This window comes from Halichoeres trimaculatus, unplaced genomic scaffold (genome assembly GCF_033239565.1).
Source record: "Halichoeres trimaculatus isolate MK-OKI-2021-1 unplaced genomic scaffold, fHalTri1.1 fHalTri1_scaffold_6, whole genome shotgun sequence".
Lineage (NCBI taxonomy): Eukaryota > Metazoa > Chordata > Actinopteri > Labriformes > Labridae > Halichoeres > Halichoeres trimaculatus.
Window position 1 is genome coordinate 37,039,913 of NW_027437184.1, and position 71,525 is coordinate 37,111,437.

At 40.3% G+C, this 71,525-nt stretch overlaps 4 protein-coding genes across 7 annotated transcripts in view; 2 read left to right on the top strand and 2 right to left on the bottom strand.

Moving 5' to 3' along the window:
- Positions 1-18,820: 18,820 nt before the first annotated feature.
- On the top strand, positions 18,821-22,053 carry LOC141792055 (uncharacterized). The gene is made up of 6 exons (XM_074672818.1): positions 18,821-19,048; positions 19,372-20,143; positions 20,271-20,445; positions 20,577-20,727; positions 21,265-21,447; positions 21,624-22,053. The coding sequence occupies exons 1-6, from the start codon at positions 18,844-18,846 to the stop codon at positions 21,629-21,631; spliced, it is 1,494 nt and encodes a 497-aa protein (XP_074528919.1). The 5' UTR covers positions 18,821-18,843; the 3' UTR covers positions 21,632-22,053.
- Positions 22,054-25,401: 3,348 nt separating this feature from the next.
- LOC141791569 (RAC-beta serine/threonine-protein kinase-like) lies at positions 25,402-42,025 on the bottom strand. Of its 2 annotated transcripts, none has more exons than XM_074672131.1 (14): positions 41,911-42,025; positions 40,617-40,741; positions 40,390-40,518; positions 40,107-40,218; positions 39,836-39,986; positions 38,159-38,290; positions 33,511-33,576; positions 31,840-31,908; positions 31,053-31,175; positions 30,608-30,736; positions 29,334-29,548; positions 29,162-29,249; positions 28,914-29,016; positions 25,402-28,015 (listed from the first exon to the last, which is right to left on the bottom strand). In XM_074672131.1, the coding sequence occupies exons 2-14, from the start codon at positions 40,660-40,662 to the stop codon at positions 27,936-27,938; spliced, it is 1,443 nt and encodes a 480-aa protein (XP_074528232.1). In that variant the 5' UTR covers positions 40,663-40,741; positions 41,911-42,025; the 3' UTR covers positions 25,402-27,935. The 2 variants fall into 2 exon arrangements, with proteins under 2 accessions (XP_074528232.1, XP_074528233.1); XM_074672132.1 differs by having other exon boundaries at positions 40,617-40,744; positions 41,911-42,023.
- An 11,307-nt stretch (positions 42,026-53,332) lies between these two features.
- Positions 53,333-71,525, top strand: part of crtam (cytotoxic and regulatory T cell molecule) — a 26,193-nt gene continuing 8,000 nt past the window's right edge. Inside the window, exons 1-3 of one of the 2 annotated variants that reach the window (XM_074672983.1) lie at positions 53,333-53,413; positions 53,540-53,746; positions 54,199-54,346. In XM_074672983.1, the coding sequence (XP_074529084.1) occupies positions 54,328-54,346 (19 nt within the window). In that variant the 5' untranslated portion in view covers positions 53,333-53,413; positions 53,540-53,746; positions 54,199-54,327. Of the gene's footprint in view, positions 53,414-53,539; positions 53,747-54,198; positions 54,347-71,024; positions 71,148-71,525 lie in introns of those variants that run through there. The other variant, XM_074672982.1, reaches the window with a different exon arrangement.
- LOC141792156 (uncharacterized) lies at positions 54,136-64,249 on the bottom strand. 2 transcript variants are annotated; one of them, XM_074672984.1, is made up of 13 exons: positions 64,006-64,246; positions 62,123-62,294; positions 61,789-61,969; positions 61,652-61,700; positions 60,999-61,305; positions 60,695-60,798; positions 60,563-60,611; positions 60,414-60,450; positions 56,922-56,964; positions 56,555-56,629; positions 56,116-56,176; positions 54,615-54,672; positions 54,136-54,514 (listed from the first exon to the last, which is right to left on the bottom strand). In XM_074672984.1, the coding sequence occupies exons 1-13, from the start codon at positions 64,008-64,010 to the stop codon at positions 54,477-54,479; spliced, it is 1,179 nt and encodes a 392-aa protein (XP_074529085.1). In that variant the 5' UTR covers positions 64,011-64,246; the 3' UTR covers positions 54,136-54,476. The 2 variants fall into 2 exon arrangements, with proteins under 2 accessions (XP_074529085.1, XP_074529086.1); XM_074672985.1 differs by lacking the exon at positions 56,555-56,629 and having other exon boundaries at positions 64,006-64,249.

The window sequence follows — 71,525 nt, forward strand, 5'->3', positions numbered from 1 at the left end:
TTATTCAACTAAATCAGAAATTATATATATAGAGATATATGATTCGTATATTTTTTGGTCCAGATTTTTTAAGGCCTTCTCTGAAGGCCTAGGTCCCTGAAGATTCCCCACTGATATATATATATATATATATATATATATATATATATATATATATATATATATATATATATATATATATGTATTAGAGCTGTCAGGCGATTAAAAAAATTAATCTAATTAATTACAGGATTTGTAATTAATTAATCTAATTAATCCCATTTTAATCTCATATCTGCTTAAGGTCCCAAAATAAAGACTTTGAATTCCAGGACATTAAAATTACATTAAAAGACATTTAAAAATGAGGTGGGAATATATACAACACATTTTTAGGTACCCTGAGGCATAGGGAACGTATTACGAAAAGTTGTATGGTTCTATCTTTACAAAATCTACACAGTCCTGCACCTAAGGTAAGCTGATTTGATTTTTAGGACGTTTTTTGCTTCTGTTCACATTTTTACTTGATGTTGACTCAATTTACACTGCAATATGAACTCTTATACTTCTATGAGGTCAGGAGAACCAGGGCTAAAGGCTAAAAACTGTTAGGAACTATGTACAAAACACTAAATTCAAGTCTTGGATCAAAGAAAAGTGAAGTATTCTCAGTTTAACATGCTCTGAACACACAAACTGTTGCTCATTGGTGCAGAGCAGCCCCAAGCTAACAAATGACACAAGGAAGAAGGAAGGATATTTTCAAAGAATTATTAATAATAGATTTAAAATACAAGACATTTATCGATCATTCAGGGCTTGTTTGATGCAGTAAAGAGTGTAAAATGACCTGTTTTTACAGAATTGAGCTAGAGCAAACGGTTGATTTTCTGTAGATTTTCAAATAGGACGTGTGAATAAACGAGATATGGACGGCAGTCCCCTTAACAGTGCACTCTCTACCCCCCGGTTCAAAGCATGTTGCTAGGTGTGATACATTCAGGGACCGTCGGAAATTTGAAAATCTGACGAGAACACCACTTTTTCCATGTAGGACAAACGGTTTGTAAATGCTAGGCATTTGAAAATAAGTGCGTCTTTGAATGCCTCGCGTGTTTGGGATCCAGATTATTCTGCGATCATTTTTATAACGCGTTAATTTGCGGTGTCATTAATTAATCTAATTAACGCGTTAAAATGACAGCCCTGATATATATATATATATATATATATATATATATATATATATATATATATATATATATATATATATATATATCAGTGGCGATTGCTCTAAGACTGCAAGGGAAGCTCAGCTTCCCCTAAAATGGCCCCCAAAAAGTGGTGCTATGTACTGCTGTGTGTACATTTCATTGACAAAATGAATTCCTTCATCTTTTGTTCAGAATCAGCTACCTATCACAGGTAACTGGCTTGACCTCCTCCTCGTTCATCCCCGCAGCATCTCAGTGCTTAAACACAGTCAGACGCTGGGCGTCTTCTGACTTCACGGAGAAGCTGGTTGTTCCACTGTGGAAACTGGACGGTTATTGGATAAACGCTGGGCTTTGTCTGGTCCTCGGACGCTAAGCGTCTCTGGGGTCTATGAGACAGTGGCCTGGCCTGGAAGCTGGGCTTCTGCATGATGATTGGATGATCTGTCAGAGGCCGAATCCCTTTTTGATTGACAGTGAAATGAGCCAGTCAGCGATCTTGAAGTATAACCCTCCACCGGAGCATCTTCTCAGTTGTACATTCAGTTGTTCTGGACTGATTCGATGGCTTTAACGATCCCAAGCGAGTTTACCTTTCTTAAAAACGACGAGCGTTGTGTTTAAAGATTCTCTCTCTTTTCACCAATACAGCTACAGCTACAGCTGCCGAGCTTCTCCCCCGTCACTCGCACTTACAGCCTGCAGGTGTAGAGAGGAGCTTCTGTTTAAAGCGGCTCAAGTCGAACACCCACAACACAATGGGCCAAGACCCTTTTAGCAGTCTAGCTCCGCTGGCCATTGAGAGAACACTGGTAAAATCCCTGGAAAAAACACCTGGTTGATACGACAGGGTCACAGATCATTTTCTTGAGAAGAATGGAGGGTAGAATTTACGTTATAAAATTAAATATATAATCGAATTTATGATGAAGGCTGGAGAAAATGAGCTTCCCCTCCTTGACTTGACCAGCAATCAATTTTACTGTAGAATAACGGAGATTTTCAGAGTAAAAATTTTAGATCCTAAAATAAAGGAGTAATAGCTGTGATGTTTTGGTGGCTTTAAATTTTTATGTTAGCTATAAGTTCTGACAATTCTTGGTCTGTATGTTTTCACTACTACTCTGACTTCTCACAAACAAGAAACCAAGCGATTAATGTGGAATAACAGAGATTTTTAATGTCTAGGATCCTCAAATAAAAAAGATATATCTGTGATATTTTGGTGGCTTTCATTTTTTTTTGTTATCCATTAGTTTGACTATTCTTGTTCTGTATGTTTTCGGCCACCACCACTCTGACTTCTCACACACAAGATATCAAGCAGTTAGTGTGGAAAAACAAAAATTTCAAATGTTAAAGTCTAGGATCCTCAAATAAAATAGTAATGTCTCTGATGTTGTGGTGGCTTTCAATTTTTTTTGTTATCCGTAAGTTCCCACAAATTTTGTTCCATATGTTTTTGGTACCAGTCTGACTACTTACAAAAAACATTCAAGAAATTTTATTTTAGAAAACAGAGATTTTCAAAGTTTAAAGTCTTACACTATAGAATGAAGGAGTAATATCTCTGATGATTTAGTGGCTTTCTTTTTTTTTTTTTTTTCTTTTTTTTCTTTTTCTTTTTTCCCCTTGTCCTGTTCAGCGTCACGACAACAGAATTATGGTCTGGCTGCCGTATTGTGCAGAACACATTTGCTTTTCCAAAGGGAGCCGTTAGTGTATAAGGCTCCCCTTGAGTGTTAAAATTGTACTCTTTATTAGTGTTTTTTGATATATATTTTATACATAAATACACATACATATATATACATACACACACACACACACACACACACACACACAGACGTATATATGCACATATATATATATACATACACATACATGTATCCATACAGTTTCCCTCCCGTATATTGCCAAGTTTGAAGATTACTGCTTTAACCAGAACAAGGTGATATCAGGAAAGAAACAGTGATAAAGGGAAAGAGTGTAGAGAAAGAGACTAGACAGAGGGGGAGAGAGAGACAACAAAACAACAGTAGAGAGCAACCACAACAACTGAACAACTGACTACAGACAGGAGAAATAAACAACCAGCTCTGAGCCTGAAAAGAGGCAGTATCCTCAGGTCTTTGAAATCATAATCACAAGAAGCACCTGTGGAGAAATGAACTGGAGAAATCATGAGTAGCAGTGAGCACAACAACGACAATTGTAAAAAAAAGGTACATATACGTATATAGAAATATACACAGAAGCATATACTCACCTACACATATAGGGGTACAGGTGATAGCACAGAATATTGGGTTTGATTTAGGTCAGGTGATCATGCCAAGGTGTGATCATGCAGATGTGGCCCCGCTGTTCCCGGAGACCACAGAAGTCCTCTCCCCAAAAACCCAGTGTCCCTCTTACACAACCCCCTGTCCCAACCCACCCCTATCCCCCTCTCATCTGTACCCCAGCTCACCAGCCCTCCACCGTGGACCCTGACACCCGCACATAAACATTCTGTCCATCCATACCCATACGTTGACACAACAGCACACCGACACCACAGCACAACGACACCACAGGACCACAAGACGACCACACAACAACATCACAACACGGCAGCACCATATCACAACACACTCGGAGCCTCCAGCCACTCAGGTGGTGAAATACCCCTCCTTTTTCTCCTCACTCACCGAAAAAATTCTTGGTCTGTACGTTTTCAGTACCACTCTGACTTCTCATAGACTCAATCAATTTTACTGAAGAATAACAGAGATTTTTTTTAAAGTTTAAAGTCTTGCATTTTAAAATGGAGTAATATCTCTGGTGTTTTGGTTGGCTTTTAATTTTTATTATTATTATTATTATGTTGTTGTTATCCATAAGTTCCTACAATTCTTGGTCTGTATGTTTTCAGTGCCACTCTGACTTCTCACCATAGAATAGAACTTATTGTCATTGTAACAAGTACAACGAAATTGAAGTCGCAGCAGCAATCAAGAAAACAAAAGTAAGAAAGTGCAAAAAGGTCCATAAGAAAAAAAGATGATGACAGCTTGTCTATCATTCTCCAGTTCAGCCAGCCTCCACCTCCTCAGGGTCCGGACTGAGCTTCTTTCAGTCATGCTCCATCTCTGTCTTCTGTATCCTGTCTACTCAGGTGAAGCTCTTCCAACATGGCGTTGGTGTCTGATGTTAGCTTCGTTAGCCATGTCTGTGAATAGCATGATGCTACTCTGCCCTCTGGAATTCCCTCTATTGCTGGGTTAGCATGGATAGCTTGTCCATCTTATTGGAGATAGATCTTACGTATCCAATAACGATGGATCCAACAGGTCTAGGTCTCTAACAGGTCCATGTCGTCACTTCTTAGTTCACACCTGAGAACCATCACGTCGTCCTCACCTCCTACTCCTCACCTTGTAGGAAGACATCAGGCCTTACACCAGTTAGCGTTGACATGCTACAGGCTGCAAACAGCTGAGTTCACATGTAAACAATGCAGCCATGGTTACATGTAGGATCTCCAGACAAGCACAGGAGCAAAAGTAGTAAAAATATCACTAAGCCACAAAAAGTTTGGTGTCCATGACCAACAAATGAGCCACACAAAGTAATGATCCACTCCAAATACAAAGATTACAAAATAAGAGACAAAAAAATTACTGGAAACGGACAGAAAAGAGAGAGCTGCCGCAAAGGCAGCCATAACCAACAGAGCGGAGCCTAGCAATATGTTGTACTTTGTTATCTATATTTATCTTATTTGTGTTAACTGAAACATATTCCTACCTGTACAACAATATATTTCTTCATTGCTGCTCTGGGTGCTCCATAAAACCCTATTCAGTGCCACTACAAGCTTAATCTTTATGATTAGACTTTTAAGACTTTAATCTGACACGTGAACTGCAGGTGTCTTGCCGCCCTGCTCTTGCACTCCATGAACACTGCTCAAACAGGGTGTATATCAGCGTATCATGGCTGACAACCTCAACACCTTCTACTGCAGATTCGAAAGGGACCACTTCACACCTGCCCCTCTCCTCTCTGCAGTCACTCTGCCCCCCCTGCCACCACCCACTGACACTGAGCCCCTCATCTCAACTCCATCTCAACCCCGGGGCTCCAGCACACCCACCCCCCAGAGCCTCCAAGTGAGCGAGGAGGAAGTGACCCGGCTGCTGCAGGGACAAAAAAACAGGAAAGCTCCAGGCCCTGACGGGGTTTCCCCCTCCTGTCTGCGAGCCTGTGCAGACCAGCTGGCTCCTGTCTTCACCCAGCTCTTCAACCGGTCCCTGGAGCTGGGTGTGGTCCCCTCCTGCTTCAAGCGCTCCACCATCATCCCCGTCCCCAAGAAACCCACCATCTCAGGACTAAATGACTACAGGCCTGTCGCGCTGACATCTGTGGTCATGAAGACCTTTGAGCGTCTGGTGTGGTCTTCAGGTGGGCACCTGAGGACCCTCACAAAGGACCTGCTGGACCCCTGCAGTTTGCCTACCGGGCAAACAGATCAGTGGACGACGCTGTCAACTTGGGGCTGCATTACATCCTGCAGTACCTGGATCGTCCTGGGACCTGTGCACGTGTCCTTTTTGTGGACTTCAGCTCGGCCTTCAACACTGTGGTCCCCCCCCCTCCCCCCCCCCCCCCCCCGGCTCCAAACTGGCCCAGCTCACTGTGCCTCCTGCACTCTGTCAGTGGATCTACAGCTTTCTGACTGACAGAAGTCAGCAGATGAGGCTGAGGCAGGCCATTCCGGACATTCGGACCACCAGCACAGGGACTCCCCAAGGATGTGTCCTTTCTCCACTACTCTTCTCCCTCTACACCATTGACTGCACCTCCACAGACGCCTCTGTGAAGCTGCTGAAGTTCGCAGACGACACCACCATCATCGGTCTCATCCAGGACGGTGATGAGACTGCTTACAGACAGCAAGTGGATCAGCTGGTGCTCTGGTGTAGTCAGAACAGTACTCAATTTGTTAATTGATCAAGGGCGCCATCTAGCGACCACATTTAACTCATACACTTATCTAACAGCAAACACAGGAAAAGATACAAATCAGTGTCATCTTATAATGCTTTTAATATTTTGTCATACACAAGTTCGTTTCGCTCTAAAAATTATTTTGGTTCAATCAAACAATGTGATTCAGGTTAATTTGCAAAATCTTAAATTTGTTTTAATGTCATCACTATTAGGAGGATCACTGTGCAGAAATTCAGATCACCTAATCATTGTTCTCCTTCGCTTTTTCCTGCAGTAGCTGTCACACTTGACAACCAACAGATGAAAAAACAAAAGCAACTGCGTGAGAGCTAACGGTGTGATTTTCAATTGTGATTTTAAATTATAGGTACTTTCTAGGTGTTTGTCGCTCTGCAAAGCATTTTGGTACATTACCACGACTCTGCGATGCAGGTACAAGATAACTGTGGAATCATTATGCGTCTTAAAAAAGATAACCTTTTCGGTGCTGTTTTGGCATCCAGCAATGTTATTGTAATGCTTTCTATGGTCATTGCAAATTGCTGCATTCTCTGTCCTCTTTAGTTTTTTCCTGCAAAAGCTGTGATATCTGACCCCAAGACGTGAGAAACTTTCAATTTTTAGGGGAAGACAATCGCGAATGAGTGTACCTGCACTTTAAAGTTTGATTTAAATTATATGTCATTAATAGGTTTTTCTAGCTAAGGCAAAGCGTTTTGGTGCTAAACCGGGATTCTAGGATGCAGGTGCATGAGAACTGTGCAAATCAATCGTGCTTTTGTGACACAATCACTAAAATGAATAAATCCGATTACACTTCGAGTGTCCTGAGCCTTTTTGGCTTTATTTTTTAATGCAGCATGTTATTGTGTTTTTCGCGATGTTTCTCGCTCTACAGGGCGTTTGGGTCATTATAATGACTCTTTGATGCAGGTACAAGAACAACTGTGGAATCATTATGTTTTCGTGACACTTGTACTGAAATGAGCAAATCAGAGTACAAATGCATGTACTTTGGTGTCCTGATCCTTCTTTTGGTATCCAGCATGTTATTGAAGTTCTTTCTATGGTCATTGCAAATTTCTGCATTCTCTGTCCTCTTTAGTTTTTTTCTGCAAAAGCTGTGATATCTGACCCCAAGACGTGAGAAACTTTCAAATTTAAGGGGAAGACAATCGCGAATGAGTGTACCTGCACTTTAAAGTTTGATTTAAATTATATGTCATTAATAGGTTTTTCTAGCTAAGGCAAGGCATTTTGGTGCTAAACCGAGATTCTAGGATGCAGGTGCATGAGAACTGTGCAAATCAATCGTGCTTTTGTGACACAATCACTAAAATGAATAAATCCGATTACACTTCGAGTGTCCTGAGCCTTTTTGGCTTTATTTTTTAATGCAGCATGTTATTGTGTTTTTCGAGGTGTTTCTGGCTCTACAGGGCGTTTGGGGTCATTATAATGACTCTTTGATGCAGGTACAAGAACAACTGTGGAATGATTATGTTTTCGTGACACTTGTACTGAAATGAGCAAATCAGAGTACAAATGCATGTACTTTGGTGTCCTGATCCTTCTTTTGGTATCCAGCATGTTATTGAAGTGCTCTTTATGGTCATTGCAAAATCCTGCATTCTCTGTCCTCTTTAGTTTTTTTCTGCAAAAGCTGTGATAGCTGACCCCAAGACGTGAGAAACTTTCAAATTTAAGGGGAAGACAATCGCGAATGAGTGTACCTGCACTTTAAAGTTTGATTTAAATTATATGTCATTAATAGGTTTTTCTAGCTAAGGCAAGGCATTTTGGTGCTAAACCGTGATTCTAGGATGCAGGTGCATGAGAACTGTGCAAATCAATCGTGCTTTTGTGACACAATCACTAAAATGAATAAATCCGATTACACTTCGAGTGTCCTGAGCCTTTTTGGCTTTATTTTTTAATGCAGCATGTTATTGTGTTTTTCGCGGTGTTTCTCGCTCTACATGGCGTTTGGGGTCATTATAATGACTCTTTGATGCAGGTACAAGAACAACTGTGGAATGATTATGTTTTCGTGACACTTGTACTGAAATGAGCAAATCAGAGTACAAATGCATGTACTTTGGTGTCCTGATCCTTCTTTTGGTATCCAGCATGTTATTGAAGTGCTCTTTATGGTCATTGCAAAATCCTGCATTCTCTGTCCTCTATAGCTTTTTCTTGCAAATGCTTTGTTAGTTGCCCCCTGAAAAGTGAGAGACTTTCAGATTCAAGGCAAGACGATTGCGAATAAGAGTTTAAATTTTGATTAAGATAATATGTCGTTTTTATGTATTTCTCGCTAAAGCAAAGCGCTTTTGGTGCTTAACCACGATTCTATGATGCAGGTAAATGGGAACTGTAACACAATTGTGCTTTTGTCACACACTTACTGAAATGTGTAAATCAGAGTACTTTCCCGTTTCCTGAGCCTTTTCGATGTTGATTTGTCTCATTCAGCATGTCGTCTAGTTTTTTGGTGTTTCTCGCCCCGCAAAGCGTTTTGCTTCATTACAGCGAGTCTATGATACAGATTCAAGAAAGACCGTGGAATTATTATGCTTTTATGAAACTTATACTGAAATGAGCAAAACGTGTAAAACGTGTACGTGAAATTCCGCGTCCTCAGCCTTATCTGTGCTGTTTTGGCATCCAGCATGTTATCGTAGTTCTTTCTATGGTCATTGCAAATTTCTGCATTCTCTGTCCTCTATAGCTTTTTCCTGCAAATGCTGTGTTATTTGACCCCAAAACGTGAGAAACTTTAAGATTCAAGGGAAGACAAGTGCGAATAGGAGTTTAAAAGTTTGATGAAAATAATATGTCATTTTTATGTTTTTCTCGCTAAAGCAAAGCGCTTTTGGTTCATTATAGCGACTCTCTGATGGAGATTCAGAAAAGACCGAGGAATAATTATGCTTTTGTGACACTAATACTGAAATGAGCTAAACAGAGTACAAATGCATGTAATTCTGTGTCCTGAGCCTTATCTGTGCTGTTTTGGCATATCTAGCATGTTATTGAAGTTATTTCTATGGTCATTGCAAATTTCTGCATTCTCTGTCCTCTATAGCTTTTTTTCCTGCAAATGCTGTGTTATTTGACCCCCAAAACGTGAGAGACTTCGAGATTCAAGGGGAGACAATTGCGAATAAGAGTTTAAAGTTTGATTAAAATAATGTCATTTTTATTGTTTTTCTCGCTAAAGCAAAGCGCTTTTGGTGCTTAACCACGACTCTATGATGCATGTACATGGGAACTGTAACACAATTGTGCTTTTGTCACACACTTACTGAAATGTGTAAATCAGAGTACTTTCCCGTTTCCTGAGCCTTTTCGATGTTGATTTGTCTCATTCAGCATGTCGTCTAGTTTTTTGGTGTTTCTCGCCCCGCAAAGCGTTTTGGTTCATTACAGCGACTCTATGATACAGATTCAAGAAAGACCGTGGAATTATTATGCTTTTATGAAACTTATACTGAAATGAGCAAAACGTGTAAAACGTGTACGTGAAATTCCGCGTCCTCAGCCTTATCTGTGCTGTTTTGGCATCCAGCATGTTATCGTAGTTCTTTCTATGGTCATTGCAAATTTCTGCATTCTCTGTCCTCTATAGCTTTTTCCTGCAAATGCTGTGTTATTTGACCCCAGAACGTGAGAAACTTTAAGATTCAAGGGAAGACAAGTGCGAATAGGAGTTTAAAAGTTTGAGGAAAATAATGTCATTTTTATGTTTTTCTCGCTAAAGCAAAGCGCTTTTGGTTCATTACAGCGACTCTCTGATGCAGATTCAGAAAAGACCGAGGACTAATTATGTTTTTGTGACACTAATACTGAAATGAGCAAAACAGAGTACAAATCCATGTTATTCCGTGTCCTGAGCCTTATCTGTGCTGTTTTGGCATATCTAGCATGTTATTGAAGTTCTTTCTCTGGTCATTGCAAATTTCTGCATTCTCTGTCCTCTATAACTTTTTCCTGCAAATGCTGTGTTATGTGACCCCCAAAACGTGAGAGACTTTAAGATTCAAGTGAAGACAATTGCGAATTAGAGTTTAAAGTTTGATTAAAATAATATGTCATTTTTATGTTTTTTCTCGCTAAAGCAAAGCGCTTTTGGTGCTTAACCACGACTCTATGATGCAGGTACATGGGAACCGTAACAAAATTGTGCTTTTGTCACACACTTACTGAAATGAGTAAACTTTTCCCGTTTCCTGGGCCTTTTCGGTGTTGATTTGGCTCATTCAGCATGTTGTCTAGTCTTTTGGCGGTGTTTCTCGCCCCACAAAGCGTTTTGGTTCATTACAGCGACTCTCTGATTTAGATTCAGAAAAGACCGAGGACTTATTATGCTTTATTTTATACTGAAATGAGCAAAACAGAGTACAAATACGTGTCATTCCGCGTCCTGAGCCTTTTCGGTGCTGTTTTGGCATCCAGCATGTTATTGTAGTGCTCTTTATGGTCATTGCAAATTTCTGCATTCTCTGTCCTCTATAGCTTTTTCTTGCAAATGCTTTGTTAGTTGCCCCCTGAAAAGTGAGAGACTTTCAGATTCAAGGCAAGACAATTGCGAATAAGAGTTTAAAGTTTGATTAAAATAATGTCATTTTTATTGTTTTTCTCGCTAAAGCAAAGCGCTTTTGGTGCTTAACCACGATTCTATGATGCAGGTAAATGGGAACTGTAACACAATTGTGCTTTTGTCACACACTTACTGAAATGAGTAAATCAGAGTACTTTTCCCGTTTCCTGGGCCTTTTCGGTGTTGATTTGGCTCATTCAGCATGTTGTCTAGTCTTTTGGTGTTTCTCGCCCCGCAAAGCGTTTTGGTTCATAACAGCGACTCTATGATACAGATTCAAGAAAGACCGTGGAATTATTATGCTTTTATGAAACTTATACTTAAATGAGCAAAACGTGCAAAACGTGTACGTGAAATTCCGCGTCCTCAGCCTTATCTGTGCTGTTTTGGCATCCAGCATGTTATCGTAGTTCTTTCTATGGTCATTGCAAATTTCTGCATTCTCTGTCCTCTATAGCTTTTTCCTGCAAATGCTGTGTTATTTGACCCCCAAAACGTGAGGAACTTTAAGATTCAAGGGAAGACAAGTGCGAATAGGAGTTTAAAAGTTTGATGAAAATAATGTCATTTTTATGTTTTTCTCGCTAAAGCAAAGCGCTTTTGGTTCATTACAGCGACTCTCTGATGCAGATTCAGAAAAGACCGAGGACTAATTATGCTTTTGTGACACTAATACTGAAATGAGCAAAACAGAGTACAAATCCATGTAATTCTGTGTCCTGAGCCTTATCTGTGCTGTTTTGGCATATCTAGCATGTTATTGAAGTTATTTCTATGGTCATTGCAAAATTCTGCATTCTCTGTCCTCTATAGCTTTTTTCCTGCAAATGCTGTGTTATTTGACCCCCAAAACGTGAGAGACTTCGAGATTCAAGGGAAGACAATTGCGAATAAGAGTTTAAAGTTTGATTAAAATAATGTCATTTTTATGTTTTTCTCGCTAAAGCAAAGCGCTTTTGGTGCTTAACCACGCTTCTATGATGCAGGTAAATGGGAACTGTAACACAATTGTGCTTTTGTCACACACTTTACTGAAATGAGTAAATCAGAGTACTTTCCCGTTTCCTGAGCCTTTTCGGTGTTGATTTGTCTCATTCAGCATGTTGTCTAGTTTTTTGGTGTTTCTCGCCCCGCAAAGCGTTTTAGTTCATTACAGCGACTCTCTGATGCAGATTCAAGAAAGACCGAGGAATTATTTTGCTTTTGTGACACTTATACTGAAATGAGCAAAACAGAGTACAAATACGTGTATTACCGTGTCCTGAGCCTTATCTGTGCTGATTTGGCATATCCAGCATGTTATTGAAGTACTTTCTATGGTCATTGCACATTTCTGCATTCTCTGTCCTCTAAAGCTTTTTCCTGCAAAAGCTGTGATATCTGACCCCCAAAACGTGAGGAACTTTAAGATTCAAGGGAAGACAAGTGCGAATAGGAGTTTAAAAGTTTGATGAAAATAATGTCATTTTTATGTTTTTCTCGCTAAAGCAAAGCGCTTTTGGTTCATTACAGCGACTCTCTGATGCAGATTCAGAAAAGACCGAGGACTAATTATGCTTTTGTGACACTAATACTGAAATGAGCTAAACAGAGTACAAATCCATGTAATTCTGTGTCCTGAGCCTTATCTGTGCTGTTTTGGCATATCTAGCATGTTATTGAAGTTATTTCTATGGTCATTGCAAAATTCTGCATTCTCTGTCCTCTATAGCTTTTTTCCTGCAAATGCTGTGTTATTTGACCCCCAAAACGTGAGAGACTTCGAGATTCAAGGGAAGACAATTGCGAATAAGAGTTTAAAGTTTGATTAAAATAATGTCATTTTTATTGTTTTTCTCGCTAAAGCAAAGCGCTTTTGGTGCTTAACCACGATTCTATGATGCAGGTAAATGGGAACTGTAACACAATTGTGCTTTTGTCACACACTTTACTGAAATGAGTAAATCAGAGTACTTTCCCGTTTCCTGAGCCTTTTCGGTGTTGATTTGTCTCATTCAGCATGTTGTCTAGTTTTTTGGTGTTTCTCGCCCCGCAAAGCTTTTTAGTTCATTACAGCGACTCTCTGATGCAGATTCAAGAAAGACCGAGGAATTATTTTGCTTTTGTGACACTTATACTGAAATGAGCAAAACAGAGTACAAATACGTGTATTACCGTGTCCTGAGCCTTATCTGTGCTGATTTGGCATATCCAGCATGTTATTGTAGTACTTTCTATGGTCATTGCACATTTCTGCATTCTCTGTCCTCTAAAGCTTTTTCCTGCAAAAGCTGTGATATCTGACCCCAAGACGTGAGAAACTTTCAAATTTAAGGGGGAGACAATCGCGAATGAGTGTACCTGCACTTTAAAGTTTGATTTAAATTATATGTCATTAATAGTTTTTTCTGGCTAAGGCAAAGCGTTTTGGTGCTTAACCGGGATTCTATGATGCAGGTGGATGAGAACTGTGCAAATCAATCGTGCTTTTGTGACACAATCACTAAAATGAATAAATCCGAGTACACTTCGAGTGTCCTGAGCCTTTTCGGCTTTGTTTTTTGATGCAGCATGTTATTGTGTTTTTCGCGGTGTTTCTCGCTCTTCAGGGCGTTTGGGGTCATTATAATATTTGATGCAGGTACAAGAACTACTGTGGAATCTTTCATTTAAATGAAATTCATTTAAATAATATGTCATTTTTATGTTTTTTTTTGCTAAAACAAAGCGCTTTTGGTTCATTACAGCGACTCTCTGATGCAGATTCAGGAAAGACCAAGGAATTATTATGCCATTGTGACACTAATACTGAAATGAGCAATCCAGATAACAAGTCCATGTAATTCTGTGTCCTGAGCCTTTTCTGTGCTGTTTTGGCATCCAGCATGTTATTGTGTTTTTTTGTGTGTGTTTCTCGCCCTGCAAAGCGTTTTGGGTCATAACACTGACTGTCTGATCCAGGTACAAGAAGACTGTGGAATCATTATGCTTTTGAGACACTATTACTGAAATGAGCAACTCAGATTACAAATCCATGTAATTCCGTGTCCTGAGCCTTATTTCGACATCCAGCATGTCATTGTTGTTCTTTCTGTGATCAATTGCACTACTGTGTTGTCTATGTCCTCTTTTCGCTTTTTCCTGCAAAGGCGCTGGTATTTGACCCCCAAACCTGAGAAACTTCTAGTGGAAGATAATCCGCAAATGAGTGGACCTAGGATTTGAAGTTTGATTTAATTAATACGTCATAAATAGGTTTTTCTCGCTAAAGCAAAGCGTTTTTGGTGCTTAACCACGACTCTGTGATGCAGGTACATGGGAACTGTAACATAATAATGCTTTTGTGACACTATGACTGAAATGAGTAAATCAAAGTAGGTACTTTTCCCGTGTCCTGAGCCTTTTCGGTGTTGTTTCGTCATACACCATGTTGTCGTGGCTTTTTGGTGTTTCTCGCCCCGCAAAGCGTTTTGGTTCATTACAACGACTCTCTGATGTAGGTTCAAGAAAAACTGTGGAATCATTATACTTTTGAAACACTTTTACTGAAATGAGCAATTCAATGTACAAATACATGTAATCCCGTGTCCTGAGCTTTTGCGATGTTGTTTGCCAATGCAGCATGTTGTTGTGTCTTTTTGGTGTTTCTCGCCAGCAAAGCGTTTATTTTCATTACTACGACTCTGCGATGCAGGTAGAAGAAACTGTTGAATCATTATGCTTTTGTGACACTGTTTCTGAAATGAGCGAATCACAGTACAAATCCACGTAGTTCCGTGTCATAAGCCCTTTATGTGCTTTTATGGTATCCAGCATGATATTCTAGTGCTTTCTATGGTCATTGCACCTTTCTGCATTCCCTGTTCTCTTTAGCTTTTTCCTGCAAAAGCTGTTATATTTAACTCTCAAAACGCCAGAATCTTTCAGATTCAAGGGAAAACAATCGCGAATAAGTGTTCTTTAAGCTTAAAGTATGATTTTGAATAATATGTCATTTATAGGTTTTTCTCGCTAAGGCAAAGCGTTTTGGTGCTTAACCAGGATTCTATGATGCAGGTGCATGAGAACTGTGCAAATCAATAATGCTTTTGAGACACACTCACCGAAATGAGAAAATCAGAGTACACCTCCCGTGTCCCGAGCCTTTTCGGTGTTGTTTTGTCTTACAGTATATTGTTGTGTTTGTTTGTTTTTTTTTTTTTTTTTTTTTTTTTTGGTGTTTCTCGCTCTGCAAAGCGTTTTGGCTCCTTACCACGACTCTGCGATGCAGGTAAAAGAGAACTGTGGAATCATTATGCTTTTGTGACACACTCACTGAAACGTGTAGTTTAGAGTACATTATCCGTGTCCTGAGCCTTTTCGCGGTTGTTTTGTCATACAGTCCTGTCTTTTTGGCGTTTCTTGCTCCGCAACGCATGATTATGCTTTTATGACATAAGAACTGAAATGAGCAAATCAGAGTACAAATCCACGTAATTCCGTGTCATGAGCCTTTTATGTGCTTTTATGGCTAAAGCAAAGCGTTTTTGGTCTTTTACAATGACTCTATGATGCAGATTAATGGGAACTGTAACAAAATTAAGCTTTTGACACTACTACTGAAATGAGTGAACCAGAGTTCAACTTCCAGTGTCCTGAGCCTCTTCGTTGCTGCTTTGTCATACAGCATGGTGTTGTTGCGCTTTTGTCATTACACATCAATACCTCTGCTTTCTCTCTCCTTTTTAGCTTTTCATATTTGACATAGAACACACACGAGTTACATCAAAATGACTTCGGAAACAGTCCAACATGTTTTCATGAGAACTTAAAGAACGACTTAAAATATTTTTTCATTTTCCTTTATCGCTCTGCAAACCTTTTTTCTTTCACTAAACAGGTCCATTGGTATTGCCGTCCTCACTACTTTGTCACTTAATCACTTCTGTGTGATCTATGTTGTACAAAAATCCATCTTATTCACTGTTGTGCGTTTTCAGTGTTGTTTTGGCATCCGGCATAGTACTGTTGTGATTACTGTCATCATTTCATATTTCTGCTATCTCTGCCCTCCGTAGACTTTTCCTGTGTTGCATTCATATCCAGGAGAAAACAATCGGAAAAGGTGTGTTCAAGAGTGATTTTGAATGATGAACAAAAAGCTTTCAAAATCAAACATCAAACGCTTGAGTTACCTACAAAAAGCTGACAGACGCAATAAAGATGTCTTCAGCATCTCAAATCATAAATTGAATCATGACATGGTGTTTTTTGCTCTGCAAAGCCTTATATGCATAAAACTGTGATGTGCTCTTTATTTCGATCAGTATTTAATTAACACATAATTGCTTTTAAGCTCATGTCACATAGCTTTAGGTAATACTTTTTGAATGAGTTGTAACGACGTGCTATTTCACTCTGCAAAGGTAGAAACTCAGCTATGGCTTCTAAAAACATGAGCGGTTGTTGCTTTTTAGTGAAAAAATTACAATATTATCACTCACAATATTTTTATGTGCTTCAGAATGCGATATCAGCAAGTTTTACTGCCTTTATGGTACTTGGAACTAAAACGTGCAAAGCTGTACATTGTGACCACAAGATGGCAGCATGTGACTACAAGTGAAATCACCGCAAAACAATTTCATCTTCAGTATTCAGGCTGAACAATATTGAACCGGAAAGGTGCCTTGCAGAAAATGCGTTGAAAGGCTGACACCAAATACTGCAATGCAAAACTGTGAAATTAATTGCACAAAAGCAGTGCATGATAAATGAAAATGCAAAACATGTAAAATAAAAGCTACATCAAGTTGTGGTACAAGGCAATGAATGACCAAATGTGAAATAATATTGCACAGAGCTGCAAAAACATTTGCCTGTGGAAAGACAGGGAAGATCATTGTCTTTACACCCCGGGAATAAACTACTTTCTGGGAAGAAGAACCAACCACTTCCACAGTAAGTGATACTTCATCATGTAAAGCCTAAATGAATACACACAGAAGCATGCATGATGCATGCACACACACACACACACACACACACACACACACACACACACACACACACACACACACACACACACACACACACAAACGAAAGTTGAGTTTATGTGTATATTCACGTGTAGTCTATTATTGTCTCATTTTAGTCTGTTGGAGCTATTCAGTGACCTGATCCCCATCCATTCACAAGAGAGCGCCACAAGAAAAAGATCTAAACCACCCCAAGCTACAACCTCACAAGTGAGGAACACCTTAGCTACATTGCTACAAAAAATAAAACAAAACCAAAGCAATCAAAAAAAAAAAAAAAAAAAAAAAGGGCAAAAAGGTCAACAGGAAAACACAGCAAGACATCCAGCCATGTCATTTCTGTAAGGCTCGCCATGATGGTAACCCTGATGATCCAAAGGCAACAGAGGAATGGATCATCAAGTCTCTAACTGCTCGGTCAGGTGCCATGAGAGCTATGGCGAAAAAAACGGCATCTGTGGCGATGATGGCTTCACCTATTAGGAATGTGTCTAAATTCGTGTTTTAAGTAACAGTTTTTGCATAAATCCCATTTTAAGGCCTGGTAGGTTGCAGTTTTTACTGTTTTTATCAAAGTGTTTTATGCCAGAGTTCACATTGCCATTTGCGATGAGCATATCAGTTGGTGTCTATTTATTCATTCATTTATTCATCATTTACTATGTAATTAATTGTCCTGATAATATGAAATTGTTCTAATAAATTATGTTGCCACATCGATAGTTGTTTTACAATAAAAATTAATGACTATCCCTTTGCAGCTGGACTGGCCCAACTTACCTGATAAGCGTCCCATTTTACCTGATCAGCTGACCCATTTTACCTGAACTCTGCTTGTGTAAAAGAGTTGGAACAGCTGACCTATCAAGACCTATCAAGGGCCTAAAAAAAATTTACTGCATAATTCCAACACAAAATGTAAAGAAAACAACCATTATTATTAGTCATAAAACCACATTTTAATAGAATGCATTGTTTTTGTAAATGCCTGAAGCTATTTACCAAGAAGTGGCCCAATTCAGCTGATGTCACCCTACATTGTGACCACAAGATGGCAGCATGTGACTACAAGCGAAATCACTGCAAAAACATGTCTTCATCTTCAGTATTCAGGCTGAACAATTTTGAATTAAAGATACACCACCCACCCACCAAACCCAGTTATGAAATTAATGGTACAGGCGTAATTTTAGTATGTTCTGTCTTGATGTGCGCGCTGCACAGGATCTCATGTGTTCACCTCTGCTTTATTGTTCAAACGGTGGCACAACAGCAGCCTTTGGTTTTCTCTTCAAGACCCTCAAACCTTTTCTGAAGATTTTCTGAGTTTCCTATCTCTCATTTACCTGCAGGAAGCCTTGTCTCCATTGTAACTCCACATCACTCATCCTTCCTTGCTGGACATGACTAACCTGTTTTCTTGAGCTCCATGTCATTTAAATCCTCTTCACCTTTGGCTGCTATAGAAATACAACGACAGTTACAGACAACATACTTTAAACAATTGTAAGAATAGAATAAAATAGAATAGAATAAAATAGAATAGAATAGAATAGAATAATTTTATTGTAATAGAATAGAATTTCCCCAAAAGGAAACTTAGTTAATACACACAATGAAAATAACGTGGATTTGAGTCTTAATGGTCAGCGTGTGTGAGTCCCTCCCCTATCCAAAACAACTGCGGTTTACGTCCCCGACCAGATTTCTTCCCCGATTGTCGGGAGTACCGAATCTGGGTTAAATCGGGCGAGAATCCTGTAGTGTGAGCCAGGCTTTGTAGAGACGGGGCCCAGTAGGAGCGCAGGCTGCCCTCACATGCGTTGAAATGTGTGTGACGCGTTGCTATGGTAACGCGCACAGAGGAGTGATACAACGGTGATTTAACTTGCCAAACTAACTTTTCAACTGGCGTGCATTAGACCAATCTAAGGCACGCCAGTTGACATTGGAATTCTCACTGACCATAGATACAGTCGGCCTACAGAGGAACGCCCACAAAACGTCATATCCGGTTTGCACCGCGGGGGAAAACAAACCGTCTTCCACCATGCCGAAAAGTTGCTGTTTACCCTTTTGCACATCAAATAAGATAAAAAATCCAAGTCTCAAGTTTTACTTAATACCGAACAGAAGCACTGAGCCGAGGAGAAGAACGCGGTGGCTTCAAGCGATCCGGCGGGAGGATAAGTTTGGTCGCCTGTGGGATCCAAAATCCAAACATGTGTACGTCTGTAGTCAGCACTTCATTACAGGTATGACAACGTTGCTTTCACAGAATTACAGTGATATGTTTTTCGTTGTTAACTTGAACATTAACGTGAATATTTAATGAACAGTTTTAAGAGAAATTTTTGCTTATATATTGCTTATATATTGCTATATCACGCATGCTACCATACTACGTCACAAAGCTAAGCGAGAATGCAGCAAAATACAGCTGTGCTATTAACATTGGTGATAGCTTACCAGGTTTACACAGTAAAAAGGTTTATTTCGTGAGCTTTACTCCTATATCTTGTAATTTTGCGGTTTGATTTTCCCCTTCTTATTTCGTTTGTGAACTGTTTTACTGTAGGCTTAAAAACCGAGGACACCGCCCACCCGGACTACATTCCCTCACTGTTCCCAAATAGAAAGGCAAATTCTCCAGATAAAGCATTGAAGAGGTTTGAGAGAAGGAGGAAGCGTGAGGATGCTAAGTCTGAGGCTCATCCAGCCTGTATCCAACCAGAAGCCCCATCACCAGAAGCCCCATCACCAGAAGCCCAATCACCAGAAGCCCAATCACCAGAAGCCCAATCACTAGAAGCCCCATCACCTCTTCAGAATTTAGAAAGAGAACAACTTTATGACGAAATAACTAATTTAAGGAGAGAAAGAGACCAGGCCTTGAAAGAGCGAGATGATGTCATCAGACAACTTGAGGCGTCTAAATTTTCAGCAGACACTGTGAGAGGCAATGATTCCAAATGTAAACTAATGACAGGACTGTCATGGACAGTATTTGACACTCTTCACCAGTATCTAGTACAGTTTGTTAAGTCCCAGGAAAATTCAAAGTTATCATCACAAGACCAGCTCTTTATTACATTATTGAAACTGCGACAGAACCCTTCAACTGATTTGATATGTGGAATATTTGACCTGCCCCATAGCACCTTCCTGGATATTTTCTCCCGGTGGTTGGATTTGATGTATGCCAAAATCTCCTTCTTAATTAAGTGGCCTGATAGAGAGTGCATCAGAAGCACAGTACCAGCAGAAGTTCTCTTCAAGTACCCCAGACTGACTGCAATCATTGACTGCTTTGAGATCAGAATTGAACACTCAAAGAAGCTGAAAACTAGGTGAGGCATTTTTCTATCTCATACCATGGGATAAGTGTCAGATGTTTTTTGTAATTCTTACCTTGCTGTCTGTGTATATGCACAAAGTTTATTAAGCAGTTTCACTGAAAACTTTCTCAACCCACAGAGCTATCACCTACTCAAAGTACAAAAACTGGACAACAGTGAAGTACTTCATTGCATGCCATCCTTCTGGCTCAGTCACATATCTCTCCAAAGGCTGGGGAGGGAGGGCTTCGGATGTACATATCGTAAGGAACTCTGACTTCCTGTCTCCAAAGTTCCACCAGGCAGGAGATCAGGTAACAGATTCATTTTATGAAATGTTTGATTTTGCTAATTTAAGTCTTACTTTTGTATTTATTTATCCATAGTTAACATTTTTGAGTTGCTGTTGGAGTAAAGTAGTAACAAATATTCATGTGCATTTCAGATTTTAGCTGACAGGGGCTTCACTTTGAGGGATGACTTTGCTGTTTTGGGCGCACAGCTTATTACACCATCTTTCACACAAGGCCGAAAACAACTGTCAGTTGAAGATGTTGCAGATTCTCGTGTGACTTCAAACATCAGAATTCACATTGGTAAGTATACAGAGTCAGCTGTCAGATTATTACAGTAAATATATTTATTTATTATTTTCATGGATAAAAGTTAGTTAAAGGGACTATGAGGAGTTTCTAAGTAATTACAAAACAATCTCACTTTTAGATACATTTATGTCTGATCAAAATACACACTAAGATGAGTTTTACAGCATCAAAATATGTTATCTACAAATGCTATTCCTTAGCTAAGTGGTCGGGTTGGACAGAGCTGGACTGGTCTGGATACTCAACTTCGGGAACAAGACAAGTAAAACTGGAACAAATTTATATTTTTTCTCTTAGAGCACGGGGCTGCAAGTAGAGCTATATAGCCGGCTACAAAACTACGATACTAAGCTTTCCAAAAGTTGCTTGTTGATGTCTCATATCTTTTTGTCGCCGGTAATAGATTCTCCTCATAGCACCTTTAATCAAGTTGCTAAATAACATTGTACGTTAGAAACACACTTTTCTATTAGGCTAACTAAAGAACTGAGGAACAACAAATAAACAGATGTTATATGTGGCCTGCAGAGAGGGTTATTGGTGCCCTGAAGAGCCGGTACCACATTCTTGACGGCCCACTTCCTCTGCGCCTGGTGAAGAGACTGAAGGATGAAAGACAGAAGAGAGAAGAAGCCATGATTGACAGAATTGTACACGTCTCAGCAGCGCTAATGAACATGTCTAGCAGTATTATGTACAACAGTTCTCAGAGTAAGAACTTAACCTGTGTGCTGTGATTTAACATTGAGCATTAGAAAAAAAAATTCTGCAAACTTATTTATACAACAAATTAGTCATTATTGTACCAGGTGTGCCTTTTAACAGGCTTCAAAGAAGATATAATGAACATCTCTAATCAAAGGCACCTGCTGTTTGTCTTTCTACAGATCCCTGAAAATATCTCAGTGCTGCTCTGCTGCTGTACATCCTGACCCTCTGCCTCTGATGCCTGACGCTCTGCCTCTGATGCCTGACGCTCTGCCTCTGATGCCTGACGCTCTGCCTCTGATGCCTGACGCTCTGTCTCCGATGCCTGACGCTCTGCCTCTGATGCCTGACGCTCTGCTGACCGTTGTGTTGCCTGGTGCGTTACTGAACTTAATTGAGAAGGAATACATCTGTGTTAATTCTCATTCATCCAGGTCATGGTTATTATGGTTATTAGATACTCTATATTAGCAAAAGTATTCGCTCACCTGCCTTGACTCTCATATGAACTTAAGTGCCATCCCATTCCTAATCCATAGGGTTCAATCTGATTGCACAATATGTCCAAAAGTATTCGCTCACCTGTCTTGACTCACATATGGACTTCAGTGCCATCCCATTCCTAATCCACAGGGTTCAATCTGACGTGGGTCCACCCTTTGCAGCTATAACAGCTTCAACTCTTCTGTGAAGGCTGTCCACAAGGTTTAGGAGTGTTTATGAGAATTGTTGACCATTCTTCCAGAAGAGCATTTGTGAGCTCACACACTGATGTTGGACCAGAAGGCCTGGCTCTCAGTTTCTGCTCTAATTCATCCCAAGGTGTTCTCTGGGGTTGAGGTCAGGACTCAATGCAGGCCAGTCTACAGCAGACTCTGTCCTCCATGTCTTTACGGAGCTGCTTTGTGCTCTGGTGCTCAGTCATGTTGGAAGAGGAAGGGGCCAGCTCCAAACTGTTCCCACAAAGTTGGAGCATGGAATTGTCCAAAATGTCTTGATGTGTTCTTCTGGAAGAATGGTCAAAAATTCGCATAAACACTCCTAAACCTTGTGGACAGCCTTCCCAAAAGAGTTGAAGCTGTTACAGCTGCAAAGAGTGGACCGATGTCAGATTGAACCCTGTGGATTAGGAATGGGATGGCACTGAAGTCCATATGTGAGTCAAGACAGGTGAGCGAATACTTTTGGACATATTGTGCAATCTGGAAAGAAGGTCTTTAGGGTTCACTGCACCTTCTGCATAGAATTATCTCCAGACTGAATTTCAGATACAAAATTTCATGTCTCTGCATGTCTTTATATCTTTAATGAAAATTCTGGAATAGAGATTTCCTGAATGTAACTGTTTTTGTCGATGACTTGTATTGTTTTCCTTACTCGTTTTTTTACTGTATTAAGTCTGACTAACCTGGTTACATAAAAAATAAATAAATAACTACCTGTGCTCCATATATCTGACCTGTGTGCTGCCTGCTAAGAACAAACATGTTCAATACTTAGCATGATAGATACTTTTGTTTCTTAGGTGACTTATGTTATGACATTTTAACACATTGATAGGGAATTCAATGACCTACCTGCGCATCTCTCAGCTCAAGAAGTCCGTGGGAGATGTGTTGTGACCAGAATTTTTGCAAAACATTTGTTAAAGAACTAATAAAATCCTCATCTCTTTGGACTCGGAATATCAGGCAGGTCTGGGGAGTCCAAGTGATGAAGTCCGCATACAATCGCTTGGTCACAAACATCTGCATTTGGACCTATCAAATAAAGCAAATATACATGTTTATATATATATATATGTACATCTCTATGTATCTATGTATCTTTGTATCTATCTATCTATCTATCTATCTATCTATCTATCTATCTATCTATATATATATATATATATATATATATATATATATATATATAGAGAGAGAGAGAGAGAGAGAGAGAGAGAGATTGATAGAGAGAGCGAGAGCACAGTTCTTTCAGGAGGTACTTGTTTATTCAACTTCTGCTACTTTTTCTATAATTTTTATAATATAGCAGTTTTAATAATGTAATGTAATAAAATAAAGTCCTACTAAATGCTATAATTAGTAGAAGTGTACAGGTATATGCAGCTGAAATATTATAATACCTGAGTGAAGTATGCATGATCTTTCTTCAAGCTCATCAGGCTTTCCAGGTGTCCTTTTTTGTCCTCAAGCCACCTTTGGTACCCACTCAAAGGGTCTTGCCCCCATCTGTAAGGACACTTTGCCTCCACAACACCCTCACCACAGCACTCACATGACACATAGCTGTCACAAGAAACCCCCAGGTATGGCATGGATTGGCAAATACGGAAGCCAGCCTGCTGTATTACCAGGTTTCTGTGTGGGGAATCTACTGGGGCACAGATATATATTTTTGAAGACAGGTTGGCTGTTGCACTCCCAACTCCAAGAGCATATTTATATGTATCAATGGCATCTTGCTCATGGTGTCTCCCCCACTGGATCCAGGGCCTCATTATTGGCTTGTGAGTTTGCTGACAGATTGTGTTGAGCAGTGACTCGCTTGGACTTTCCGCAGCTGCTAGGACACGGTGGGCTATGGAGCCTGTGATGCGACCAACCCGCTCTTGGTGCCATTGCACACAGGATGCCTGCTGGATGGTTGCCCTCTCCACATTTTGAACCTCCTCCTCAGTCACCTGGTGCAAGCTAAAACACCATGGCTTTCTAGGTGGTCTGGCAAAATCTTTGAAACTGTTTAAAACCACAGCATCAGGTGATCTGTCAGCTAGCATTGTGAGGAACTGCTGCTGCTGTGAAAAAGAAGCCTTTGGTATGGGGGGCCGAATTTTCCTTTTGCGAGATTTTGTATCTTCTGTGTAAAAAGTTGTCTCCTTAACAAGGGCTGGCTCAATCTTTTTAACACATGTCTTATTCCACTCACAGGCTTTGCTTGTGCATGCCACTTTGTTGATGCCCATGCGAACACAAGCCTCTATTTTAAAGAGGACAGCTGCTGCATGGGAACAGCTTTCTCCAAGACTGAAAACAAGGGGGGAAAATAGCCTTTAACTCGAGCTTACTATTGATATTGGGTCCAAGATTTTATATACAGGGCATCAGGTGGTGACAGTTCGTTAGGGCACATGTTGATGGCACTCACTCAAACAAACTGAAGAATATAAGAAACGTACCCGGCCATGCAGTTGCAGTGGACAGTGTGGACAGAGCCGTCACCCTTGACTGCAACCCATGTCTGATGTGGCTTCTCTGTTACTCTCCAGGATGGCTTCACATCAGACCGAAACAGGTAAGTATCAGAGGCAGGTATTCTGAAGTGCAGCACAACTCCAACAAAGCCACTCGTAAAAAATTTATGTGCCTCCAGGGACCAAAAATTTTTCAGGCTGTGATGACTGTAAATCCCTGCATGAGATACAGGGTTATCAATAATACTTTTGCAGCTCATATCTATTGTGCATCAACAACCATAGTGTGGTGAACATATTCACAAAAACCTGCTAAATTTCTCGTTAGAAATGAAAATGATATCAGGTTTAATTCATCAGTAAATGTAATTTTGCCTCTTACCGGGTGATTCAACCAGGTAACAAAAGATGTCAGGGAATGACACATCAGGCCATTGAGTTGGATCATTGATCCATTCGTTTATAACGTAAGGACAACAATCCGATCCCACAAGGGTAATTTTGTTTAGGTATCTTTCCCTGTCAAGGAGCTGTAATGAATCAAAGTACGACATTTTAGCTGTAAGTATCAATGTAAAGATTTTAAATCCGCGGGCTGTCAGTGCTGCAGCCGAGGGGGAAAGGATTGTTTTCCCCCTCAAAATGCCCCGCCCCCAGCCGTGACGTAACTATGACACGACGCCGACTGTATCTATGGTATAATATTTATTAGATTTCAGTTCTCAGTATTAATCCTCTATTATATTGGTTTGATGATAGTTTTGTTCAATAATTTACGCTTTAAACTTACAATACTTTATTACCAGATTTATGATCAGTTTCTGAATGATCTTCAGTACCTGTCCTCAGCTTGTCTTTTCTCTCTCACAAACCTCTGCTGTGTTTGTAAAGTTTCAGGTAGAGAAGTCTGAGCCGCTGCAGCGTCCAATCAGAGAGTAATATTCCATATGGGGGTGTGTCTGTCAGTGAAAAGACTTCCGTTAAGCCAGTTCCCGTGTTTCCTCGATCACAGCTACTCCGATCAGTCTCCTCCATCCTCTCTCCTCTGATCACAATTGTCGCTTTGGGACAGTCTTCAAAATGGCGACTAAGAAAGTACGTCCGATGCCGCGGACGGTCGAGGCACAAAGTTAACGCATTGAGACCGATTGAGACGCTCCCCATGACTCTAAGATGCTTGAAACACTCCAAGTGCTGAAAAGCAGAGCTTAAGCACCATCTGTTGGCAGGATAAATAACCAACACACATACGAGGCTGTATAAAGTCAGTTCAAATCAAATAGGTATTTTTCATTGAGTCTCAGATTTACATTCACAGACAAACAGAAAAACATTGTATTAAAAGGAATTTGAATCTAAAAACATGAGGAAATTGCTTCATTCGTGATTGTGAAGGAGGTACAGAGTACAGGACATGTGATGGAAAACATTACAATCTGAAGAGCTGAAAAATAACGAGAGAAACACCAAAAAGACAAGGATCTTTTAACAAACACTAAATGTGGTAGAAGACTGTCATCAGCTGTAACTGAGTAGGTCGGCGCAATTATTACCAGTGTAGTATGGATGCAATGTAGGCTGTTTGCCTGTAGGTGGAGCACATGGTTTAGTGTTTCAGTACTACAAGGCCCAAACCCTCGGTTACAATTTCATAATATTGGATATGAATTCACAGGTAAGACACTGAATTAAATAAGTCACGTTATTAGCCCTGCACTAAGACATCCTCTACATGGACCATTTCATCATGTTTTCACCTCTCAAGTCTTACAGCACTTGACTCTTGGTACTGGACTGAGCAGCAGCAGTTTGAAGGTTACTGACTTTTTAAAGACAGTGAAAAGTGACAGTTATACAAAGACCAGGGAGAAATTACAGCTAATATCACTGCACTGTAAAATATTTAATGCAACATGGTAATCTGCTAGAAAAGCAGACTGTTTTATTCCACAGCTATCAATAAGACGGTTATTAATATCGTTATGGGGAGACAGACAACTTTCTTAGTGTCATGAAGAGTAAAAAACAGTGACATTTGTCTGAAATATGAAAAAACTTAAAGAGCAAATAAGTGGTGAAGCTCTAAATATGCCCGCTGGTTTGGTGCTGGTTTGTCAACAGCAGCTAATACAACATCAGAGTTTTAGCATCATTTTAAGATTCTCTTTTGAGGATTTTTTCAATATCATCATCAAACAAAACATCTAACGCAAGCAGCCCGCTAAAACTAATTAAAAATAAATATTCTAAAGTAAAGTATGTTAGTGTTAGTTACACAGACGTTACCAGAATTATGACTTGGGCTGGAGATCTAGTGACAACTTTTCTTATTGTGGGGGGATTTTTCCTCAGTGTAGCAATGTACAGTTTACTGAGAGGTTTCTAGGTCTATCCTGGAGGCTCCATGTCTTTAAACACAAACCAGACCTGGAAAAAGTGAGCCGAGTCCTGGAACTTCACCAAGCTGTGGGGTATTTCCAGACCTGTGCACAAAGGTTTTCTGAGTCACGTGTAAAAGATATCTGAACAAAGTTCACATTCTTGAATGAAAGTAAACTCATTTGAAAGTGTTTGTTGCTTTCATTAAATAAAGTATAAAGTCAACAGCCTCCCTCTCTTTCACACCATTTCAGTTTGTCAAACCCTTTAACCAGAAATACCTCCCTCCTCATGTGTTAACAGATTATACATTGTAATTACAGCCTTTTCAAACACGTTTTACCAAGACATACCAATCATTCTGCTGATGACCCCCTGACGGAAGAACTGACACTCAATTTGAACCTGATGCCGCTGTTTCTCAGAAAGCGAGAAACTCGGAACACATCACGCAGAAATCAAAGCCAGGGTTCTCTTTGTCCTCCCTAATGTATGAGCCCTGTATCTGTAGCTATGGGTAACCGCTACTTCCTGAGTCAGCAGAAGAGCATCTGAAAGACTGGTGAAAGACCTGCCTGGGTCCTCTTAAGGCACACACAGGTCACAGCCTGAAGAAACGGCATTGAGTGTATATGGTCCAGAGACCTTATCTTACGCTGGAGTCACTCCACTGTGACTGTAGAGCTTCTCATGATTGATACACTTAAGTCCACTACAGGCTTTGTTCAAAGTGTGGACGAGGAGGGCTTCTCCAGACCACTATAGCCCTCAATTTAGGCACAAAAGAGATCCTGGTGGGACCAGAATCCAGTTAAGGTTGTTTTATAGCTGTAAAGGATGTGACCAAAGTGTTTGTCTGGTGATTGTGTGTGTGTGTGTGTGTGTGTGTGTCTGTGTCTGTAGGGCAGATTTGTGTTCATTCTCTTATGCTAGCAGAATAAGAGAACTGGGGGAAATGCGCTTGCTGGCCAGGGTCCTCACAGTCCACACTTTGATCTGCAAGAAGAAGACAAGAGAAATCAGAGGAGCTCAAACACAGCACTGCACACACACAAGAACTAAGAACTAAGGGGTCATTTACACAACAACAGTGGGAGGATGAAACGCTGAAGTACTGCCTCTCATTTACACAGTAATAGCATTTGAGACAACCTAAAATGGAAACTTTTTAAAATGGCCTACAGAGAGGAATTTTTCTTACTCCCACCGAAGTAAAGTTGGGACGATTATGTGATGTATTGGGGAATACTAAGTGTAAAAGTGGAGCAACAGATGCACATTTTGTTGAAAGATAGTCAGCAGATTTAGCAAAATGAGCAGCACAAGCACAACACGGTTTTTCATGACGGTCGTAACAAGGGTACTGTTGCCCTGTTGTATGCGCTCGTTCGAAGTGAAGTGTGATGTCAGCGTTTCCACTGAAAACGCTGGCTTACTGTTTACGCGGCAACAGTGTTGGCTCTGGAAGCCGTTTTCAAAAGTTTGCGTTTTAGGTCAGCTGAAATGCCGTTTCTGTGTAAACATAAGGCTGAAACGCAACAAAACTTTTGCATTTCACCCCAAAACAGTTGTCGTGTAAACAGCCCCTTAAGTTGCTATGAGATAACAGGACATTGACCGTAACAATGGCGGACAACTTTGTTATGCTTGTGCTGCTCAGTCTGCTGACTGCCTTTCAACAAAATGTGCATCTGTTGCTCCTTCTCTTCTGTTTAGTTCAAGCTAGACTTCTTCTGGTCTGTTAGGGGGGTATATCTCGACTTTTTTCTCCGACCCCTCATGAAACGTGTAAATAGCGCCTGAGGAGAGGCTGGTGTTAACCTGTCCAGCAGCCAGTCACCAGCTTCCATCATTTCATACAGTCTACAGTTTGGTATACTTACTGGGTACTTACATTTGTCTGGAGGAGTGAGAGTAATGGTCTGGGCTGTGAACTCCTCGTCGAAGTAACGGGTGTCTGTCTCTGATGTCACTTGTGGTTTAAAGAGTGGGGTGAGCTAACATGGAGAGGAAAGTTTGTAAGTTTTTGGATTTCTTAGCTACGAAAGGTGGTTGTGATGAGAGCAGTTGATGATGTTTGTTTACAGCCGGTGAAGAACAGACCAGGGCTCTGGTTTATAAAACCACACCATGTAAGCTCACCTTCTTCTGCACCACGTGGAGCCAGTTGATGGTGACAAAGAATTTGTGATTCATTACTTCTTTGGCATCACAGGGACCTCCACCTAACCTGCAAGTCCAGGCACGATGCTGTAAGAAGTCCTGTTCATGAAGCAGTTTACAAACACAGGTATCACACACTCAGGTCACACACCTCTGCTTGGGGTCCTTTTTGAGCAGACCAGCGAGCAGCGACTTGGCCTCAGGCGACAGATTCCTTGGGAAGCGAATCTCCTCCATAAGAATAAGCTCAAAGAGTCGTTCATGGTCCTGGTTGTAAAAAGGCAGACGGCCGCACATCATCTCATACATGACAACACCCAGACCCCACCAGTCCACAGACCGGCCGTAGTCATTATCCTCCAGGACCTGACAAACAGATGGATTACAGTTTTTTAACCACGGCAGATACTTGATTTGGGATACACTGCCCTCCCCATCAAATTGTTTAAAGCTCCTCAGACCCACACCTAGACCTCTCAGTTTGAAGTTATCACTTCCTGTGCATTGACAGGAATGTATTCAGTGTAAATAGGCAGATCACATGTCTCTTTTTGGGCCGGTACACAACAATGATTCCTTGGGTGAGCTGCATACTGATCCCACAGAGATGTCCTGGAGACATGGTGTTGTACCAGCCATCTAGAAATGAATGTTACCAGGACAAAAGAGGTTTTCCATGAACAAGATCTTCATAAAGATCCAGTTTTACTTCATGGACAACCTGCGTGACAGTGGAAGCCTCTAAAGCTTTGTTCACACTGCAGTTCAGAGTGACTCAAATCCATGACCCATCTCTGCTTTGTTTCTGACGATGTGAACAGCACAGGTTGCACTGAATCAGACATCTTCAGGCTCAGGCCACTTTCAGATGTGCAACTGAATCAGTAACACATCATGTTTTTTTTCGAAGGCCACCACTGTCTGAACAGCCAGGTCTGCTGCACACAAATAGATGCAGTAGTCAGGCTTAAAGACATCTTTAACATAATCCGCCGCTTGTCGTCTCTCACTGCTTTAACAGAAGACCTTAAATGAGACCACCAGCTGTCACCACGTTCATTCCCTTTAACACTGTTCTGTGTGTGACGTCAGCAGCGTTCAACTGAGCATGTGGGTCACTTCAGGAACTGAGCTGTTCACATCACAGTCCACAGAAAGACAACATCTAAAGATGTAATGTGAACAACAAAACAAAAAGTGGGATCTGAGGCGTAGCCTAAACGTCTCGGCACATCTCTGGACAGCTCGGCCTCTCTGAAAATACTTAGTATAGTTTGAAGAAATGCTCTCGATGAATTTGTCTGATTTCTAAAAACTGATCTTCAAAAGTCCTTGCATAGAGCCCAACCCACTTTTCGAGTTTCTGAGAGATTATGTATGGCAATTATGAGGTCTCAGTTACAGCAGGTGAACATTATATCTTACCTCAGGGGCCAGGTATTCAGGAGTTCCACAGAAAGTTTTCATGGTAGCATCAGGGGTAATTCCCTCTTTACAAAGACCAAAATCAGTGATTTTGATATGTCCATCTTTGTCCAGCATCAGGTTCTCCAGCTGAAAGAGGCCCACATCCACAGATAGATCATATGAACAGACAGACTCAGGAGTTCATCTTGCTCAAAATGCATCATTCTTATTCATCAGATGAACAAGATAAGTCTTCTGAATGGGTCAAGAGACAAAAAACGGTTCGCTACATTGAAGAGGGAAAGCCCCTCTCAGACATTCTGAGGCCTTTCATTTGGGGGAAAACAGATTTAATGCTTTTTTAGACTTTTTAGGACTGTGTGAACCCTGGTCACACAAAGTGTTTGTTTTAGATCTGATAAGTCATTAACATCAAACCACAGTAGAGAAACTCTTTTATTACCTTCAGATCTCGGTAAACAACCTCCCGGGAGTGGAGATACTCCAGTGCTGATACTATCTCTGCACCATAGAAGCGTGCCCGGTCTTCTGTGAACACGCGCTCACGTGAAAGGTGGAAGAAGAGCTGGTAGGGTGATAGGGGAGAATCGAGTAGAATAAAACATAACAGAACAGAATAAAAAATTCTCTCATTGATCCCCATGGGGGAATTTTTTGCCACATCAGCTCACAGAAAAGTGCAATAATTCAATAGCAATAAAAATAGAATAATGATAATAAGAATATTGAATTGGAAATTTATAGAAATATAGAAAATTAGAAATATATTACTATATGTATATTTACATAGGAACAAGATAAGTACAAAGATCAGCGAGGACATGATGGAACCATACAACCAATAAGAAGACCTGGTTCAGTGAGCATTGCAAGCTGAAGACACTAGACCAGGGGTAACCAACTTTTTTGAGACCGAGGGCTACCTCACGTGAAATGAGTGGCACAAGAGGCTACTTGTCTGATAATGACTTTCTGAACAAAACCGCGCAGACCACTTGTTAATGACATTAATCATAGAAGAAGTAGTAATACTATGTGAAGAGACTGCTCACAGGTCAATGTTAATTATTTCACAACTATTGTGCCATCCATTGTGGCCAGTGCTGTTTTTTGGAACATGCCTTGCGGGCCCCCTAAGTGGGTCTTGCGGGCACCCAGGTGCCCACACGCACCACGTTGGTGACCCCTGCACTAGACTGTACTGGACTCAGGTGTAATCACCATCTCACCTCGCCTCCGTTGGCGTATTCCATCACAAAACAGAGTCGATCATGAGTTTGGAAAGCATACTTGAGTGTCTGCAGGAAAAAAAGGAACAAGTAGGAAACAGAAAATAAACAGACGTGAATGGGTGTTTAACCTCTACAAACACTTGACAAGAGCATTGTATCTGTATTTACCATAAAGACCAAAAAAGAAAAATCCCAGGGAATTTAAGTGCTCCAGTTCAGCTTGGCTTTTTACCTTTGCAATGTTAAATTAGTCAGACACATCTTTTGTCTCACAGCGATGCAAAGAAACTAGTCCATGCCTTGCTTTCCTCCAGGATGGACTACTGCAACTCTCTGACCCAACAGGTCTACAGGGACTCCTCAGCTGCTACATCCTATGGACCATGTGAGGTGTGGAATACTCCAAATTTTTCAGGGGGGAATGTGTCAGGGTAACAGGACAGAGTAGAAAACCCAGGGACACCACTAAAGCATGAATTTGAACGAAATTGTGTTTTTTTTCTTAAAGAAAATAAACAATCATAGGAGAAAAACAAATATGTAAAAAAATACAACACTTCTGAAGGATTTCAATTATATTTGGTAAAGTTTGATTTCAGAAAGCAGGGGCAGGCAACAAATGATATTTTACCAGTGTCAATTTAGTTAAAGTTAATATTTTGAATCATATTCATTAAGTACAGATCAATGTGCAGGGCACTTGGCTGGATACAAAAATGTATTTTTACATATAATTTTACCATGCACTAACAAGTTATTACCTGGGGATGCAAATGGCACCGATTTGGTGGAATGCCCCTTAAGCATTTCAATAATTGATCAACTTTTCAAATGTAGAGACTGATACTACTGAAAAATCAGATATGGACAGATTGTTCCTAAGACATTTCTAAAAGTAGTTTAATGACTGTAGTATCAAATATAGCATTTATAAATACTCTGGCTTTTTCCTTAACTTTGTTTTTGTGTTACAGAAGAAATGTATTTTTACGAAATGAGAATCTGTTCTTCCAAAAGAATCCAGAAAAAGATGATAGCTTTCATTTTTCTCTTGAATTTCCATGCCAAAATTCTGAAGTGACACAACAAAATATGTGTTATCGTCATTATAAAGGTAATGCATTAGCACAGACCTTAGGTAGATCACTTACTTAAACAAAAAACTTAATAGATCCAAATAAGGACCTTGGGGTAACTAGTACAGTAGAGTTTAGCTCTTTTGAAGTTTCTCTTTTCAAAGATAAATACTCTTCTACTGAAGTGTATTGCTGCCACGCTAGAAAATAATAAAAAAAAAAAAAAAAAAAAATATATATATATATATATATATATATATATATATATATATATATATATGTATAAACTGTTTATCTTTATCTGAACCAACATTATTAGTTTAACAATAAAGTAATGTTGTTGTATATATATATATATATATATATATATATATATATATATATATATATATATATATATATATATATATATATATATATATATATATATATATAATGTTATAACAACATTACTTTATTGTTAAACTAATAATGTTGGTTTAGATAAAGATAAACAGTTTTTTATTACTTCACTGCATGAGGACTGAAACAGCACTGCAGTCATCATCTGTTGTCATCTCTTACCAATTGGTTGGACTGTTAGCATTCTTACCGTGAGGAAAGGATGTCGAGTGTTTTGTAACACTCTGCTCTCTGTAACCGTGTGGGCCACTTCATCCTGCAAAGAAACACTCTTTGGTCAAACACATTAAAGAAATCTGGTATGTGGGTTTTGAGATGATAACCTTCTAGTTTGATATCTTCTTTGTGAAAGTCTGCATCTGTTTCTTACTTTCTTAACAGACAAAATGTATGTAAAGCATCAGTGTGCACACACCTACCAAGGTACTCATCCTGGTTGAGAAGCGCTGTCCTACATGTATCAGCTGACTGCAGAAACAACACAGCATCACCATAACTATGCTACTACAAAGCAACTAATGCTACGTAGATAGCCTCTGGGCAACCACTCAAAATACACGAGGAGGTTATTTTATCTGCTATTGATCACTCTGACTGGTTACGGTGACTCAGCTAACAATGAGTTCATCAGCTGTTTGGATCAGTGGGCTTCAAGGATGCAAACATACAACCAAACTAAGAGTGCTTCTGCCAGTGCTGAAGACATGGCTTTACTGCGGACAGGTGTGGACACCTTCAAGAGCCAAAGCTCTCAGAGACAAAGGTAACCCAAGAGAATAGAATGGAAAATACTTTATTTATCCCCGAAGGGTAATTCAGGAGGAGTCACAGCTGCAATCAAGAAAACAAAAGTAAGAAAGTAGGAGAGGGTGATATAGCCCCAAAATTATATCACAATATTTTAAGGAATTTGCGCTAACAATATTTATAATGATATTGGGGGAGGGGGACTTATTATTAGTGGTTGCTGCTTCTGAGTAACAGCATATTTATTGCACACACAGTATGGAAGCCACTTTTCCAATCATTTTCTACTACTAAACAAGCTTGAAACCTCAAAATAGTAAGTAGGTTAGATCCAGAAAAAATCTGATGGTTTGGAGGAGGAAAAGTTAATCTTGCACTTGAAAAACTTCATAATTCTATACGTATAGACTGTAAAAAAAAAATGGACATCTGCTTGCTCGGCTCAAAGTGAGGTCTCCACAAAAACTGCTCCCTCTGGTGGCTGGCTGCAATAAAGCTTAGAAAATCTGGCTGTCCAGCCATTCCAGGTGGGCTGTGGTCAACCTTTAAAAAAGTCATACTCCTCGTAGAAATGTTTCTCACGTCCGATTGTTGTGGTGATTTGAAGATATCATTTGGCTGTCTTGTATTTAAGTCCTCTTTTTTCTGAAAAGTTTTGTTTTCATAAGTTACACAAGGTTAAGAACAAGGCTTTACGTAAGGTTTAACAAAGATTGAAAGCTGCTGTTCTCGTGTATTTTTTCCGGGGATTGTAAAACATGTCAGGAGGTAGAGTCTAGAAGTGATAAGACTCTCGAAAAAAAAAAAAAAAAAAAAAAAAAAATCATTATTTTTGTTACCAAGCTCCACTCAGATTCTCCCAGAATCCCTCATCGTCTCTACCGCGCAGACTCTGGGTGCTTCCCAATGTGCCAAAATGCAGTCTCCTATCTCCTCTCTCCTCAGCGACACCAGAAGTACTTTGTGAGCAGCCATATTGGAGGACATTCCAAAGCGCCAAATGTGCTCGGAGGAGAGAGGAGAGAGGAGACTGAGCTGGAGGAGGCATAATCGAGGAAACACAAGTGCAGGCTTCGCGGAAGTCTTTTCACTGACAGACACGCCCCCTTGTGACGTATCAGAGCCGGCTATAAAGCGTCAGCTGTCCACAAGTGTGAAACGTGAGCTCCATGGAGCAAGATAAGCTGTCTAAGTGTAAAGTCTGGCTCACACTACAGGATTCTCACCCCGATTTAACCCAGATTCGGTCCTCCCCACTATCAGGGAAGAAATCTGGTCGGGGACTAAAATCAGCCCCGACGTTCGACAAAGATTATTTTCTAGTGTGAGCGGTTGACAGATGAATCTTTAGCCACATGATCGTCCCACAGACTCGTCGGAGCCGCCCCGATAATTTTCAAACATGTTTGATATTTATCTGGATGATTACAACATTCATTCTCACTGAGGATGACAACAGACAATTAGAAAGAGCCCCAGAGACCGGACAACAGACAACAAATTTTGGCTTAAAGTGAAACTGAAAGGCTCCGGGTCAGCTGACTGCACGCTCCACTGGCTCACTCCAGCCAGTTCAATAATGTCTTTAAAAATAACAGATAATCACGCCATTTTCATACAGTAGCAAACTGTTGTTTTATCAGTGATCGGTGTGAGATCAGCCACTATTGGCTGACACTGCAACAGTTTCACCTCTGTCCCTCTGCGTGCACGTAATGGATGAAAGGCACCGCTGCAGACAGCTCCGCTTTTTTCTCTCCTCCTGTCCCACCAGTGCGCTAAGCAGTGCTTATAGCAGAATAAACACATTATTTATGAACACAAAGTGGCCCCAATATAAGAATTAAAAACTATCAATCTGGGCCTGGGAAAACATGACATTTTTCTTTTTCATTCATGAACATATTCATGTTAAACTGATCTAAAAGTAAATATGAATTTTCCGCGGTCGAGCGCCCTGTTGTTTACATTATTTTCCTTAATTTAGTTTCTCCCGTGCGTTCAGACCGGTTTATCCAGCTGTGACGCCGTCATCACTAAAATACGTCGCTTCATGTGACGCTCCGGAGGAGAGGACATCTCAATGCTCTTAATCTTAAAATGAACCTCCTCGTCTCCTCTCTCCTCTCTTCATTTCCTCGCGTCTCTGGCATGCATCTCTGGTGGCCGGGACTAAGACGCAAGTGGAGGGGGCGAGTGGAGGAGGCGAGGATGGAACTTTGGAGCTTTGAGAAGCACCCTCTGGCTGCAATTGCTACTAATGGCTGCGCCTGAGACAGCGGTATTTTGGCTTCCAAATCGTACAATGATACATGGTGGAGCCACACTGTCCACTCTATATACAGTCTATGTCTATACGACACGACACATTCTTTCTATAAGGACACCAACAGAAAGGAGAAGGCATGGACTGAAGGTGCTGAAGTTTTGGAGGGCCAGGTGAGTTTAACATGCTAATAATTATGGTCCAAGGCCTGAGCCTGAGCCAGTTTATAGTTTTGTTCATTCACACAATTTAAAGTAGGTTTACAGTATTACTAAAGAGAACAGTTTATGCAGAACTTTGCTGAGCCAGTATTTGTACACAAGGAGGTTTAAAGATTTCCTTACAGCACCTCAGGTCTGTGACCAACATCTGTTGAATGTGCTTTCAGGTTCTCGCCTTTGATTGGTCAGCTCTGTGTCTGCATCAGGTAACAACAAAGTGCAGTTGTTTTTGGACCAGTGCAGTGTGAGCTTTAATGAATTCCATCAGACAAATGGCTTCACTTTTAAAAAGTTACAGGAGTTTTGACTCTAGTGTGTGACTCAGATCCTGAAAAACTGTCAACCATGGACAGCGAAGAATACTCTAGTGAACTTTCATTTCTCTAAACTCACGTTATCAGACGCTAAACACCAGGAGCTGGCAGGGTGTCCAAGCCAGAAATGCAGGGCCCCCGCAAGCGTGCAGTCAGGGCCGTGGAGATATTTCCTCAAAAATATTCCTCATGTATGAATTAGCGATCGGTTTCCATAAAAGCATCCAATAACACAGCACCTCAGGCAGTGATATAGATACAGACACAGATGAGTATTTAAATCTTGGTGCCTGTACTACGGAGTGGGATTAACACATCCAGGATCTCTCTTATCTAGAGCTTCACCTGCTCTGGAGCAGGTCTAGCAGGTTAACCAGCATTGTAGGAGGGTAAATCCAGGATGAAGTTACCTCAATAAGAGGAAAACCCAGCTTCGCAGTACAGGCTTCTGGTGTTTGATTCCACTGTAAGACTACAATAAAAAAACAATACTACATGCTGAATATTAAAATTCTGCGTTGATGAATTTTTATAGTTGACATAATTGATTATGTCAACTAATTGTTCCAGCCCAAAACAACATTACTTTTGGAATTAAGGTACAACAATCTTCGGGGGGTCAATCAGGAAAAGCGTTGACACATGATCATAACACATGATAGGTTTACCTTATCAACAACAGTCACTTTGTTAGACTGAGCTGAGACAACAATCTCTACACACCTTTGTACCTGCTCGTTACTCTGAGACATTTGGTGCTTTACACAACACAAAACTGAGAGGCAATTATGTCATCATTCACAAAATACCCACTGACATGAACATCATTAATCCAGTGCACTGATCAGTGCACTGTGCAAGCCTCTGAGCTCAATCAGTAACTTCGGCAGAATAAGCCCCTCTCTGCAGTGAACTGCCTATGTGTACTTTCTTTAGCTCTTTCTCACTGGGATCTGTTGAGGCTAAAACAAGAACTACTGACATGTAACTAACACAGCTCCTCTTTATAAAGTGAAGTATCCTTTTAAATTACATAACAAAACATTTGATAGAACATCATGGGAAAACTGGGACTTGATAGCAGGCTCAAATGATAATGATTTTTGGGGCGAAGTCCTCAATAGAGCCAGGTTTGAGCCCTATCTCTTTATGCCACTGTGTATGTCAAAAACCAAGAGGTGTGAAACAGAGGCGTGGCTCACAGTTTCTCCCAGCGTCTTGTCCTGTCTCAAAGATGAGCAGGGTAGACCACTACACCCTAAATGACTCAGTCCTGAAGTCAAAACTCACCTTTGCGATTATAACTTCTTTGCGCAGGATCTTCATGGCATAATGCACCCCGGTGGACTTTTCCTTGACCAGGATCACCTTCCCAAATGTCCCCTTTCCAAGCAGCTTCAGGTACTCAAAGTCACTCATTGTCTGTAAGAGACAGGAGACAGGAGGTGTGATGAGGATTTCAGCTGATTTCAAAGTTTGTGTTTCCAAAATAAGACAAGATAGCATCAAGCTGCTCCACAAACTAACTGAACTGCTTCTTAATCATCAGTGCATTGTTTTAAGGCAACTATTCTCACAGTGCTCATGCACCAGTGTTTCAAACTACAGCCAAATGTACATTAACCGAGGTCTCCCAATGGAAATACAGATTTTTGTTTTTGGTTGAGGTACAAAAAAAGTAATTCCTGTATTTTTGTTTATTCATTAGATGGTTTCTGGTCCAAACACTGATTGCATAAGAGAGTGGATGCTGTTTTAAACGGAAATGGAAACATAATTTGATCATTTAAAAATCATTCAGTCAAAAATAAGTACAAAATGGATGACAAAACAATGACAAAGATGTGAAATGCTAAAGGAATACAAACCTGAAAAGACTTTTTTCACCTCATGTTGTCTGTTTGTACCATGTCAGTAAAAAAAGGACCAGGTATAAAAAGAGCATCAGAGAGGCTAACCACTCTTCAGAGTATATAAATGACTTGATAGTGTGAGTGATCAACTTTTATTCAGGACTATCTGGTTGGTATGAATGTATTATGTACTGACTTAGAGCGGCACTGCACTTGTGTCCATGACAAATTTTCCCACAGGAAAATAAAGTTCATCTAATCTTATTTCATCTTATCTTGTCTTATCTTATGACTGTATGCAGATGTGTGATTTAGGGGCTCTTGACTAAATGAGACAATGACCACTGAGAGCCAGTAAAAGCCCAATGTGGACACCTAACCTGCCAAAGCAAAAGCAAAGGCAGAGCTGAGGAGGGCTCCTCTATGCTGCATCAAAACTATATACAAGCGTGGCCATACCTCCCAGGCCATTATTTATATATATATATATATATATATATATATATATATATATAAATATATATATATATATATATATATATATATATATATATGGGATTAGTCAATGGAAACACAACATGTGTGCTGTACTGAGACAAACTAAACTGAACCGCTTGGTGGAAACAGGATTTTAGAAAAAGCAGAAAAAGTAAAGCACATTATTTTTTGTTTCCAAATTACAGTTATTTACTTTATTCCTTAGCAGTTTCTGTAGTAGTTTACTTTTATTCCTGAACAGAAAAATGTCTTTGAGAGATTGTTTGTCACTCCAGATTTATTTCTGACTTCTCAGAGAATTCTAGTGAGCTGGTTTATATTTTGGAAAAAAATACATGAATTCAGATTGACGTTTCTCACTGTTGTGTAGGAAACTCACTGAGAGAAAGAGGCTGAATTAAAGCACTTCATGATGCTGGACAGTTTTCTTGTTTTATGACAGGTGGTCTAGTCAATTTAAGCACCATATATAAAAATATAATGTTAAATAATATATCACATAGACAGACCACACCAAAGACAATATATAACCCTGCCAAAATATCACTGTATAAATTCACATGTGCTTAAACTTGAGCTAACTGTTGTCTTTGCCATCATGATCAGACCTCCTCACCACTTTGTTGCAGCTCTTAGACATCGCCACCTCCATCTCTTCTAGGCTGCATTCACTTGGTGAGCCAAACACATCCATTGGTTCCTCCTCTTCCTGCTCCCTCATCTTCAGACTATTGGCAACAGACTGGATTGCTCTCATCCATTCCTCTCTGAGTGGGAAAAGTCTCATATTTAGACAAACTTACCACACACAGTGGATATATTTTCATTCAAGGAATCTTAGCAGTAAATGGCAGCCAGCTGGAAACAGTAGTTAACACAGTTTTTACCTTTCCTCATTGCTGTCCACATGAAAGGTGCGTTCAATGACGGTTGTCCACTGTAGGCAACGGATGACAAATGTGTTTTGGCGGGGCCTTTCAGTCTTCATTAACTGACACTCTGAAAAAAACATCAGAATAGACGTTTACATGGAGCTGGAGAAGACTTCAGATTTATAAATTAAAATCTGCCAAAGTAAAAACATCAGGCAGAAGAGTTAAGATTTAGAAGAGACAAAAAAAAGACTTTCATTGATATGAAAGTTGTGTTTTTAAAACCTAAAGGACTGACCTGCAACAGAAAAGTTGTTGAGCGGTGGGGAAGTCTGGTCACCAAGGTCAGGCTTCTCCTTATAACCAATGAAGGAACCGTCATTTTTTAGTATGAAATACCTGGGCCTCCATGTTTTGATATATTCACCTAGGTCAAAAAAAGAATGGTTAATATGTTAGTGGTAAGATTCAACTGCACTGTAAGTACCACAACATCAATATCTAACAGAAACTCTTGGTCCTTACCTCGTTTCTGAAGCCAGCCTTCTCTGACAATATTTACTTCATTCATTATAAGAGATGAGGAGATCAGAGGATTTCACTTTTGACCCAATCAAGTCTCAGTCGAAGCCAACAAATCTGAAGAACACCTGCTGAAAGTAGCAAGCAGTAATAGAAAAACAAGAACTTCTTGATAAAAGATCTACAAAGAACAGCATGCACAGAAGATGCTGTAAAGATGTTTAATGACTTCAGACACAGATGTGCAGTTGGTTATATAATTGGGAGCCATGAGGTGAAAGAAAGCAGTATGCACTCAGGACTTTAGGACATTTAAAATTAAACAGTTTATGGTTTTACTTGAGAAGATGACCATATCATGTTTTATCAGTGCAACTTTCCTTTGATTGTAGCAGGTTATTTAAGTGTTGTGTCCTCTTCTGCTGAAAGTAATGCCATTTAACCTGTAATAACAACTGACGGTAATACAGCTCAGCACACCGGGGACACTCATCAGTTCGAATCTTGTGTTATTTAACATTCACTTCGACATGTTTTGATAAAGTTACACACAGAATAAAATTTCGTTGATGAATTTCATTATTCGGACTGAAAATTCTCATCTGCCTTTGGCTGTCATGTGCCGTAAACGGACGTTTAGGTTTCTACATGTAAAGTTTGGATCAGTCCGCTGTACGCTGACACTGATCTGTCTGTGAGGGGCCTCAGTTTGAATTCACGTCGTGAGAATTCAGAGTTTGATCAGAAAAGGTACCTGGACTTTCTTCCATAAGACGTCTTCAGACCTGACAGTGATACCTTACCCTGAACCGTTATCGAAAGGTCGGCATAGAAACTGTCAAGTTGGGAATATAGATAACTACACTTTCACCTGTTTTTTCAGCATGTTTGATCTGTCCTGAACCAACACTTCTTGCTTTCCAAATGTCTTATTGTTGAAATTGATCATCCAGCGCTTGCTACGTTCCGCTTAATGTGATCCATTTTAGCTGTAAACTAATCAATCTTGAACTAACTTTGAAAATTACATACTGAGCCTAGTTTGACTGTTTTACAGCAACAAAATCAAGCCTGAAACCACGTCTATTAATTTTCTGTATCTATGGATAAAATTAGTAAAGCTTTGATAAACGGCTACGTATCTTCATTAGAAGTTCAGTATTTGGAAGTCACTTGTTTTAGTGTTAGTGTCGAGGTGAATGGGCCAAAGGCCGTTATGTGTTAAAGTTGAGGGTCTCCAGTTAAATATGAAGTCGATTATTTTACACTTTACAGTGAAGCAAAAAGATTTACGCACATTTCAACAACTTAGTCCCACGTTGCTCGGGTGCAGTTTTGACAGGCTGAATCCAGTCGAAGGCCAACAAAACAGGAAAACATCGCAGATATTCTTCTTCATGCTCCTTAAACTGCGCCGGTGGTCGCTGCTCGCATGGCACACAGCGCCACCTGCAGACAGATAATGTGACATCTTCTTTTCCCTGCCTCTTCTACAGATTTTACAGCAGTTGACAGATCGTTCGTGCAAATGACATTTCTCCCTCCCTTTGGTTCCTCATATATATATATATATATATATATATATATATATATATATATATATATATATATATATATATATATATATATATATATATATATTTATATATATATATTTATATATATATATATATATATATATATATATATATATATATATATATATATATATATATATATATATATATATATATATATATATATATATATCAGTGGCGAACTGTGAGTACTACAGCTGGGCCTTCACCTCAGCCCTCACAGCCCAGAAAAGAAATAATCGCGGAAAAAAGTAGTTAACAAAAAACATTTTCATTGAATAAATTAAATAAAAAAAAAATAAGAGGCTTTACATAAAACAATGACTAAAAGTGAGTTTACAATAATTACTACAATAACCTAAAATGATGAAGAAAATGTCTTTAGGTTTTATCTTTGTCAATCTGTGTCATACATCAACTCGTTACTTTTACCCATCGAGAGTACTGGCAGGCTGCCAAGACTCCTGAATATGGAGGAAGTCTCCCATTTTTAAACCCCTTTTCTGGCTGTTCTCCTGGCTTGTGATTTCTTCTGATTGTCCCCCCACTTTAAGAATGCTCCTGTAATCGCTAATATTTTTTGAAAGTGAATCAAGTCCTGTACTTGGGCGTTATATCGAAAACTAAAAAAAACCCATCCACCCCCTCCCTCTAAGTTGGTATGATCCAAAGACGCTGCAGTAGACCTCAGAGACGGAGACAGATAACTGTGCTGCACTTGATAGAATAGAATAGAAAATACTTTATTTATTTGATGAAGAGTGTATCAGAGCCTTAGCTGTTTTCTATCTTTCTTTTTTGGTGTTGACATGTCATGAGTTAAACTAACGTAGCTCTGCTCTAACGCAGCATCCTCTTCAATCAGGAGAGTTTAGAGCAGCGGGAATCATATAGTGAGAAGGCTGACTCTGCAATAGTGAAACGTTGTGTTGTTATGAAGTTCTGTCTGTCTTCGGTGTGTGACGTACATGCCCGCTGCGCGTGTACGCGACAGCGCTCTCTCTTTAGAACAGGGGAGAGTTCAGGTGGAGGAGACTGACTGAGCCAGTGGAAGAAAGGGAGAATTCAATCCACAATGTCTTACACAGTGCCTGTGATAGGTGGAGTATTAAGACATAAGCACTCGCACGAGCATGACCAGATGAAATTTTTACTCGAACACGCTGAAAAAATGCTAACAAGCTAGCCACAACTTCGTTCTCGTCTTCTGCCATTCCTTTCACCACTCTCACTACTCTGCCTACTGTTCGGACTTCACGAAGGCCCATGCTCTTCTGTTTTTGTCCCGCCCCCCAAAAAATCAAATCGTGATTGGTCAATTTTCCTGTCTCTCTCCAAACCAAAACACAGCCTGGCCGTCGTGAAGTCCTAACCACTTAATGAGCCAGCAAACCGGGCTCTGATAGAGATAACATGTTTCAAGACAGTAACCCTTTCATTGCTGAAGTGAACTTTGCAGTACACTTAATTAAAAAACTTATATGATGTATTAAATGTATTTTTTTTCAACTAAATGAGAATAGAATAGAATAGAATAGAATAGAAAATACTTTATTTATCCCCGAGGGGAAATTCAGGAGTCACCGCAGCATTCAAGAAAACAAAAGTAAGAAAGAGTATAGAAAGTGCAAAAATGTCCATAAGAAATTAGATGACGACATCCCGTCCACCACTCGTCCACCACTCTCCAGCCCAGCCAGTCTCCACCTCCACAGGGTCCAGGACTGAGCCTCCCCAGCAGTCTGTTCAGTCTCTGTCTCCTGGATCCTGTCTGCTCACAGCAGGCGAAGCTCCTCCGATGTGTCGCGGCGTCCGATGTCAGCTCCGTCAGCCACGTCCGTGAACAGCACGATGCCGCTGGATTAGCACAGCTAGCTCATCCACCCCCCGGAGCGAGATCGCGAGTTCCCAACAACGATGGATGGAAGGACAGGTCCACGTCGTCACCTCCCAGCTCACATCCAAGAACCAGCAACCAAAATATCTATATATATAAATATATATAGATATATGATACCACGGCTGCCCCAGACTAACTTTGTGTCCCATCCTGGCCACCCCAGTAAAATTGTCCTGGATATGCCACTGCTGTGAGACTCCCAGCTTGACACTGTGGAGTCCCTCCGCTTCCTGAGGACCATTGTAGCTGTCGCCGTCAGAGTGTCATTGGTTGCCATGGCAACAATCAAAGCTACAAAATAAAACTATTTTATTAAATAATATTTCCTTGGTATAACTCTTCATGCAAGCTTTAAAGTAAAGTTATCTTGTTAATATAGAAAATGTTATTTCAAGTTTTGTTTGTTTTGTCACTGTGTCAATAAAGTTGTGCTGAAAGACGTTACGTCTTTGACCGGGAAGCTGAGCTAACGGCAGCAGCTCAGTCTATGAAGAGAGAGATGGCGAGTAGTAGAGGAAGCTTTTATCTCGTCCTTTTTGTTTCTAACTGTTGGTCAGCAGGCGAACGAGGTAAATATTGTTTTACGTTGTGTTTATGTACTTTCAATATAAGAGTAAGTCATGAAATATATTGTTAATCTCTGTGAATTTGATGATTTGAGCCGAAGGCTGAACTACTATTTTCCACTGTTCCAGTTTTCACGGTGTCTTCATGTCTTCTATGAAGATTAAAAGATTTGTGGACATCAGTACGAATCGTCAAGTTTTACTGACTGGCAGTTATAGTGAAAACGTGCCCCAATTCCATCCTTCGGAGGTGTATCGTCCCCTGTAACGGACTTCTGTGCTAGCATCCAGCTCTGCTTCATTTCCCGCCGTGAGCTCCAGGTCTCAGCGCGCAGTTCTGCTTCTCCCTCGGCAGTGGATTACTACTGTTTCAACGTGCAGCTCTGCTTCATCCTGTGGTGAACCGTGGGTCTCAACGTGCAGTCCTGTTTGCTTCGTCCCATGCAGAGGAGTAAGGCTTCAGTGCAGCTCTACCTTTCCACTGTGATGAACTGTTGGTTTCAACGTGCAGCTCTACCTTTCCACTGTGATGAACTGTTGGTTTCAACGTGCAGCTCTACCTTTCCACTGTGATGATCTGTTGGTTTCAACGTGCAGCTCTACCTTTCCACTGTGATGAACTGTTGGTTTCAACGTGCAGCTCTACCTTTCCACTGTGATGATCTGTTGGTTTCAACGTGCAGCCCTACCTTTCCACTGTGATGAACTGTTGGCTGCAGCGTGCCGTTGTCTCCATCTCCAGCACTGGATCACAGGTTCAAGCGTGCTTTATCAGGTTAGACTGTGCTAAAGTGAAATCTTACCTCCAAGAACTGAAGGAAAATTCCACAACTAGTGTAGAGGGAAAGTGACTTTTTTCTCCTCTTAAAGTTCAAAGAGCTGAAACATATGATTGAGAGTGTGTTTTAAATAAGGGGTAAACAAATACATTTGATGATGCATGTTTGATTCCTCTTCCAGCTGTTACAAGGTTAACTAGAGTCAAAATCTTTAGCTCTTGTTCAAGGTTAAGCTCAGATTTGTTATCTGTTTCATTCACTTCAGTGACAGGTTTAACTTGAGGTTTGTTTTATTCAAACACTGCAATTATTACAACAAGTCAGTTTGTTTCTCATTTAAAAAAAAAAAAAAAACTAAGCAAAATGTCAGTTCAAGAAGATTTAGCTCAGTCTGTACAGTTAGCTAAGCAGAAAGATTTGCTTACTGATGAGCATGTAGTCTTAGTCTCTGATACTGAGCCGGAAGAAACAGAGAAGTCACCTAATGTTATGAAGGATAAGCACCCTGAGACTGATGTTACTGATACAGAGCCTAGAGAGCCTGGGCCTTCGAAGACAAAACAAGATAACACCAGAAAATCCTCCCGTGAAAGACGTTTAACACCTAAAATGCTTGAGCTAAAACAGCAAGAATCAGCACAAAAGGAAAGAAAGTTTAGGTCAGTGTATGATAAATGGAAGACTCAAGCCAAAGAAGTTCGCTCAAAATTAAAGTCTGAGTGCTCTGAAAGTGACTTGTACAACATGATGGATGCAGTTGAAAAACTTGAGACTGAAATGAAAGAACTGTATGAAAACATCCGGCATGACATAACACCAAGCCAAGAAATTCAGAGGAAAATAGATGCATGCACAGCTGTGTCATCAGATCTTCTCGGGTTAATGAGAGTACGTCTAAGTGAAGAGGAAGAAGATTTTGATGCTGATGCTGAAAAAGCAAGATTACGCATGCTGCTGGACAACGAATATGCTAAGTCCATTTATGGATCATCTGCCTCCAAAAGCATTGCACGCAGCAGCTGCTCCAACCTTTCTGCAGAGTCTCCAAGCATATCAGTTAAAAGAGCAGAAACAGCTGCACAGTTAGCGGCAAAGAAAGCTGAAATTGAAATGGAGGCTGCTATTGATGCACAACGCAGACAGCTAAAACAACTAGAAAATCAAAGAGACATTGAGGTGATTGAAGCGAAGCTCAAAGTGTACAATGATGAAGAGTTAAAGGTAAAGAGTGAGAGATGCAGCTCTCCACGCAGTGAAGCAAGATATCCTGGTCCACTTGATCCCTTTACAGGACAGCAGGAAGGACAGGTTACAAAAAATGAAGCAACTTTATTGCAGACACTACAGGAATCAATGGCACTAACTCGACTACCTGTTCCAGAGCCATCCATCTTCTCAGGTGACCCACTTAAGTTCACAGAATGGAGTACAAGCTTTAAAGCTCTGATAGAGAGACGATGCTCAAATTCTGCTGACAGGTTGTTTTACCTACAAAAGTACATAAGTGGAGAAGCAAAGTCAGTTCTGGAGGGCAGCTTCTACAGAAAGGATGAAGAAGCTTATGAACAGGCATGGGAGAAGCTTAATGCCAGATATGGTCACTCCTTTGTGGTGCAGCGGGCATACAGAGAGAAGCTAAACAAATGGCCAAAGATTGCTTCAAAAGAGTATGTCAAGCTAAGAGAGTTCAGTGATTTTCTCCAAACATGCAGTGATGCTATGCCTCATGTTAAAGGTCTTCAGGTGCTGAATGACTGCGAAGAAAATCAGAAGATGTTGGTCAAGCTTCCTGATTGGATAACAGCCAGATGGAATCGCTATGTCACTGAACAGCTGGATCAGGCCAAAGACTATCCAAGCTTTAAAGAGTTTGCTTCCTTCGTCTCAAAAGAAGCACGCATCGCATGCAACCCTGTGTCATCCTTGTATGCATTAAAGCCGTCTAAAGAAAAGGGATCCAGAGAGATAAAACGTCCAAAAGCAAACACCTTTGCCACAAATGTAAAAGCCTCAGATGTGAGTCCCACCACCAAATCTGTGGATATCGACAACAACAAGACTAAAGAAAAATGGAGCCCACCAGCGAATCATTCAAACCAAGTAAAATGTATGTGTTGTGGAGAAAATCACTCACTTCATAAGTGCCAGAGGCTTATGGAAAGATCTGTAGAAGAGAAAAGGAAGTTTGTTCAAGAAAATAAGCTGTGTTTTGCATGCCTGAGGAAAGGACACAACTCTAAAGACTGCAGAAACAAAGCCATGTGTGGCATATGCAAAAGGCACCATCCAACTCCACTGCATGAGGACCGTCTTCCTGCAGTCAAGGCTCCTCCCCAAAGCATCTCACAAGCTGGAGAAAGTACATCATCACTGTCATGCTGTGTGACTGGAGATGAAGGTGGGAGCACATCTATGATTGTTCCAGTCTGGATATCAGCTTCTAGTGCCCCAGATTCTGAGATTTTGGTGTATGCATTGTTGGACACTCAGAGCAGCCATACATTTATTGACAAAGAGGTGTGTGAAAAGCTAAAAACACCCACAGAGCCTGTAAAACTGAAGCTTTCCACTATGATAGCAAAGGACTCAATTGTGAAGAGTCAGAGAGTTAGTGGCCTGAGAATTAAAGGTTTGAACTCAGAGAGCTTTATTAACCTTCCTCCCTCTTACACCAGAGATTTCATCCCTCTTGAACGCGCACACATCCCCACCTGCACAACAGCCAATCAGTGGAAACACCTTCAGGTCATAGCACATGAAATGCCCATGCTGATGGATTGTAGCGTAGGACTCCTGATTGGCTACGACTGCCCCAGAGCTCTTGCACCGCGTAAAGTCATTACAGGAGGCGACTATGAGCCCTACGGAATAAAGACAGACCTTGGGTGGAGCATTGTGGGTAGCACCTCAAACAGAGCGAACTCTAAAGATGTTACTGGTCTGTGTCACAGAGTATCCGTCAAGGAGCTCCCACCTGTTACTCCAGCTGCGGTCCTAAAAGTGCTTGAGTCAGACTTTGCAGACACTAGACCGGGGGAGAAGAGCATTTCTCAGGAGGACATCCAGTTTCTGCAGATCTTAAAGGGAAAAATCCATGAGAACGAGTGTGGTCACCTTGAGATGCCCCTGCCCTTTAAAGTTCGCCCTCACCTCCCAGACAACAAAAGGCTCGCTTTAACCAGGTTAAAGCCCTTGAAAAGAAAGTTTGACAGAGACCCTAAGTTCAAAAACGACTATATGAGCTTTATGGAAGGTGTGTTTAAAGATGGCGACGCAGAGAGAGCAGACAATCCTCCAGAGCAGGGAAGAGCATGGTACATTCCACACCAAGGGGTGTACCACCCCAAAAAGCCAGAAAAAATCAGGGTGGTTTTTGACTGCTCTGCGAGACATGAAGGCACTTCCCTCAATGACCATTTGCTAACAGGGCCGGATCTAACAAATGGGCTTACAGGAGTGCTCTGTCGATTCCGCAAGCATCCTGTTGCAGTCACGTGTGATGTGGAAAAAATGTTCCACAGGTTCCATGTCAGCGAGGAGGACAGAAATTACCTGCGCTTCCTGTGGTGGGAAAAAGGAGACACAGATTCTGAACCGAAAGAATACCGCATGAAAGTGCACCTCTTCGGCGCTTCATCGTCTCCAGGCTGCGCTAATTATGGTTTGAAATATCTGGCCAGTCAGAATGAACACGAGTATCCCGCTGCAGCTAGCTTTATAAGGAAACACTTTTACGTTGATGATGGCCTCATAAGTGTGGAGTCAGCTAAGGCAGCAATAGAGCTGGTGAAAGACACCCAAGCTGTGTGTGCTAAAGGAAAGCTACACCTTCACAAATTCGTCTCTAACAACCGAGAGGTTCTGGAGTCCATCTGCGAGACTGAACGTGCTGCTGAGGTGAAGAATGTGGATCTTGTTCATGACGACCTTCCGATGCAAAGAGTCCTAGGTGTAAGATGGAACGCAGAGAGTGACACCTTCTCCTTCAAGGTTTTGCTTGGTGAGAAACCAGAGACGCGACGCGGAATTCTCTCAGTTGTTGCCTCTGTTTATGACCCACTAGGATTTATAGCCCCATTTATCCTAACAGGAAAAAGGATCCTACAAGAGATGTGTCAGAAAGGCATGACTTGGGATGAACCGCTACCAAGTGAGTTGAAGCCAAGGTGGGAGAGTTGGTTGGATGATTTGAAAAACCTCGAAAGGATCCAGATTCCAAGATGCTTCACACCCAGTAACTTTGGACAGGTCCTCAAAGTCGAACTGCATCACTTCTCAGATGCGAGCTGTCAAGGATATGGTCAATGCTCATACATAAGATTGGTTGGGGAAGATAAGGTTCACTGCTCCCTAATCATGGGCAAATCAAGAGTTGCACCCACAAAGGTAGTCACCATACCAAGATTGGAATTGACTGCTGCAGTGATCTCAGCAGCTGTGAGCAACGTGCTGAAGCAGGAGCTCGAGCTCAAGATTGACACAGAGTACTTCTGGACAGACTCACAAGTTGTTCTTGGTTATATCAACAACGAAGCTAGACGGTTTCATGTCTTTGTCTCAAACAGAGTACAAACAATTAGAGAAATCACAGATCCAGGACAGTGGTTCTATGTAGACACAAAAGAAAACCCAGCCGATCACGCCTCAAGGGGTCTCAGAGTGTCAGAGCTAGTCAACTCAAGCTGGCTTACAGGACCAAAGTTCCTATGGGAGAGAGAAGTGGTGGCAGATCAAGGAACTACAGAGCTGCTAGTGGGAGATCCTGAAGTCAAGGCAACCCAAGTTCTGAGAACTGACGCTTCAGAGCACTTTAACTCCGAAGAGCGACTGTCACGGTTCTCAAAGTGGACCAATGCTGTGAATGCTATTGCTCGGATTCAAAGACTGATAAAGAAAACCAAGACAAAGGAACCCTTAAATGTGGAGGAGAAAAGAAAAGCTTCATGCACTCTTATCAAGCTTGCTCAGCAGAATGCATTCAGGGAGGAGTTACAAATACTGAGTAAGAAAACGGGAAAGTTACCTTGCAACCACAAACTCTATCAGCTCAACCCACACCTCGTGGATGATGTTTTGAGAGTAGGAGGACGTCTTAACAAAGCAACTGCACCCTTTGACGTCAGGCATCCCATAGTCCTTCCAAGAGACAGTGCTGTCACACGCCTTATCCTCGCACACTGTCATGAAAAGACGCAACATCAAGGCAGAGGACAAACCTTGAATGAAGTGAGAGCCAACGGTTACTGGATCGTTGGAGGTAGCAAGATGGTAGCCCAGTACATAAGACAGTGTGTCCGCTGCAGAAGAGCACGCAGGCCGCCAGAGGATCAACAAATGGCAGATCTGCCTTTTGATCGAGTTGACCCCCCCCCTCCATTTACATACTGCGGCATGGACTGTTTCGGCCCATTTCAAACAAAACAAGGTCGCAAAGTGCAAAAACGGTATGGTCTCCTTTTCACTAGGGATGTGCGCGACTAGTCGTTTAATCGTTTAACCGCCTACTCATTTATTAAACGTTTAGTTTTTTACTAGTCGGTTAATCACTGCATGCTTCTGCCTCGGCTGCTTTGTTTACAGGGGGAGCAGACAGGGAGAGAACTGCTCCTTCTCCACTCCCCCCATGCTCCCCCCACACGTCACGTAGAGGGCAGAGCGTCAGAGTTTGGGGAAGAAAGTTTGGAAAGGTGAAGCGGGAAAATAGCGACGCTACCGCGCAAGAAAATCAGCACTGTTTGGCAGTATTTCTACGCAGCAGATGACAGCAAGGTCGCCTGTCGGCTGTGTAAGCAGACACTCGCTTATAACCGCTCTACCGGAGTGATGAGAAACCACATTCATAGAAGACATCTCGATGTTGACCTGCAGGGCGAAGATAGTGAGACCGGGCTCGGTCACACAAAAACACAGCTAAATAAGGCTCTAGTTCTCATCGTGTCTCTTCGTCCTGGCAGACTACCTGCGTTTGTTTACATCTGGCACGCCGTGCACGCGGACTGATACACTAAGCAGCGAGCGCCTCGTAGCTAGCTGTGGCTCTGCAGCAGAGGTAGCGCCGTTTTTCTTCCCGAAACCTTGCGATAGGACCCCAACTTGTTCCATCCTGGAGTATCACTTTAAGTGCCAGGGTTTTCAGGGAAATTCTATTCTAGGCTATTATGTTGTATGTTTGGAATTGTCATGCAGCTGCATCCAAGTTTCATACTGAAACAGAATTCATAATAAATGCCATGCATTGCATTGGCAAACACACCAGAAATGGATTTCTCTTTAATTTGTTCAACTTAATTCAGTCAGTTGTTACATCAATAAAATTTAAATTAACAGTTTGTCCTGAATGTTTGGGCTAAAATATCTCCTAAATACACATTTGCATTTAAAACTTTTAACTTAATATGTGTATTAAATTGCAATTTTTCTTGCTTATAGACTAGTCGACTAGTCGCAAATAAAATTTGAGACTAGTCGGCTAGGAAATTAGTCGAAATTCCCATCCCTACTTTTCACATGTCTTTGCTCCAGAGCAGTACACATTGAGATGTTGGAAGATATGACGACAGACGCATTCATCAATGCATTGCGCTGCTTCATAGCCATCCGTGGAGCTGTTAGACACATAAGATCAGACCAGGGCACTAACTTTGTTGGGGCAAAAAATGAAATGGAAAAGGCTATGAAGGAAATGGATAAAGAAAAAATCGCTACCTATCTGGCAGACAGGCAGTGCGATTTCTGCATGAATGCTCCAAGCGCCAGCCATGTTGGAGGAATATGGGAGCGGCAGATCAGGACAAAACGAAGTGTCCTTAGTTCAGCTCTAGCTTGCAGTGCTGGAAGATTAGACGATGCTTCTTTGAGGACCTACTTCTACGAAGCTATGTCCATCGTGAACAGCCGCCCACTTGCTGTCGACAGTATCAATGACCCCAAAAGCCTGGAGCCGTTGACCCCTAACCATCTGCTGACGATGAAATCCTCTGTACCACTGCCACCTCCTGGTGAATTCATCAAAGAGGACTTGTATGCCAGAAAGCGCTGGAGAAGAGTACAGTATCTGGCTGAGCAGTTTTGGAGTAGATGGGAAAAAAGAGTATCTTGCAAATATCAATCTGAGACAAAAGTGGCATGCTCCAAGACAAAATGTGCAAGTATGCGACATTGTTATTGTCAAAGAAGAGGAAATCCATCGTAATGAATGGAAACTTGCCAGGGTTCTTGGAGTTCATGAAGATGATGATGGACTGGTACGAAGAGCAACATTGCAGATGGGAGAGCGAAAGTTGGGAAAAAGCGGTGAACGTCTTTGCAAGCCATCTATCATAGAAAGACCCATTCAAAAGTTAGTTGTACTTGTAGAAAGCAACTCAAAGGTGCCTTAGGCTAAGTGATAACTAGCTCCTGAAGTTATAGACTTCCTTAGTTTATATAGGAGGGCCTCTATTTCACCTGTTTAACAGGATGTCAGCTGAGAGTGAAAGTTTGTCTTATGTCAGTTAAAGTAAGGACTTGTTAATGTTTGTTACACCACTCGGTTAAAGGTTTTCACAAGTGCTCTTTAAGTGGTTTGAAATTACCTTTGATTTATGTGAAGGGTTTGAAGTGTTTTGATCTTAGTATGTATTGTATGTATCAAAGGTAATTTGGTGGGAGTGTAGCTGTCGCCGTCAGAGTGTCATTGGTTGCCATGGCAACAATCAAAGCTACAAAATAAAACTATTTTATTAAATAATATTTCCTTGGTATAACTCTTCATGCAAGCTTTAAAGTAAAGTTATCTTGTTAATATAGAAAATGTTATTTCAAGTTTTGTTTGTTTTGTCACTGTGTCAATAAAGTTGTGCTGAAAGACGTTACGTCTTTGACCGGGAAGCTGAGCTAACGGCAGCAGCTCAGTCTATGAAGAGAGAGATGGCGAGTAGTTGAGGAAGCTTTTATCTCGTCCTTTTTGTTTCTAACTGTTGGTCAGCAGGCGAACACGGTAAATATTGTTTTACGTTGTGTTTATGTACTTTCAATATAAGAGTAAGTCATGAAATATATTGTTAATCTCTGTGAATTTGATGATTTGAGCCGAAGGCTGAACTACTATTTTCCACTGTTCCAGTTTTCACGGTGTCTCCATGTCTTCTATGAAGATTAAAAGATTTGTGGACATCAGTACGAATCGTCAAGTTTTACTGACTGGCAGTTATAACCATCATCACCATCAAAACCATCAAATCGAAAAGGAAGCCCAGCCGTGGATGTACTCTCTGCAGCAGCTGAAGATCGACATCAATGAGTCCATCCTCACCTCCTCCATTACCACCTGGTAAGCTCCTGCCTTCGTTATGGACAGGGCAGGCTGCAGTGTATCATTTCCCCAATAGAGGTGTCAGGCTGCAGTCTCCCATCCCTCCTGGACCTGTACACCTCCAAAACTGTGAGGCTAGAAAGGATTGTGACTGACCCCCTCACTCTGGACACAAACTCTTTGAATCGCTCTCATCAATAAGGCCCTTGACCCCACTGACCCCACATTGACCCCCAGAAACACTTGTCATTTACATTATGCACAACTCCCACTTTAACAGTTATTCTTTACATAATGTTAATTTAATTTGACAAAAAATTTGACAAAATAGCTGTAGTTTAGAAATGTCATGGCTATTCTCTAGCAGTTCAAAAACTGACATCCAGGACACTGAACATAAATGTGTTGCTTTTATTTATTGACACTTGTTATGATTTAACAGCTGTTTTGTTGTTTCTGTTTTTTGGAAGGAGTTTGAATGAACAGCTGAGAGTCAATCAACAACAAGTGGATAAGGGGAGGCAAAGTTTTCAGCTTCACCTTCCACCAACAACTTCTGCTTCACAGGGCGAGATAAGGAAGATGGTGGATGACAAGGCATGACTTTGAAAAGAAAAAGTAAGGAAAAAGTGACATTGGTATTTTTTTCTCATTTAAACAAAACACAAAGTGCTTGAGAACTGTGTGAAAATCTCCTGGTGATGCAACATTTTCTTGATCCATTCTAGTCTTCTTCCACCTTCACTCGTCACTCTGGAGGAAAACTTTGCAACTGCTCATTGATTGCTGAAAAAGATGAATGGAATCAGAGCTTCTGCTAATCATTTTTTAAATAGTTACCTTTCATTCTTCAGAACAATGGGATGACATACAGATTGTAACTTACCGTTGATTATCTCGTCCTTAATCTTATGAAGTTCTTTTTTCACTTCATCCACAATTTCCTTTTAAAAACAGATTCAAAATATAAATCAAGACTATTTAAAAAACATCAAGAACTTCCAAAAAGGGGCCTAGTTATATAATCCTGTTTTCTTTGGTATTCATGACTCTATGCAAGTTATGTAAAGGTCTGTATCAAAGCACTGTGCCGGATATTTATTGCGAGATACCAATTATGTTTAATATATATATATATGTGTGTGTGTGTGTGTGTGTGTGTGTGTGTGTGTGTGTGTGTGTGTGTGTGTGTGTGTGTGTGTGTGTGTGTGTGTTAGTGTGTGCTTGTGTATTTTTTTTCTGTGCATTAATGAATTGATTAGACTGTTTTTTTCTTTTCCTTTTAGATATATACAACCCTTGTAATGTGTTGGAAAGCTGCCGACGTCTTGAGTGTTAGCGGGTCAAATTTGACCTATGGTTTAACTTAGCTTGTTTATACTTAAAAAATATATATATATCTATCACTCAACAATGTTTCACACCTCACAGCTAACTTATTATGTATTCATATCCATGTAAACATTGTTTTAATTTTTACATTTATTTGGCGTCATAGATCTTTTATCTAATAATATTCCACTTGTCTTTCATCAAGAACTGTTTAAAATCACCTCTTTAATTTCCTACAGTGAAGATCATGGGCGAACACATTATAAAGGAAATTTGTGGTGGTCCAGATCATAACTGACCTATCTGGATTTATGTTGAGGAGAAGGTGAAAAAATCCTTTCTCTTCCCAAAACTAACTCATTATAACCAGAATTGCAAGTGCAAATTAAAAATAAAACCACAAGGTGTGTGTGTGTGTGTGTGTGTGTGTGTGTGTGTGTGTGTGTGTGTGTGTGTGTGTGTGTGTGTGTGTGTGTGTGTGTGTGTGTGTGTGTGTGTGAGTGTGTGTGTGTGTGTGTGTGATAGAGCTACCCACAGGCTTTAAGTAATGCATGCAACATCCAGCATTCTCTGCTGAATTTAGAATTTAGTAAATGCTAAAAGTTGTTTTTTTGTGTGTGTGGAAAAGCACTTGTTTCTGAGGATTAGATGAAGCCTTGTTCTGGTAGAAAAAGTAAACGGTACTCATTACAAACCTAAACTTAAAATTGTGTCAAATTTGACTCAAACACAATATAAAGGGGTAAAGGAGACCAAAGCCTCCCAATGAGCTGCCAAGGCAGCACGGTAACAGATGTTACATTGAACTTTGGCCAGAGTAGACAGACAGGCCTCACTCTAAACTCATAATCATCATGCAGTGAGGTGACAACTGTAACCAGAGCACCACAAAAATAGGCAGTGGAGTGCTCACAAAGTTTATCAAGAGTCTCAACGTGTGTTTTAATAATAACTGAAGTGTTACCAGCAGTACATGACATCAAGTTTCCACAGGTGACTAGTACAAAAAAAAAAAAAAGAAACCGTTCCCAGGATTTTCAACAAGAGAAACCAACCTGCTTGATTTGATCCATGGCAGCATTACTTCCTACACCATCCTTCACAGATACTTTGGTCCTAAAACAAACAGACTCATGTAAAGCTGCAGTGAAACCTGAGAGATAGAAGCAGTAAGGTCTTTTTAACAGCTAAACCAACGTCACAAAGCTGCCAGGAAAGGAAAGCATTTCATCCCTTCTTCACCCCCATTATTAAAACTGAATACAGTTTTTAATAAGCATCAGATTTAAGATACCAACAGCTTCACAAGCACATTTAGTTTTTGTTTAACCTCAAACAGAAACAGTCAAAGGCTGAATTCTTCGCAACGCAGGCAGCAGGCAGGCCTTGAACAGGAAATGTGACAGGTTCTTAACATAGACAGAGCGTATCAAGCCGAGCACGGGGAGCAGCAGGAAAGCTATGAAGCAGGCTGAGACAGAGGTGGACTGATACCTGGACAGTGAAGCATTTGAAGGGTTAGAGAAGGGGGATGTGGAGTCTCTTTGACTGTTGGTTGAGGGTTTGGGCCTATTGAACACATGCAGATGCTTTAAAGCCAGGGAGGGTCATATTGTCAGAGAGGAGGTAATATGTTAACATAACTGTATCTCTACAAACTAACTTTAAACCCTGACAACAATGAAACATTATCTGTAACTATAAAAGGCTGGAAGATGTCTATGCGTTCATTTTCATCAGATCAAACACAGAAGAGTCTGACTCACCTGCCACCTCCTGTTTCACATTGTATCCACCTGCCTGTCCTACAGTTAAACACACACTGTGATACACATTGATTCCTGTGTGTAAGTGCACCTACCTTGGAGTGCAGACAGATTTTTCCTTAGCCTTCCCGTAATTCTCTGATAAAACATGAGGAACAGTTTTAAAACATACCATTTCTATGAGAAAGGTCTTTATTCCTATCAGCTGTGCCTCAAAGAGAGAATCAAATTTCATTTGTGAGGAAATATTCACCGAAGCAATAGTGCTGCTTAAATAATGCGAATGTAACCGGCAGCCTTTTGGTCCCCTCTGGGCTTCCATAGGCTTTGTTATCATGCAGCCTGTGATGGTGCCTCCCTTCTACTTGATTAGGCACAGGTGTTTCCCAATATAAGCAGCCCTGTGCTAATACACAGCAGGCTGCAGATCGTGGTTGGGGCTCACTCTGGCTTTGTGAATTGTTTTGCTGGGCATCTAGTGTTCTTTGTGACAGACGTGGGGTAAGTGCATGCTTTGATGCATGTGGTGACTTCTTGTTGTGGCAATATCACCTTACATTTGTCTTTGTTATTATAGGTCCTGAGGGGTATTGCACAAAAGTAGGATAAATACATCCAGGATAAGTGAGCAGGCGCGGCTTGAATAAGCCTAATCTGCGCTTTCTCGGATTAATTGGTTGCACGTTTGCCGAGCCAGGATGAAAAGACGCGGCTTAGTCAAGCCAGGTGTGGATCATTTGGATAAGTGCGCGTTCACAGCCTTCTTAAGAAGACCACGAGATCGATCACAGAATCATAGATTGAAAATGGAACAAGGACGTGCATCTTTCTTCACGCGGGACGAGCAGGCAATACTTCTTCAACTATATGAAGAAGGAAAACATATAATCCACAAGAAAGGCAACAGGAGTGTGGTTAAAAAAAAAGCAGAGGGGGAAAAAGCCTGACAGTTAATAACGGACCGGCTTAATGCGCAAGTAGCGCGAACATGTGAAATTAAGAAACAGTACTCCGCACACTGTCATAATTACAGTTTTAGGATGCGAAGCTGATGACTTTTCTAGTCCGCTAATCAATACCTACTTATGTTTTTTCTTTAATGTGGCCCATAGAAGTGCATGTTACTCAGGTTATTTGAAGTATAATTAAGTTCAAAGAAAATTTCAACTCTGTGTCGGTGTTATCTATTGAATCAATTTATCTTATGTTGTGTTCTGTGTTGTGTTGTGTTCTGTGTTCTTTTTTAACCTGTTTTTGAATGAGTATGTGTGTGTATGTACAGCTGCTGAACAAGTGAATTTCTCCTACGGGGGATCAATAAAGTATCTATCTATCTATCTATCTATCTATCTATCTATCTATGTATATATATATATATATATATATATATATATATATATATATATATATATATATATATATATATATATATATATATATATATATATATATATATATATATCATCCCTCATCTGTCATGAAGAACAAACCTGTCTGGCCAGAAAAGAACCTGGCAGCAGGTGAAAACCAAATATAAAAATATTCTGCAGTCTGGTAATTTACTTATGCGTAGCCCAAAGAGCAATTATCAAATGAAGTGATACATTTGTTGTCTGCTGAGAAAGAATTTCTGTACGATTTTAGCTGTGAAAAAAAGACACATCAAACCAGCACAGGGGGTGGCCCACCAAGCCAGGACCTGACCCCAGCAGAGGAGCTGGCACTTGACTTGAATAAAAGGAGGCCAGTGATGGAGGGGATCTAGGGGGGACTGTGACAGATAGTGATATACATATTAATTAAACCTCTGACAGCAATTTGACAAGCTGTCTTTATTAGTATTGCAATATAACAGTAGGGCTGACAAAGAGACCGAATGAATGAATAGAAAGATTGTTTAAGTTAGAAAGTGGAGTCAGAATGATGTGGGACCCTTTCACTCCGAAAGGTGGAGTCCTAAAACAGGACGCTTTTCCTATTTTCAGGAGACAGTTCAGACAAAGTTATATTCTGTCTGTCCTCTGTTGTAGTCCATTTCAGTGGTGTGATATTTTTATATTTCCTTTGTTTCCCCTATTTCTCATTCTGTAGGTTTAGGGTTGTTTTTTTTATTTTTTTTACATCCGTTTGGTTTAGTACCAATTTCAGTAAGGCCTGTTTTTTTTTTCCATTTTCTTTATAATAATTTTAATTTTTATTGTGGGACTTGTATTTATAAAGAAAAGATTATCAACTGTCTGTGTTAAAAGTTATTTTTGTCTTCATATAATCTGTGCAAATAAATAACACTAAAGTCAACCAGCAAATGCAATGACTACAGTTGTAAGATTTGGGTGCAGGATGATTAAATGATGTAATGTGTAGAAAAAGCATGGAAATGCTGTAAACCATGCTCATTTCTTACATTACAGAGAGCAGAGCCAGCACAGGATTAATCTTATCCTGGTAGTTAGCCTGGTCTGGAGCAGGCTAGCTGCAGAGAATAAATCACCATGGTAACTAGTCTGGGATAAACTTGGCCAGCTTTTGTTCAACCGATTTGAGGCTAACTTCATCCAGGATAACCAATGTTTGCCAGCTTAATCCCTTATCCTGGTTTTGTGCAAAACCCCCCTGGTCCTGAGTAGCTGGAGCTGACTCATACTTGTTGCTGTCTTTTAAGGTACCCCAATCATGTTTTGTGTTGATTTTAAAATGTAGTAGTGAGCAGTGTTTTAACCTTTTTTATTGGATATCTTTATAGGCTGACTGCCACTGCTGCTTTGTTTAGGTTTTGCTTTGTTTGGGCTTTGTTTTTTAGTTTGTTTGAGTGTTACTTTCTAGGCTTTAGTTGTAGTTAGGTTTTGGTTTGCTCTATTGCTCGATTTGGTTTTTAAAGTTATCAGTTGGTCTGATTATTTTCTTTTTCTTTGTTAAACCATCTTTTAACCTTGTTGTTTTTTTGTTTGAGCATTGCAGATCGAGTGGTTCGTGGTCTGAGCGTCTTGAGGCTGTCCGCGGGTTTAAGCCTCACCACCTGCACCTCACTACCCCCATTAATTGTGTGTGAGTGGTTGTTGGCACTTTTTTTTCATTTTCTCACTGAGCACATTTTTCTTTTTCCCTAGTTGCCATGTTTGAGTGAATGCAGGGCTTTTGGGCACGTGGGAATGGTAAGTCCTCTGCACCCCCTTTTCTAGTCACAAGCGATCACATCAAAAGAAACTTAACCCTTAGTCTGCAATTTTCTCTTTAATGATTGTGTTTGGATTTAATTAAGTAGCATTGTCATTTTACATTCTTTCTACTTTTTAAAAAAGAGTTTCAAATGAATATTCTACAGCTCAAAATTATTTATTGCCCATTCTTCATATTTCTTTTTCTGAAATGCAGCAAATTATTTGAGCATCAGTTTTTGTCTCTGTCTCTGATTTTCTTGCTGCCAATTTGCTGTTCCTCCCAAATTATTTTTGGAATTTTACTTTTGGGATGATTAAAAGACGTTCTTCTTTAGTTGAATGAAGTAATTATTTAACCTGGCCCTCGGTTACACATAAGTAAGAAACATTTTTTATGAAGCATGTGTCAACAAACAAAAACATCCTTACCCTCTGATCCTGATGGTTTAGAGCAGTCATTATTTTCCTGAAATTAAATTTCGGATAATAATTCTCCCATTAAATATAGTGTTCAAACATCTTTTTGAATCCAGCTGCATTAAATTTTACCCATAATTCATGATCCTCATTGTACTTACTTTGTGCTGTTCCACTTTCTTAGCCGTAGGGTCATCAGCAGCTTTCCTCCTGTGGGATATATGATGGATATCACAGATTCTAAAGCAGCAGAGCAACAGAAAGCATCTCTTTGATTGATTTGGAAAACTTGCCTCCTAGCAAGAATAGCACTCATTTCTCCCATTAAACCTCCACCTCCACCTCCACCAGATGCTGGTGCTGGTTTGGACTCTTGGGCTCCTCCTCCATCTTCATCCTACACACAAACAGAGCCTCAGTTAGTCAGTCTGGCAAAGGTTTGTCTTCAGGTCAGCCTCTCAACTGTTGTTGAGCTGACCATAGACACCAAGTCTGCCTGTATGTCACGCCATGCTCTTTTATTCATTACTCATCCGCAGCACAGGACGTGAAACATATTATACTTGTTCTGATGAAAAAAGGAAAGATCTGTCTCACCTTTACAGCTTTACGAAGTTTAGCACCTGCAAGAGCTGCAGCTAGATTGTTCCCCCCTCCAGCTCCACCGCCTCCCATTGCACCTGTGGGTGGAGGTGGAGGTGGTGCTGGTGGGGCAGGACCCCCAGAGGGGGGAGGAGGAGGAGGCGGAGGAGGTGCAGGTGGACATGGAGGTGGTGGGGGTGCTGGTGAAGCATTCTGTGGAGCTGGTGGTGCAGAGGAAGCATGGGAGGATGGTGCAGCACCAGAGGCCGGCCTCCCCCTCTCAGGCTGCTCTCTGTCCAGCTGCTCCTGCCTCTGAGACAAACTGAAAAAGTAACCACAGCTCACACACTCTGCTGGTGGTGTAAACTCCTGCAGTCCTTAAAAGTTTCATATCAAACTATTCACCCCTCACAGCTGCTAAGAGACATCCCAGAGTCTTTTAGAACACCCCAAAACAGCTGATTTTATGAGCTATCAAAGCAGAACAGGTAAGCTTAACAAACACAGGTTCCTGCTTTTTGAACGTACAACATACTTTCCTAAAAATCTTATTTTTTATATACTGTTAATGGAAAAGAAAAACAGGCTTTTATTTTTCATACTGTGGCACTGATTAATAAGAATAAAGGAAAAGTTAGTATTACTCTTAACATGTAAAACAACGATACCTTCTTTGGCGCTCCATCGTCTGTGTTGGTCCACTCTGAGCACTCTGACCTGGATTTGGACAAAGGGATTCAAAGAAATCAGATCTAAGAACAGGAGTCAAAGCAGAGGCCCTGCTCACTAACTGGGCCGTGTTTACCTGAGCCTGCAGGTTGGCTGACAGCCTCTAAAGCGTACTTCATGGAACTGGCAAAGAGAGCAGCATCCTCCTGACTGCCAAAGTTCAGCCCCCACACCTGCTTGGGGTCCCTCCACTGGTGAAAGTTTGCTGTGGCTTGGTTATACTTCATACCCTTGATGACTGGACAGTTGATCACCACCTGGTGTGAGGAGAAAGCCCAGAGAGGGACTGTAGGGGTCACTTTGTGAGAAACAAAGACTCGAGCTTTGAAGAAAACATCCACTATCACAGAACTTCGCCTCAGGAAGGTTTGGTGACCTCCTGAGCAGAGCCCAACACAAATGCCGCTTACCTGCTGGTCTGCCTGCAGTTTTCGGCCCACCACTCTAAAGGTGTTGGCCCCCTGGTTGTGAAAGATCTGAACGCGACTCAGGGAAGGACTATCAGATCCTGCTGGTACCCAGCGCCTGTTATTGTCGTCATACAGCATGATGGTTGCTCTCACGTTGCAGATACTGGACTCACTTTGGAAGGAAGGGATTGTGAAAAACCATGAGTTGAGATGACCACAAGAAAAGGTGATGGAAGAAAACAAACACTACAGTAAACCAATCAACACAGTGGTTCGTTGTTTCAAGACGCTTTCGGAGAGTCTGAATTGTACTGTCTATTCTGGAAGTGCAGGAAGGTGTGTCGCTCCAAGACTGAAGGTAGACACCAGGTCAGACACAGAGGTCAAACACTGAAGTGTAATGCTTTCAATCAGAGGATCAGTATCCATGGTGGTTTTAATACCACGCTAAAACTGTATTACAAACTCCAAAGAGGGCTGACATAAACCTCTGGGTTACAGGTGGAGTTCATGTCTGCCATGCAACATTAAAACAAGTTTTAGGAGAAAAAATGTTTTTTCTTAAACTGAGGACAGATCAGATCAGATCAGATCTCAGTTGGACTCCTGAACCCATAGCCTGTGCTTCAACAAACACAGTGAATACTCTGCATCACCAAGCTCTCCCTGCCGAGGAGCAGAGCTTTTGGTCTGGAACTGATGCTCTCAGACAAACAGGGGAGAACTGTCTCTTTACTACACAAGCACAATCACTGTGCAAACAAAGGTAGAAGCATAACATCTCATCCAAATGCTGATTCTTTCTACCCACCCTGTGTCTTAGTGCAGAGTCCACCCTGTTCCTGAAATCACAGCCTAAGTGCCCCTAAGCAAGAACCTCAGCCCCCCCCCCCCCCCCCCCCCCCCACACACACACACACACACACACACAAAAAAAAAAAAAAAGTGAAGAACAGAGCGCAGAGGGACAGGAGGGACACTTGACCTTGACCAAAATAACAAAGCATGCTCACATTATTTACCCCATAGCTTTTTACGTTTTATCTCATCGATAATATGTACAATCTCATACTTATAACATGCTTTGTTTTTAGAACGCGCTGGTGAACAAAATATGCTCTACTTCCTGTTGACTGGAATTTTTTTAAGTTTTGAAAAGTCCCCTTCATTATAATATGTTTTTTAGTGTGCGTTTACAGTTCATATCTCCCTCCTCGCAGATCACACTGTTTGACTGGTTTGCGTTACTTCGAATGGTCAAATGGATTGAAACAGGGACATCATGTCTGTATAGTTTAAAGCAGTAAGATCAGCCATGATGAGTAAATTCTTTTCTGTGTGTGTGTGTGTGTGTGTGTGTGTGTGTGTGTGTGTGTGTGTGTGTGTGTGTGTGTGTGTGTGTGTGTGTGTGTGTGTGTGCCTGCATGCAGTTCATTAGTCAGTTCCCCTGTTTGGCCACACCTCTGCCTTTCAGAGCTCCATCCCTCTGTGTGCACAGAACTGCAGTAATCCACTGAGCTGATAATGCTGAGAAGTTCAGAGACTCTTATCATGGAAACAGGCTCTCAGAAAGCAGAACAGATACTTGCCTTTGTACTCTGCAGGGTGTTGTGACAGCACATTATTCTTTGTCTAACTGCTGCAAAGTTTGTTGCCTGTGGGAAACCTTAACTTCCTGATTGACAGGTCTGCACACTATACCACTTCCTGTGCAAAGTGGAACACTGCCAAATATGGGCTTAAATTTCTGCATGTAATAAAGTAGTAATAAAGTCATAGTTAACGGTGATGAAGAAGCATCTGCTTCAGGAGGCTTTAAGTTTGACTTGGAGAAAAAGGATCAAATGAAATGAACGTAAGCACCATCTGTGTGGACGACTCACCCCATGCTGCTGCTGCTGTGGCCAAACCAAAGGTTGAGTGCTAAAGCAGTGTGTTGTTTCTCATCAAGTGAAGCCTCTTCTACTCTCACTGACACCGTTTAAAAGTCTTTCTGAAGAAAATCCCCTCTTGCTCTCTCCTGCACACCCTTTGCGTCTGACTCCCTGTGGTGATGTTCGACAACAACCGCTTGCACTTCTGCCTTCGTTTTCTCATTTCCTTGATAACTTTTGTCGCTTCCTGTTCCCCTCTTGTTCACTAGCTCTTTAAAATCTCATGTTCATCATTGACCCTTTTCTCCCCCTGCAGCCCTGAATCAGCAGAATGAATGTCTCTCAGAAAGCCAGACAAATTTAATTTCAAGACAGACTCTGTGTCTCTCTTTTTCTTTGTGAGAGTGTGTATGTGTATGTGTATGTGTGTGGTGTGTGTGTGTGTGTGTGTGTGTGTGTGTGTGTGTGTGTGTGTGTGTGTGTGTGTGTGTTTGTTTCACAATGAATTTGTCAGAGTTATGAAGACTAGTTCAGATCAAGGTCTGTAGCAGAGGTTACTTCCGTTAGCCTTTCACCCATTGGGTCATCTCTTCAGGGGTACCACAGGGGTTTCTGCTAACAAATGGCCCAAAAATGTCTGTGCCACACAAACAGAAAATGCATGGCTTCATCTCAAATACAAGGAGTCATGGGTTACAACTGACCCCATCATATGGGTCAGTTGCTACATACCTTTGGGTGAAATTTAACTTAATGAAATGAAGACCATGACAATGACTGACGTTACTGAAAGGTTTTTTTTTTTTTTAACTTTTGTTTTCTTTTTGTTGAGTTTTTTTTTCTTCAAAACTTTTAAACAGACTTGCTGCAGTTCTGCAGAGGAAAGGACTGAACCCTATAAGGCAGAACAAATCATATTTGATACACGAGTTTCAAAGACCTCTATTTTTTAATTCTGCAGCATTTCGGTCCTAGGGGTGTTTTCTTTGAAGTTGTTCCACGTGATACCTGTACCTCCAACGCACCTGTCCTAAAAAATAGATGTGCAAAGACCTTTTCCTTTGGGGAAAGACCTCTATCTCATGAACATGAAAAATAGTTTCCTTAAAAAACTTGATAAAGAAGGGTTTTTTTTTCTTTTTTTTTTAAAAATCATTAAAAATTATTCTGCCTCCTTGAGTCCTTGAGGATTATCATTCCACTGTAGACAGAAGACTGAAGTTGTAGTTTGGTCCTTTTAAAAATGGCTGCTCTCATTAAATCATCCACACACTTTTTTAGGTGAATCATTCATCATTTTCAAGGAGGTGTGGTTACAATATGGAAGCAGATTAGGAAAATCATTTTTTTCCATCATCTTCTTCATCTTCCGGACAAAATTTTGGCTACTAGTCCTAGAGCTTTGATAAAACCCCCACAAATTATACATCAAAACGTTGTGGTTTGGCCGGGAATGGTGTGCTACGACTTTTCTCACCATTTCATTAAATTTTGGCCAACTTATTCGCCAAGAAAGGCAAAAAATCTCTTATTTGGAATGAATGAGAACCTAGGACTCTCTCTCTCTCTCTCTCTCTCTCTCTCTCTCTCTCTTCTTAAAATATCCACTAACTTTGAGATGCTAAGACTTTGGCATACTTCCACTTACAGGCACCATTTTGCTTTAAAATGTTCACTGACCTTTCAGCTCTATTGGTATGACTTTACTTTTTTGATATCTATTAGAGTTTTAGAGATTTTACTGTTTAAGCAACATAAACTTTTTGGTTTTTGCCCTGAAACCTCAGTTCCTTCAGTGCGAAACTTCTTCAGCTAGAGTGAGAGAGGCTGCAGATAACAGGCTGCAGCTTTCTCGAAAAAATTGTCATAACTTCCAAAATCTTCACAGTAGAAAAATGAAAAATACATTATAATTCCCTGACTTCTGCTGCTTCTTACTAAGGGAGTACTTAACCAAAAAATTGTACTGTTTTGCCAAAAATGCTCCAGTGTGAGAGAAACCCTAATTATTCTGTAATATGGAGCAATGTTAAAATCTGACCTATATTTCTCGTCAACTTCCTTTCCAACTACATTTGTAGATCGCTCTCCTGCCTACATTTCTAACCCAACAGACTTTGGAAAGACATCATCTTGTTCATCGGAGTCTCCAGATTCTCAAGATGTTTTTGTTTTTCCTTTAGCCCTAAGGGTTTCAGCATAAATGCAGAGTTTTCGGACCTATGTCCAGCCCAATACTCCTGCTTTGGATCAATGAACACAAAGGAGTTCCAACGTTTTTTTTTGTTTTTTTTTAATTGACAAAATATTTACAAGATTCTTACAGAATGTTCAGGATAAATGCAGTTACAAAAACACAGAATTCGACAAAATATATAACAAACAAACAACATAGAACAAAGGCTCGAGATTAAAAAAAATAATTGAATAATATCAGGCAATATTATATTTTTCACACAACATTTTTGTTTTGTTTGATTCATTTTTAAATTTAATAGCAATATTCCAGATAAAGTACTTGTGGGGGAACAGTTGTATTTATACATCATTGACCAGGATAATAGGAGCTGACCATGAAAATTAGATAATTTCACAGGTAATCTAGAGATATTATAATTACACCTTAGCAGAAAATTCAGTCCTCCTACTGAGTTAAAAAAACATGAGCAGTGATACAGTTCCAGATGGAGTTGTGATTTTTCAAGAAAAGTTTGATCCATTGAGGAGCTGGGGTATATATGCTGCAGGAGCTTGATAGGTGGATGAGTTGCAGGTGTGGAGGAGACAGGCAACCAGAGAGTGCAGGAAAGCCACGCCCTGACAGACAGACAGAACAGGGGAAAAAACAACACACACAAGGGAGGGGAAAACAACTGAAACACTAGGGAGTGAGGGTGGAACCATGACAGCTTGTTAATCATCACATTCTTCTTAATGTAGTGTATTTTCTTTTTCCAAATAAAATCAAATAAAAGTTTATCTATTTTAATATCATTTGAAACATCAAGAGCTAGAGCTGTATATATAAGTGTGGAGAGGCCTTCAACTTTAGTTAATGAAGTTCTCCTGTGATGGATAAGTCTCTCTGGAGCCACAAATTAAATCTCTGTTGGACAGAAACAATAAGAGGGTCAAAGTTTTCAGACAATCCAGAGCTTTGGTCTTTTTCCATTATAATCAATATATTTAACCTTATGCTTGACAGGGATACCTGAAATACTAGTATCAGAGCAAGTTTTTATTGGCAGAAGTTCAAATCTAGAAATGTTAAGTTGGAGACCAGAGGTCAGCGAAAAAGTATTAATACTTTTGATTGCATCATCAATTTGAGATTTATTTTTTTAAAGTGTTGTGTCATCTGCTAATTGACAAATGGATAATGTTCTACCAGCTATAGACGGACCCAATATTCCACTATTTTCATAATGAATAGAGAGTAACTGCATGGGTAAAGGAATAGATATGCTGAAAGAGGACAACCTTGACAAATTCCAGTATAAATGTCAAATCTCTTGGTTGTGCCAAAAGGAAGCTTAACTGAACTATCAGCATTCATATATAATGTTTCAACAGATTTTCTAAACATATTACCAAAACAAAAACATCAAGCGTTTTGAACATAAATTTGTGATGAAGGGAATCAAATGCCTTATAAAAATCAAGGAAAAGAATAAAACTTTCATCTTCAACTAGCTCTGAATATTTAAAATGTCAAGCACCAATCTTATATTGTTTGTAATATGTCTGCCGGTCATGAAACCAGATTGCGTTTCATCAATTATGTCATCGAGGGTTGCTTTAAATTTTTAATTTTTTTGCCAGGCACATAGCAATGATTTTATAGTCATTATTGAGGCGTGAAATAGGTCTCCAATTATCTAACAATAATGTATCTTTTTGTGGTTTGGGGATTAAAGTAATCAGCCCTTGAGTCATAGATGTAGGGAACTTTCCGCTTTCAATACTCTCTATATATACTCTATGTAAAAAGCATGAAAAATCTTCAGGGAATAATCTGAATAACTCAGATGTCAAGCCATCATTTACTGGACTCTTGTTAAGTTCCAGTTTTTTGATGGCATCTTCCATATCTGTCACTGTGATAGGACCTTGACATAATTATTTATTAGAATTACTGATGGATTTAACCTCACCCATAGTATCAAAGAAGCTTTCCATGTCATTTTCTGATAAGCGCGACTTGTATAAGTTCTTATCAAATAATTCGCATATCTGTGAGATTTCCTTAGGATCTTGTGTGATGACTCCACCTGAACAGTTTAATTATGCAATAGAAATTCTAGTGTTTCTTCTCCAGTTTGAAAAAGTACCAGGAGTTTTGTTCTCCTTCTTCAAGCCATCTCCTTCTAGAATGCACAAAAGCTCCTTTTGCTTTGTAAACATATATATTGTCTAATTTTAACTGTAATATTTGAAGCTTGTTTCTGTTGTCTTCTGATAAGTTGTCAGGCAGAAGTGATGATAAAGTAATAATTTCAGAGATTAGTTCTGACTCTTCCTTTTTTTCGACCATTTCTGCTCCTTTTTTCATTGCCAAGGACCTTATTTCAAATTTAAGCAACTCCCAGTTTTTACTGTATACTTTTTCATTACAAGCTTTTCTCCAGTATTCATATAATTTATTTTTAATCTCGCTTACCAAGGACTCACATGTTAACAAGGAGTTATTTAGTTTCCAGTATGAGTTGACTCTCTTAGCTTGATGACTGTCAGACATTCACAGCTCCGAAAAAATGCATTTATGATCCGCTCACGGTCCTAAGGAGAGAGGTCTTCTTTGAACCGTAGTTTTCTGGTCTTCAGGTACTCTGATTTCTTTGCTGTTTTCCAGATGATGTCTCGAAAATGCCTCATGGTGAACTGCATAATTATGGCGCGAGGCAGTGGTGATAGTGGTGTTCTGTTTCTGTCCAAGCCTGTGCACTGAATCAAGCACTCCTGGAAACTTCTCTTGGTAGTCAGGAGCCAAGTTTTGACAGATCTCGATCACCTTTTTGCGAACATCTTCTCCATTTTCCTTGGCCAGACCATGGAGACGCAGGTTCCATCATCTTTTGTATTGTGATAACTCCAGTACCTTGCCTTCCAGAGTTTGGATTTTCTCCCTCTGCTTTGCTCACTCTCTTTTCGATCTGGTCCACCTTCCCTTTCAGCTCCTTGAGGTCTTCAGATATAAAGTTTATAGAAACCTGCAGGTCACCAATGCTCTTACCTATGTGAGCCCTTTGTTCTTCGATTGCCATTTTTAGTGTGGGAATGATGTTCCCTGCCACGTCAGTTTCCATCACTCTTTTCTTGCCAACGTGTTTTGTAGGAGAAGAAGTAGGAGTCGTAATAAAATGCTTGTTGGAGCCGGGTTTTTGTGCCATTACCTTGTAATTTCAATATTGACGGATAAAGTTAGTTTGGCAAGATGGCGACGTAGTGAACGGTCGGCTACAGAACTTGCTCCGTCTTTAAAAATTTTATAGCAGCCAAACTAACTTTATCCGTCAATATTGAAATTACAAGGTAATGGCACAAAAACCTATGGGGTTAACCAAGGTACGGTTTATCAGTCTGTTTCCTGTGTATAAAAGACACGAACAGAAACAAGAAATCAAGCTGATTTTCTGTTTTTCTGTTTTGTACAAAGAACGAAAAAACAGGAAATGGCTTGTTTCTTTGGTTTTGTACAGAAAATGAAAAAACAGGAAATGGCTTGTTTTTTCGGTTTTGTTGTCTGTCTACAGACATCCCAAAGGATATTCAAAAGTACAAAGGAAATAATAAATGCATAGACAATACCTTTACAAATTGGAAAACAATTCTGAATACGTAAAATCTGATGATTATTGTATTTATTTAAGAGAGATAGCCAGTGATCCAGATTTTTTACCCTAAAACAGATAAAATATCGCAAGAATGGGCAAGGAAGGGATTGCACATGCACTCACAGATAATTAAAAATAATAAGATTGATCCATTTGAAACTTTAGTTAATACATTTAATACCAGTAACAACCACTTTTTTAAGTACTTACAAATTAGAAGCTATCTTCTAACACAGCAGAGGAGTCAGGATCAAATAACACATACACTAATGGATTTCTTGAGTAAAAATAGAAATAGTGTGAAGACAAAAATCTCGAAACTAAAATCATGCAAGAAATCAAAATACAAGAAGATAATACTTAAGAAAAATGGGAAAATGAATTATTAGTAAAAATTACGGATGATGACTGGAAAGAAGCATGCAAAAGAATCTTTAAGACAATACAATCTAAGTTTTGGAAAGAATTTGCTTGAAAAGTAAATATGAAGATCTTTTTAACACTGAAAACACTGTCAAAATATAGCCCAACAGGCAATGCAGAATGCTGGAGGAAGTGAACGGAACCAGAAGCTAACCATATATACATTTTTTACTCATAGAATAGAATAGAATAGAATAGAAAATACTTTATTTATCCCCGAGGGGAAATTCAGGGAAAGAAATTCATGTCCTGTATTGAAAAGATTCTGGGAGGTAGTTCAAGTAAAAATAAAAAATACTTTCAGTTTAAGAAATCCTATACATCCAATTAATATAATATTGGGCCTTATCCCATTAGAAATTCAGAGTGAGGGAGATAAATATCTAGCATATTGCGCATTGCTGAGTTGAAGCAAATCACACGTAATTGGTTAGATGTAAATCCACCATCTGTTAATAATTGGAAAAAAACAATGAGGAAAAAAAAAGAAGGTGGAAACTTTGAAGAATCTATAGAAAACTAATTCTGGTTTGTTTAACGTTGTTTACCACTTAACTCGGTGTGTTCTTTTGTAGTTTTGATGGTTGAATCAGTACAAATCTGAAATGTATAGAATAAAAAGCATAAAATAAATACATATTTAACATGTATAAAAGAATTGTTGGGTAACTTTAATAGGAACAAAACTCAACCTTTTTTATGTAGGCAGAACATCAGACTTCCTGTGATATAAAAAAATAGAAATAGGTGGAAACCACGAGCTGTTGATGTCATGGAGGATCTCTCAACAAAGTACAAAACCTGGTTGTCGTGAGGAAGTGAGACACTGAGTTGTGTGAGCGTCTGAGATGAAACGCAATCTGCAGCTTGACGTTTTCATAGCCCTCGCCCAGGGTAAGTCTGGCTTCTTTACTTCTGATATGTGTTTTTATTGCTATTTTTATGCACAGTCAATCTACATTTCTTTGTAAGTTTTTTCTGAAGACTGGATTAACCAGCGTGTGTGTGTGTGTGTGTGTGTGTGTGTGTGTGTGTGTGTGTGTGTGTGTGGGGGGGGGGGGGGGGGGGGGGGCAGTTCTTGTTATGCAAGTCCTTTATCTATCTATCTATCTATCTATCTATCTATCTATCTATCTATCTATCTATCTATCTATCTATCTATCTATTTATCTATCTATTTATCTATCTATCTATCACAAGCAAAGATTCCGCCACAACAATGTGAAGTTAAAGATGTAATGAAAGAGTTAATAATGAAAGAATGTTTGAGGG

Bases quoted from the DNA above. Each gene is read 5' to 3' on its own strand.
- LOC141792055 (XM_074672818.1), top strand. From the start codon at position 18,844: ATGCCGAAAAGTTGCTGTTTACCCTTTTGCACATCAAATAAGATAAAA. The intron at 20,144-20,270 runs GTGAGGCATTTT...CTCAACCCACAG, and splicing joins TCAAAGAAGCTGAAAACTAG to AGCTATCACCTACTCAAAGT. The intron at 20,446-20,576 runs GTAACAGATTCA...TGTGCATTTCAG, and splicing joins TCCACCAGGCAGGAGATCAG to ATTTTAGCTGACAGGGGCTT.
- LOC141791569 (XM_074672131.1), bottom strand. From the start codon at position 40,662: ATGAATGAAGTAAATATTGTCAGAGAAGGCTGGCTTCAGAAACGAG. The intron at 31,176-31,839 runs GTGAGATGGTGA...TCACCCTACCAG, and splicing joins AATACGCCAACGGAGGCGAG to CTCTTCTTCCACCTTTCACG. The intron at 29,549-30,607 runs GTAAGATATAAT...TCTGTTTGTCAG, and splicing joins CTGAATACCTGGCCCCTGAG to GTCCTGGAGGATAATGACTA.
- LOC141792156 (XM_074672984.1), bottom strand. The intron at 61,701-61,788 runs GTAAACACGGCC...GTCCAAATCCAG, and splicing joins CAGCCAACCTGCAGGCTCAG to GTCAGAGTGCTCAGAGTGGA. The intron at 60,612-60,694 runs GCAAGTTTTCCA...TATATCCCACAG, and splicing joins AGTGCTATTCTTGCTAGGAG to GAGGAAAGCTGCTGATGACC.